At 38.6% G+C, this 66,201-nt stretch overlaps 1 protein-coding gene across 1 annotated transcript; it reads right to left on the bottom strand.

The window, feature by feature from the left end:
• Positions 1–22,921: 22,921 nt before the first annotated feature.
• LOC132039663 (peroxisomal fatty acid beta-oxidation multifunctional protein AIM1-like) lies at positions 22,922–35,486 on the bottom strand. Its single transcript, XM_059430162.1, has 18 exons — positions 35,139–35,486; positions 34,981–35,052; positions 34,108–34,170; positions 33,965–34,021; positions 33,776–33,843; positions 33,599–33,680; positions 33,449–33,504; positions 32,699–33,001; positions 32,526–32,612; positions 30,866–31,040; positions 30,580–30,701; positions 27,903–28,066; positions 27,202–27,456; positions 25,935–26,056; positions 25,730–25,851; positions 25,424–25,572; positions 23,669–23,807; positions 22,922–23,218 (listed from the first exon to the last, which is right to left on the bottom strand). The coding sequence occupies exons 1-18, from the start codon at positions 35,230–35,232 to the stop codon at positions 23,174–23,176; spliced, it is 2,175 nt and encodes a 724-aa protein (XP_059286145.1). The 5' UTR covers positions 35,233–35,486; the 3' UTR covers positions 22,922–23,173.
• Positions 35,487–66,201: the final 30,715 nt, after the last annotated feature.

Here is a 66,201-nt window from a genome sequence, read left to right as displayed (position 1 = left end):
GATAATTTATATCATACAAGACACACAAATTATTGGAACCCTTATGGTTAGAACCTTAAATTGTCCCCAGAAGAGTCGCCATCTGTAGCGGGTCGTATTTTTTCCGATTCATATTTGTACTTGCCTCATTTAAAAAGGAAAGTGTCCCGGGGAAATACGGTTGTCAATCGTACCGGAAAAAAGAAAAAAATATACTTCTACGTGGATGGTGCTCTAAATGGACTTTATTTTAGAGTCGCCACCTAATTTTTAGGAAATTTGGAAAACCAGTTCGAAAAGGGTTCATTCAAAATGGTAAAATTTTAAAAGAATCTTAATCTAACCAAAGTTCGAGTAAGGGTTCTGGTGATCTCCCGGGAAAGGTGTTAGGCACCGCGGTATTAAGGATCCGTAAAATACTGTTACACCCCGTACTTGCGGAGAAGCACTTATCAAATTTGAGCGTAAGTATGTTGGACTATGGCTAAGTAAAACAACTTTAGAGTATAAGAGATGAAGCATTATTAAGTATATTTTATAAGTAAAGGATGCTTGTGAGGAATTCCGGGAGGTCCTATAAGGAATTGAGTGGAAGGAAATGAGTTAGTATGACTTTGGAAAAAGATGAGCGTTACTTTGAACAACAAAGTATGAGCTAATTTGGGGAAAGAATATCTTTTAGTATATAAGGAGTTTTGAAGTAAAGCAAAAGCCTAAATTGAAGTTCATGAAGTCTAGTTTCCAACGCAACAAATCGCGTGTCAATTCGACAACGGAATCAAACGTTATGAACATTTTAAGACAAGCTGCCAGAGCAGAGATTAACTCTGCGCGAACGCGCCTGGAGGTGGCGCGAACGTGCAGAGGAGCCAGGGGCTAACTCAGCGCGAACGCGCCCCAAGATGGCGCGAACGCAGTGAGCAAATCCTAGGTCGGTGCAAACCGACTCTAGAATGATATAAAAGGGGGCTTACCCCCCTTATTTCCTCCAAACCACCCCTGAAAAACTTTCTAAATTCTCTGGAATGTTCTTCCAACTTCCATTTATAAAATTTTAGCGCGAATTAAGCGGAATTCTCCGGATTTAGGTTCAGACAGCGTATAGTTGCGATTGTAATATTATCTTGCAAGGGATCTCGGCTTGGATTCAAGGCGGATATTAAAGATATTTCGGTCCTAGCGGGAGTAAGGTATGAATCTTCCCTTATTGATATTAATTTAGGTTATTTACGGAGGTAAAGCTACTAAATGATTGTATAATGAATTTGTTGGTTGAGAAATTGGATAAACATCGTGTGGGATGTTTTATGGAATATTTTGGTGAGAATGATGATGTTGTCAGCGTTAGAGTTATTGTTGTTGTGTTGGCTGTTGGTATTGTGATTTCGGGCTAGGGATATAAACAGGGGAGATGCTGCCCGAATTTCGACAGATTTCTAAGGGGATTTAATTTGAAAGCTTAGGATAAGTATATGACAATAGGTATAACCATAGTATGAATGGTCTTATATGTAGATTGCGAGACCGGAAGTAGGTGGGAAAGTCGATAAGTGAACTTCCAGGTATGTTAAGGCTAGTCCCTTTCTTTCAAAAGGCATGATTCCTATGTTATGATTCCATACATGTTTTCCAGATTGTCCTTATTTCACAAAAGTTAGAGGTTCACGATTCTTAGAGTTTCTTATGATGTTAAAGATAAGATGTTTTCTATGATGATAGTGATGATGATGATGATGATTCCATTCTAGAAATTCTAAAAGCTTATGGTCTTGATGCTATCATGAGATTATTGAGTTTATTTCATGAATTTCTTGACTTTATTCATTGTTGTTCATCTCACCTTATGATAATTGTTCATTCAAGGTGAGATATAGTGATGATGATTGTTCCATAATATAAATCGGAGGTTACCGACCTTACGTCACTCCGATAGAGTTGTAGCTTTAATTGGGCTCTCATGTATGTTTGATGTATTTTAAGAACACCGTGCCTATATGGCCGGGCAAACACCACTACGGTGGGCGGCTATGGATAATGATAATAACACTGTGCCTACATGGCCAGGCAGACACCACTAGTGGGTGGCGTGAGATGATTACCTCAGCACTATATATGTTTTGTATCTCTTGTTATGTTGTTATTCATGCCTTACATACTCAGTACATTATTCGTACTGACGTCCTTTCTTGTGGACGTTGCGTTCATGCCCGCGTGTGTTCGGGTAGTCGACCGTACGATCCGGCCCGAGTAGGACCTCCACTCGGCTACGCGATGCGCTCCATTTGGTTTAGAGCTGCAGCCCCTTTTTGGTATGCTATTTTGACATGTAGATATATGGGTATGACGGGGCCTTGTCCTGTCTTTTCTACAGTTCATATTTTATAGAGGTCTGTAGACAGTCGTGTATAGTTAGGATGTTGTGTAGTCTTGTCAGCTCTTATTTTTGCTGTATAGCATATGTAGCGGCCTATCCGACATGCATTCTTATCCTTAGCACGTATGATTATATATATATTTACGCATGGGTTGTGAGTTTTCGATGCAGAGTTTATTGTATTAATTTTACAGAAGATGGTATGGCTCAGTTATAAGCTATATATGGGCCAGCAGGTTACTCAGTGAGATACAAGTACGAGTTTAGGGGTGCTTGGTCAGTAGTGGTCGGGCACTCGTCACGGCTCATCGAATTGGGTCGTGACAAATACAATTTACCTACGGGTTCTAATAGTATGTCTTTGTAGATATGAATTGTTTATAGTGAAAAAATTGTTTCGGCTTATATTTCCACAACAAAGAATTTAGTCATTCATGCGAAATATATCACGTTTCAAGAAACGAAAGTGGTAAAATTTTGCCAAAAATTGAGCGTTTGGGTGTCAGACTAGAACACTTAGGCTAATACCCGAAGGCTCTTAACCTTAAGTAGGACTCTACATAAGTCCACCCAAAATAGTTTTAAAAAATATTTTTTAAGTATAGAAAATAGTTTTTTAGAACAAAATAATTTTTAGGCATACTGTTATAGTCCGTATATTAATCGTATTCTATAAAGTCCATTTTATTCTATATTTGTCAAGTTTTATTTTTTAGTCTAAGTCTAAATAATCACGATTAGCCCCACAAGCTCTGAACATTAATCCAAATCAGTCCATATGCCACAAGTCCATAGGTTTCATAAATGTTCAATTTGGTCCTTAATTTCATAAAAATTGGCAGTTTTAGTCCTTCTATCCAAATCAGCCCCAAGTTTGCATTAACGCCTCAAAATTAGTCTTAAATTTGTAGTGAATTCATTTTTTGGCGACTTTAAAATACGACAATCTCATAAGGGCTCCAATTGACACAATAATTACGCAAATAAATATTTAAAGTACATAATTAATGGAGATAAAGAGTTTGGGCCGACCAAGGCCAAAAGGAAAGTATTTATGCAATCGGGTTCGCCTTAAATCCAACGTATGCTCCATTTTGCTCCAAGAGAAAGGTTGACTTGATCTAGATATATTAGTGGGCCTCGTTGGGACCCACCAACGGGTTTGGATGGACAAAGATACAAACGAGTAAAAAAGCCATTAGAATACACTCATAAATTAAACTAACTAAAAAAATTAAAGCCTAGAATAATTATTACACAACCAAAAATGAATTACAACATTATTGGGCCAAGCCCATCTATTATAACTGTCAGCAGTAGATAATCAGACGGCCTAAGTAAAAATAGACCCAAAATAGTAGTAATACTAAGTCAAGCATGGAAACGTGGATAATTGGCCCAAGCCCAAACCATTTTCCTCTTAAAAAATTTCCTAAGTGTCAAAAGGGTGGTATACATGACATACCATTGGTATACAACCCCCATTTTTCTCAAATTTTTTTTAAGTGTCAAAAGTCATGATATACACTCGATATACATCAAGTATACATTCAATGGAGAGCAAAACCTTATTGGCATACCCCCAAATATACTTGATATACATCCCACTTAATCATTTCAATTCCCAGAAATCAAAACTAGAACAAGACCCCCAGAAATTTCAATTTTTAACCCAAATTTTGGACTTCTAATGGGTTTTAAAGGCATAGAGGGGTCTCTGAAAGTTAACAAGACTAATCAGTGGCCCAGAACATTCAAAGAAGCTACTATAGTTCATTTGGATTCAATCTAAGGTCTCAAAGACTGATCCCAGGAGGCAAACAGAGGTTGAGGGAGGTGTCAAGTTATAAACCAAGTAGGGTAAAGTATCAAGAAGTTGCAAGTAACACAGAAGACACAATAGTAGGAACATAGAAACCATAGAGGATTTATGGTGATAAAAGGGGCAAACAACAACAATGCAGAGTAAGGATAGGGGAAGATCATGTCACACCAAGTCGAAGAAGCAAACAAGAAAAGGCATAGGTCCTACACTGGTTCCCATAAATGAAGCCAACAAATGCACACAAAATCTAGGCCACTTGAACTCTTTTAGGATCAAAATAGACTACAAATCTCGCAGTTTTCATGATTTAACTAAATTTTCCCCTAGATAGTCTCAAATTCATTAAACAGGTTTAGGACAGATCATTTTTTATCTTCCTATGCCTAGCAAAGTTCAAAAATGACAAGACAAGGCAAACAAGCAAACAAACAAGTGACTAGGCTAGTCTTAATCAAAGCATGTAATGTCAAATGGTTTCCAGGAATCCATCTTCTAGATCATTCTTAAGTTAACTAATGGCAAAAATCATTTTTGAGTTCCATTCATGCCAAAATAAAGGGTCACAGAATCAAGTAGCAGGTCTAAAGTGGCTTCTCCTAAACCAATGTTATCTTTAAGCAAGTATGGGCCATATCACAGAGTTGTGCTATTTTTCCAGGCTCCTAAGTTCTAGTTTAAATCCTTTCTTAAGTTGCAAAGGTCACAAATAATCACTTAAGATCACTTTAGCACATATCCAGTCTTATAGGAAACATTGAAGAGCTTTAACATGATAGTTTTAACTTAGTTTCAATCCCAAAATTAAACAGATAGGTCCAAACACCAATGCAGGATCAAGCAGGGTTTTTATTGAACACACAGAGTAATCAAGACAGGAATCAACAACAAAATTTGAGCCATTTTAAACTAGTTGTAACCTTAAGCAAGTTCAAACACTAGGTAAACGGTTCTGCAAGTTCACCAAAGATTCAGTTTTTAGTCAAGATTTATGATGATCAACTTCTAACCATTTCAAGTCTCTAAAATCACCCTAGCACATAACATGTATAACAAGCTATCAACAGTCTCCAAGACCCTATAAGCTGATTCTTTTTCCTGAATTTACACAAAAAAGAACCACATATACAAGTGAAAGTCTATAAAGATTCACCATAGGATATGAATGTTGTCCTAGGTCTTTGACAGTATCAGACATAGTTCAGGCAAATAGGGGGAGGGGTGTTAATAACACATATGAGGCAACCTCGGATTTCACAAGAAAATAACAAGAGGGAGGTATGTTTCAAAAGCAACTGTCACACTCAGTCCTTTATAACAGCTTTAGTCCTAGTTTAGAATTCCTATACTTAGTCTATCAGGTGATAATGTTAGACAAAGAGAACCAAGCAAACTGTAAGTAATACAACTATCAAATGCAAATCACAAGCAAGTCAAGAAAACAAACTTCTCACACCTCTTATTCCTTATTCCTCTTAACAAGTTAACAGGAAGAGCAGGATCAAAAATCATACAATGTTCAGATTTCTAGTGTAACACCCCGTATCTTAGAACTAAGGTTAGACTCATATCATTAGAGTTTTAGTGGAAAAATTGAAGGTTTGAACGTTTTGCGAAAATGGTTGACAGGCCTACTTCGGGTAGTCATAACTCCTTGATTAGTTGGGAATTCGATAAAGTACCCTCAATGAAAGTTGTAGTACGTAAAAATAGCTTTCTAAAGATATAAGGACCAGGCCAATCAGAGATCGGAGCAAGGAGATATGATCGTCTCAATATGGCTAATAGTAAGGCGTTTAAAAGTCTATAGAATCGGCTAAGTTTTGATACGTCTGCCTTCCAGTCGAATTTCGTGAAAATCCGTTGGGAATTTGAGGAAATTTAAAACATGAAAGTTGTATCCCTTTGAAATATATTTCCAACGGTATATTATGAGCCTTGAACAGAGCTATGTACAAGAAGTTATGCCTATTTTACCGAACACTGCGCAAAACCGACACACACCGCTTCTCGGAGCGCGTGAGGGGGCATGAGAGCGCGTGCGATGTCCCGCTTCGCGGGCCGATCGCGAAACTCGAGTAGTTACCTACGGTAATGTTGCGCGATTCACCGAATCGCGGACCCATCGCGAACAGGTCGATTTCGGGTCAAAAGTTGGATTTCGCGTTTTAAGTTATATTTAAGCTTGGGGTTTATTTCCCTAACATCCCTAGTCACGAAAAATCACCCTAAAGTCAGAGGGAACAAGTCCCAAGTCTCAAGAACCCTCCAAGGTAAGTTTTATCGTGATTCTAGATTGAATTCAAGTCCCTAATCTCTTTCTAACTTGAGTAAACCCTTCTAATCCATAGAGTTGTGATTGGAACATTATTGTTGGAGGTGGAAACCCTAGAACCCAAATTCAAGAGGATTAAACGTCAAAAGGTAATGCTTCTACACTCTAATCATTCATAATAGTGAATTGATGAGTTCTTGGGAGAATAGTAAATGGGTTTAGTAAAGAGAATTACACGAACTATAGTAGGGTTTGGGATTGTTGACTTGAGATTGTTATAATCATATGGGTGATGGAGAATGATGTTAATTACACCTAATTGAGATTGTAGAATCAGCTAGAAGTAATAGAATGGGGTTTGGTCAAGAAAACACCATTAATGAAGGTTGTGGAGCTTCATGCCCACCAAGTGTTTGATAAAATGCTTAGATGACCAAAGCATGAATATTATTGCTAATATAGAATCCCTTTGACTTGTATTGATATAGATCAAAGTTGAAAGGGGTGACGAACATTGTATTACGCTCAAAGGCTGGAATTAAGGTATGTGAGGCTAACTATCTACGTTAGGGAATGTTCATGATTCTCCCTACGCCTCATTCTTCATACTTGTCAGTAATTTGACTCGGAATACAGTTTAGCCCTAGTTTTATGATATGTTGTAGAATCGTTATCTTCTAGGGTTGCGATTCTGAGAATTCGTTCATGGTTGTCAATTTGAATAGCATGAACTCGGACGTAATCTTTATAAACTTATGTATTGTTACCACATGAGTCTCGGTCTAGAAATTCGGATGCTCGAAACGGTCGGTGTTTTCAATTCGGTCCGGATGTCTATTTCGGTTCGGCATTGTTCATTGTTGTTATGGTCTCGGTCCTTATTAATTAACCATAATTATACATATGTGATTTTGCCCCGAGGGCACGGCACGATCTTGTGTATACGTATACATGGCCGAGGCCATTGGTACGCACTACTAGGCCGAGGCCATAGCGTGCATTTATTGGGCCGAGGCCCCACATATACAAACACGGATGATTCGGATACGGAGCAGGAGTATTCATATCTCTACTTCCTTGCTATTACGATTCTGATTATCGTTTCGATTACAATTTCCGTATTTTATTGCTTCGGTTGCTTTACATACCAAGACAATTCAAATGTCTTGATGTCCCTTTTTATTGCTTGGGACTGCATCTCGCGATGCAGGAAACGATATACAGGTTGACGACTCAGCTCTTTAGAAATACACGTATCAGCTACTGGTGAGCCCCAAATTCCTTCGGGGCATTGTCAGCTATCCAGTTATTTCAGTTCATAGACAACTCTATTATTCAAAAGATTCTTAGAGGCTTCATAGACACGGTTCGAATAGTCGATATTTATTATGTTAGCCTTGTTGCGCTTATTCGATCGTTTTGGTTTAAGCCATGTTGGCTACGTTTAGATATTTCGATTGTCTAAGTATTTTCGCATTATGATTTCGGTCGGAACTTTAGTATATCGACATGTGTTTTGTTGTTTCCACATTAGATTATATTTTGATATCACATGTTGATTCGACGGCCATTGGTTCGCTCGGTCACATGCGGTCGAGCACGGGTGTCGTGTTACGTCCGGAGCCCGGGTTCGGGGCGTGACAAAGCTTGGTATCAGAGCATTAGGTTCAAGTGTCTTAGGGAGTCTATGAAGCCGTGTCCAGTGGGGTCACTTTTATATGTGTGAGGGCCCCACACATATAAACAGTTGACCACCAAGACATTCAGGATTTGTCTCATTTCTTTCTACTCTAGATCGTGCCATGAAGCTTAGAGCACTAAGTAACCTTCTCTTCCAATCAAATTACGTACGTTTCAAATGTGCAGGCGACGAACAGATAATTCAAGGTCCAAGTAAGGATGTTTACCCACAGGGGGTACAATTGTGCAGTACTTACTGGTAACCAAAGGGGGTCCAAGTTAGGCCACCGTTTTCACACACTGCTTCCTCGCCAAAGCGGTTACCAGACACTAGAAAATTCTGGTGTCTTCCAAACTTGAAATCTACCCCCAGAACCATCCCAGAACCTCCCGGATACAAACCAAATATGCAGATATACATAAAAACGTGCTACGAAAACACTCATGGCCTCATAATTCTTAACAGAGGTCTTGTTAACCAAGTCAACTCCCACAACCCCAAATTCAACTTCCCAACCCAAGTCCCAAAAGGCACCCGAGAGCATTGGGAATCGAACCGAATGTACAACTATGTTCTAAATAACCATCCGGACCTCTCGGAATTGATGGATTCACGAAAAAGGTCCATTTACCCAAAAGTCAACTTTGAGTCAACTATTTTCGATTTAAGCTAATTTTTTCCAAAATCTCACCCAAATCATGTCCAATAACCTCGGGAAGTGTGTCAACTATCCCCGCGGGTCAAATATGAGCTAATAAAGCTCGAGAAAATGTCAACATGTCAAAAAAGCCGTAACGGACAAACGGATCGTTACAATTTGAATGACCAATTTGACGGCCGCAGAACCACTTGACGGTCCGTCAAGGTGGTCGTCAATTTGAGGCGGTGGAAATGTTTTAAGTTGTTTAAATTGATCCAAGATCATTCCAATTTCATTTCTCACCACTCTCAGACCCTAGATACCCCTATAAACTCTCCCTAATCAATCCTAAGTAAACCCAAGGTAATTCAAAGGTTAAGAGTGCAAGTAAGGTGTTGGAAGCTTCGGATTCAAGTATTGCTTCTTGTGGTAGATTTTGAAGTTACTTCTGTGTTGAGGTGTTCTTGAGTGATTAAGGTAAGTTACCATCTCATCTCCATGTTTATAGTATTGTTTAGTCTTTAAACAACTTGATTGAAGGATTAAAGTATGAATGGAGGTTCAAATATGAGCTAGAGACTATATCGAGTTCATGGACTATTTTGACCATGTGGTTGCTGTGTTATTGAGATGATTTCCTTGTAGTTGGATAGTAGTTGATGTTGTTATCATGCTGTTATGGTTTTACTAGATGGTTAAGTAAGGAAGAAGTGTATAAAGTGTCGTATACGAAGCGTATATTGGATTGTTTGATGTATATCTTGGAATACTTGTGAAGTGAGTATAAGGGACTTATATGACCTTCTTGTTGTTATTGTTGTTGGTTGCTGAATATGTTATGGATGTTGAAAAATAAGGGGAATGTTGGCCGTTTCACTTTAGAGTCGAGTTATTGTTTGGTAGACATGATATACTAGTGTCATCTAAGTTGTATATGTATCCCTTTGTTATAGGACCGGTGCTCTAGTTGTGAAAAGCTCGTGGTTGGGTTGCTTGACGATTTGAGGTATGTTAAGGCTAACTCTTATTTCTCTTGGCATGTTCTAAATGTTATGAGATGTAGACGAACGTTATTTTAAAGGACTCTACTCTTAGTAGTCAAGGATATTCGTATTACTCATTCCTTTCCGATGTTGTTCAAGCATGATATAAGTCAGATTCCAAGTCTTATTGAGATTCATGATATTGATGTTGGTTTCTCATGATGAAATTAGAGGCGTAACGACCGAACACCTCTCACTTTTCGCTACTTATCTGCTATCATTCATACTATCTGCTCATAATCATATAAAACTGGCATTTTCTGAAATACATTTGCTTTTATAAACATAAGCCCTTCGGCTACCAAAATAATATATATATATATATATATATATGCATACACATAAAAGCCATGGGACCATACTACCCACACTGCGTATCTACGAGCCTCTACTAGAATACTAGACATCTGGACGGGACAGGACCCCGTCATGCCCAAAACATGAATATACAGATATATACCAAAAGAGAAATCTGTGGCACTTCCGGAATATGGAGTGCTCTCAAATCAACCGCTAGCTCCTACGAGTCTGGGTCACCTCCCTGTCTACCTGTGGGCATGAACACAGCGTCCGAAGAAAAGGACGTCAGTACGAATATTGTACTGAGTATATAAGGCATAAACAGTAATGAAGCATCAATAAATTGAGGAGGCATAAAACAAGGAGCAATCTGTAACTGACTGAATCATAGAGGAAATCATACATGCTTGCTTACTTTCATATTCATCATCATATCATATATGCATAATCGTATAAGCTGCCCGACCATATAGGTGCGGTGTGATAATCAATAGCATTAGCATCATCATTAGCCTGCGTCCAGGATACTATCTCATGCGGCCCACTAGTGGTGACTGCCCATGCCATCTGGCCATGGTGTATAGCTGCCCGCCTTGGCGGTGTCTGCCCGGCCATTTAGGCACGGTGTGATATCATCATATGCTCATTATATCATGCTCATCATAATATGCTTATCATAACATGCTTATCATAATATGCTTATCATAACATGCTGGTCGTAACTCATCATGGTATGCTTGACATCATATACTTATTATATTACATGCATAGAGACTCTTAGCTATTCATACTTTATCGGGGTGACGTAAGGTCGTGGACCCCCGATGTCGTTATGAGCATTCTTACGTATTCTGCCTCACCTTGAAGGAACAAGCATAAGGTGAGTGTGCATAATGATCAATATCATTAGATTACATATATTACATCATTAGCTTCTTAGGAGCATCATGTCATAGACTATAGCATCTCTAGACTTTAGCTTACTATCATCATTATCGTATTCATCTCATATCTCTTATCTCGTATGGCTATTCATAAGTGGGACTCTTAACTTTCTTGGAGAGGGAACATTTATAGTAAAAGAGGAATTTCATGCCATAGGACTCATGCCTTAGAAAGAAAAGGGCTAAGCCTCACATACCTTTGTCGTTTAGCTATTCTATCGCTTGCTCGTTCTCCTTTAATGCACTCGTTTACCTTCAATGGAATTCGTATCGACATTAGCTATATAATCGTGAAAACATACTTACTAAAGCTATAGAAATTTGGGCAGCATTTCCTTTGTTTATGCTACTTTCCGCCACATTCCATATCAACTCCCAACATTCACAAAGATCATCACAATATCATTAACAACAATCGTAGTTCATTCACATGATTCGCATTCCATCATTTCACCTCAATTTCCCATAATTATGACTAAAAATCCATCGTCGTATTCTTTCGTATCCAATACCTATTTCATGTTCTATAAGTCATTTATAACGTATTTATAACATCAACATATTCATTTCCATGATTCAATCCAACTACTATCCAATAATGACATTATTCATCCATTGATGACCCATTTGCTATACGCTTCTACAATCCATGAATCTCAACTTATAAATACTTCAAATAGCATGTAAAGGTCATGAAACTTACCTTAGATGATGGAGGAATAAGCTTGGAATGGTGATTCACCCTTAGCACAAAAACCCTATTTTATCTCTCTTTGGATTTCTTAACTTGATGACTTTTAATGGGTTTCCTTCACTTGATTCTCTTGATTTCTTGTTGTTGATCTTTGATTTCTATGGTTTTCTCATGGATGAAATGTTTGGAACACTCTAGAGGCTTCTTGGATGGTGGAGGTGAGAAATGAAATGAATGGAATGAAAAATGAAATGTCCCTTATATAAAATACACTTCAGCCCGATGGAAATATACGGACCAACATACGGTCCGTATAAAATCTACTGACCGTATGTTGGACCGTATATCTGGTCCAAGCATCATGTCTTGCTTCGGGCTAGATCTACGGCTGGACATACGGTCCGTAGATCTTATACGGCAGTATGTCTGGCCGTATGTCTACCCAGTTTTCCGAGAGTTGTTTCGTCGACTCGTTTGATCTCCGATCCTTATGGAACCTTCTTAACACTTGTTCAACACTTCAATATCATTCTAAGGGACGTTATAACTCTTCCTTGGGGCATCATTTATACGTCATTAACTCAATACTCGTACTTCTTATCCGATACTCTCAACTTATAACTCGCTTCTCTTAACAACTTTCTTTCTTCAAGTCTAATGTCTTTGGAAATCTTAATTAGGGTCATCACATGCTAGTTCTTACTTGTCCAAACCTCGTATACGTCGTACCCCTCGCTAGTCTATTCACTGTACGCTAAGGGGAAATTTTTGAGGTGTAACATCCTTCCCCCCTTTGGGAACATTCGTCCTCGAATGTTAAATCGCTAGGAATTCTAGAAAAATTTCGCCAGAGTTTCCCCTATAACATGGCGATACCATCCTGTCACAACAACCCATAATATCATTGCCTCACAGGGCTACAACATAACAACATTATAAATTGGCCACACACGACCCATATACATAAAAGTAAAGCGTACATACCTCATAACCTCGATGTCTCATCATATATCTCTTCTGGGGGCTGAAATAAGTGCGGATATGTGGATCTCATCTTTTCTTCCGTTTCCCATGTCATCTCTTCCCGATTGTTATTTCGCCATAAGACTTTGACTGAAGCTATTTCTTTATTTCGTAACCTTCGTACTTGCCTGTCTAATATGGCAATAGGCACTTCTTCATAAGCTAGTTTTTCTGTAATCTGAACATCATCTACTGGCACAATCTTTGTGGGATCTCCAACACATTTGCGGAGCATTGAGACATGAAATACTGGGTGAACTAATTCAAGCTCTGAAGGTAAGTCTAATTCATACGCTACTTGACCCACCTTGCGGAGGATTTTGTAAGGTCCAATATATCGAGGACTTAACTTCCCTTTCTTACCGAATCTCATCACTCCTTTCATCGGTGATACTTTCAAGAACACCCAATCATTAACTTGAAATTCTAAATCTCGCCGGCGATTATCCGCATAAGACTTTTGGCGACTTTGGGCTGTCAATAATCGATCTCGGATCACCTTGACTTTTTCTACTGCTTGCTGAATCAACTCGGGGCCTACTAACTGTACTTCTCCGACATCAAACCATCCAATTGGCGATCTACATTTCCTTCCATATAAAGCTTCATACGGAGCCATTTGGATACTGGAATGATAACTATTATTGTAGGCAAATTCGATTAGGGGTAAGTGGTCATCCCAACCACCACCAAAATCTAAAACACATGCCCTTAGCATATCTTCCAAGGTCTGAATAGTACGCTCGGCTTGTCCGTCAGTCTGTGGATGAAATGCTGTACTAAGCCTTACTTGAGTACCTAGACCTTCTTGGAAGGATTTCCGAACTTAGTGTGTGAAATTGTGCTCCTCGTCCGAAATAATCGATTGGAATACCATGAAGCCTTACAATCTCCTTAAGATATAACCTTGCATAATCTTCTGCTGCGTATGTAGTTCTGACTGGGAGAAAATGAGCTGCTTTTGTCAATCTATCCACGATCACCCATATAGAATCATACTTGCCTCGAGAACGGGGCAATCCTACAATAAAATCCATATTGATCACCTCCCATTTCCACGTAGGAATTTCCATTGCTTGTAATAACCCTCCTGGCTTCTGATGTTCTATCTTCACTTGCTGACAATTTGGACATTGGGCTACAAATTCTGCTATGTCTCTCTTCATGCCATCCCACCAATACATCGATTTAAGATCATGATACATTTTTGTCGCTCCTGGGTGGATAGAATATCGAGAGCAATGAGCTTCTTCTAAGATTCGACGGCGTAACTCTGCCACATCCGGAACACATAGCCTACCTTGGTACCTGAGAACCCCATCTGTCGAAACTTCAAATAGTGACTTTTCTTTTGGAAATTTCACACCTTTATAATACTTCAATTTGGGATCCTCGTCTTGGCGCTCTTTTATTTCTGCGTCCAAGGATGAAACTGTGGGATTATTAATTTTAACTCCTGCATCGCCTGAATCAATTATACGTACTCCAAGGTTAGCTAACTGATGGAGCTCATGAACCATTTCTTTCTTTTCTGGGGGAACTTCACATGAACTGCCCATTGATCGGCGACTAAGTGCATCAGCTACTACATTAGCTTTTCCGGGGTGGTATAAAATATTCACATCGTAATCTTTCAATAACTCTAACCACCGCCGCTGTCGCAGATTCAATTCTTTCTGGGTGAAGATGTATTGGAGACTTTTATGATCTGTATAGATATCGACATGTACGCCATACAAATAATGTCTCCACATTTTCAATGCATGGATAACTGCAGCCAGTTCGAGATCATGGGTCGGATAGTTCCTTTCATGTTTCCGCAGCTGTCTCGAAGCATAAGCAATGACTTTCCCATGCTGCATTAATACGCATCCTAACCCAACTCCGGAAGCATCGCAATATACTACATAGCCATCCGGCCCTTCTGGGAGTGTTAAGACTGGAGCTGAGGTTAGCTTGTCCTTCAACTCTTGGAAGCTACGCTCACAAGCGTCATTCCACTGAAATTTTGCTGACTTCTGGGTTAGCTTCGTCAATGGGACTGAGATGGATGAAAAGCCCTCTACGAATCTTCTGTAGTAACCTGCCAATCCCGTAAAGCTACGAACTTCCATAGGCGTCATAGGCCTTGGCCAAGTCTTCACGAATTCTATTTTCGAGTATCAACTCTAATGCCATCATCCGAAATCACATGGCCCGTAAATGTCACGAATTTAGCCAAAACTCGCACTTTGAAAATTTAGCATACAACTCCCGAGTTCGGAGAATTCCAAGAACAATTCGCAAATGATCCGCATGTTCGATTCTCGTGCGAGAATATACCGAATGTCATCAATGAATACTATCACAAACAGATCCAAGAGAGGCCTGAATACATTATTCATTAAATTCATAAACACTGCTGGAGCATTAGTCAGCCCGAATGACATCACTCGGAATTCATAATGGCCATATCTTGTTCTAAAAGCTGTCTTGGGAATATCTTCTTCTCTGACTCTTACTTGATGATAACCTGACCTCAAATCTATCTTGGAAAACCACTTGGCACCCTGTAGCTGATCAAATAAATCATCAATCCTCGGAAGAGGATACTTATTCTTTATCGTCACTTTATTCAAGCTTGTCTATAATCAATACACATTCGTAGGGAGCCATCTTTCTTTCTCACAAATAGGACTGGCGCTCCCCACGGTGATGAACTGGGTCTGATGAACCCCTTCTCAAGCAAATCTTTCAATTGGGCCTTTAGCTCTTTTAACTCTGCTGGAGCCATCCGATAGGGAGGAATAGAAATGGGCTTAGTGTCCGGCAACACATCAATGGCGAAGTCAATCTCTCTTTCTGGAGGAAGGCCTGGGAGTTCATCTGGGAATACATCCGGAAACTCATTTACTACCGGAACGGATTGAAAGTTGGAGACTCTGCTTCCGTATCATGAACTCGGACTAGATGGTAGATATAGCCCTTGGCTATCATTTTTCTTGCCTTAAGGTAGGAAATAAACCTACCCCTTGGAGTTGCCGTATTACCTTTCCATTCAAGCACGGGCTCTCCCGGAAATTGAAAACGAACCAATTTCATTCGGCAATCAACATTGGCATAACAGGAGGCCAACCAATCCATACCCATTATAACATCGAAATCTAGCATTTCTAGCTCAACTAAATCAGCTTTGGTCTGATGATCACATATCACAATTATACAATCTTTATATACCTGCTTAGCTATCACGGGATCACCAACCGGAGTAGATACCTCAAAAGGTTTGATCGGCTCGGGTTTCACCCCAATACGATTTGCAACATATGGAGTAATATATGATAACGTAGATCCCGGATCTATCAATGCATACACATCATAAGAGAACGCAGTCAATGTACCTGTGACCACATCTGGGGAGGACTCAAGATCTTGCCGTCCGGCTAATGCATATAGACGGTGCTGTGTGGCACCTGAAGTAGATACTCCCCCTCGGCCTCTACCTCGGCCTGCTGGGGTCTGAGGAGTCTGCCCTGTAGGACGTACTGAAGAAGATCCTGCTACTGATCCTGTGGCCTGGGTCCTAGCTCTGCCGCTCATCGATGGGCAATCTCTCATCATGTGCCCTACCTGGCCACAAGTATAACAAGCATCTGAACCCTGACGGCACTGTCCAGAATGCAATCTACCGCACTGACTGCATCGCGGTACTGGAGGTCTCCTCTGACTATAATCACCCCCGAACTGTGAACCTGGGGCCCTTGAACTCTGGCCCTGTCCTGATCGGAAAGAGCGATCAAATCTTCTGTCTGCAAACTGGGGAGGTGCACTAGTCGCTGACTGACTCGAGTGCCTAGAAAATGTCTGCCTCGATCCCCCTCTATAATCACGGCCTGTGCCCATAGATCTAGCTCTTTTGCTTGGCCCTCTATCAACATCACGTTCACCTCTTTGTGGAGGTTGTTGCCCTTCGAGATTTTGGGCATGGGCTTGAATTCGGGAAATGTCCATCCCGTCTTGTAATGAAGCCGTTAGGCAATCTTTGAATAGATGTGGCCCTAGGCCACTCACAAACCTGTACACTCTGTCGCCCATATCGGCCACCATCGTCGGGGCATATCTAGCCAAAGAATTAAATTGAAGGCTATACTCCCGGGCGCTCATATTTCCTTGCTTCAAATTCAAGAATCTATCCGCTCTAGCTCGGCGGACCTCGGGTGGCAAATAATGGCGAATGAAGGCATCAACAAACTCTTGCCACACGGGAGGAGGCGCATTTTCTTGCCTCGACGCTCTCCAATTATTGTACCATAAAACTGCCACATCTCGGAGTCTATAGGATGCTAACTCCACTGATTCAGTCTCAGAAGCATGAATAATTCGCAATGTTCTTAGCATCTCATCAATGAAGCCCTGTGGGTCTTCATCCGGCTTTGACCCAAAGAATTCCGGAGGATTTAGACTCATAAAATCACGGGCTCTAGTACTAGCCGAACGATCACTTGGCCCCACATTCTGTCGTTGTGCCTGAGCGGCAACCAACTGAGTCAATAAATTAATAGCCTCGGTCACTTGTTGACCCGAAGTAGCCGGTGGAGGAACGGAGGCACCGGAATAGAAGCCCCTTCTTGCTTCGTACTAGGAGGAGTAGTGGAGGCATTAGATAAAGCCTCATGATGTGACTCTCCTCCTCAACATTCATAGGCGGCTCTCTTTCGCCCGCCTCTTTGTCGTAGTCTTGCCCTTCGGGCGCGGCTTTAGCTTTTGGCGGCATTTCGAAATCACAACATACTCATTAGGGAGGATTAAATCTTATACTCGGCTCTATCGCACGATTTCATATGAAGAAAGATGGTCATTTTTCCTAAATGCCCTGTAGCCTCTTGTTTATTAGCGTGGCGCGCAACACACCATAAACAAGACTCTACTAGACACGGCTCGTAGACACTTCCTAGGACTGAACTGCTCTGATACCACTTCTGTCACGACCCGGACTACGGGCCGCGACGGGTATCCGGGCTAACCACCGAACACCTCTCACTTTACTGCTTATCTGCTATCATTCATACTATCTGCTCATAATCATATAAAACTGGCATTTTCTGAAATACATTTGCTTTTATAAACATAAGCCCTTCGGCTACCAAAATAATATATATATATATATATATATATATATATATATATATATATATATATATATATATATATATATATATATATGCACACTAAAAGCCATGGGACGTATCTACGAGCCTCTACTAGAATACTAGACATATGGACGGGACGGGACCCCCCGTCATGCCCAAAACATGAATATATACATATATACCAAAAGAAAAATCTGTGGCACTTCCGGAATATGGAGTGCTCTCAAATCAACCGCTAGCTCCTACGAGTCTGGGTCACCTCCCTGTCTACCTGTGGGCATGAACACAGCGTCCGAAGAAAGGACGTCAGTACGAATATTGTACTGAGTATATGAGGCATAAACAGTAATGAAGCATCAATAAATTGAGGAGGCATAAAACAAGGAGCAATCTGTAACTGACTGAATCATAGAGGAAATCATACATGCTTGCTTACTTTCATATTCATCATCATATCATATATGCATAATCGTATAAGTCGCCCGACCATATAGGTACGGTGTAAAATCAATAGCATTAGCATCATCATTAGCTCGCGTCCAGCATCCCGCGTCCGGGATATTATCTCATGCCGCCCACTAGTGGTGATCGCCCATGCCATTTGGCCATGGTGTATAGTTCCCCGCCTTGGCGGTGTCTGCCCGCCATATAGGCGCGGTGTGATATCATCATATACTCATTACATCATGCTTATCATAACATGCTTATCATAATATGCTTATCATAACATGCTTATCATAACTCATCATGGTATGCTTGACATCATATACTTATTATATTACATGCATAGAGACTCTTAGCTATTCATACTTTATCGGGGTGACGTAAGGTCGTGGACCCCGATGTCGTTATGAGCATTCTTACGTATTCCGCCTCACCTTGAAGGAACAAGCATAAGGTGAGTGTGCATAATGATCAATATCATTAGATTACATATATTACATCATTAGCTTCTTAGGAGCATCATGTCATAGACTATAGCATCTCTAGACTTTAGCTTACTATCATCATTATCGTATTCATCTCATATCTCTTATCTCGTATGGCTATTCATAAGTGGGGACTCTTAACTTTCTTGGAGAGGGAACATTTATAGTAAAAGAGGAATTTCATGCCATAGGACTCATGCCTTAGAAAGAAAAGGGCTAAGCCTCACATACCTTTGTCGTTTAGCTATTCTATCGCTTGCTCGTTCTCCTTTAATGCACTCGTTTACCTTCAATGGAATTCGTATCGACATTAGCTATATAATCGTGAAAACATACTTACTAAAGCTATAGAAATTTGGGCAGCATTTCCTTTGTTTATGCTACTTTCCGCCACATTCCATATCAACTCCCAACATTCACAAAGATCATCACAATATCATTAACAACAATCGTAGTTCATTCACATGATTCGCATTCCATCATTTCACCTCAATTTCCCATAATTATGACTAAAAATCCATCGTCGTATTCTTTCGTATCCAATACCTATTTCATGTTCTATAAGTCATTTATAACGTATTTATAACATCAACATATTCATTTCCATGATTCAATCCAACTACTATCCAATAATGACATTATTCATCCATTGATGACCCATTTGCTATACGCTTCTACAATCCATGAATCTCAACTTATAAATACTTCAAATAGCATGTAAAGGTCATGAAACTTACCTTAGATGATGGAGGAATAAGCTTGGAATGGTGATTCACCCTTAGCACAAAAACCCTATTTTATCTCTCTTTGGATTTCTTAACTTGGATGACTTTTAATGGGTTTCCTTCACTTGATTCTCTTGATTTCTTGTTGTTGATCTTTGATTTCTATGGTTTTCTCATGGATGAAATGTTTGGAACACTCTAGAGGCTTCTTGGATGGTGGAGGTGAGAAATGAAAATGAATGGAATGAAAAATGAAATGTCCCTTATATAAAATACACTTCGACTTTTATGGAAATATACGGACCAACATACGGTCCGTATAAAATCTACGACCGTATGTTGGACCGTATATCTGGTCCAAGCATCATGTCTTCTTGGGCTAGATCTACGGCCGGACATACGGTCCGTAGATCTTATACGGCCAGTATGTCTGGCCGTATGTCTACCCAGTTTTCCGAGAGTTGTTTCGTCGACTCGTTTGATCTCCGATCCTTATGGAACCTTCTTAACACTTATTCAACACTTCAATATCATTCTAAGGGACGTTATAACTCTTCCTTGGGGCATCATTTATACGTCATTAACTCAATACTCGTACTTCTTATCCGATACTCTCAACTTATAACTCGCTTCTCTTAACAACTTTCTTTCTTCAAGTCTAATGTCTTTGGAAATCTTAATTAGGGTCATCACATGCTAGTTCTTACTTGTCCAAACCTCGTATACGTCGTACCGGCCTTGTCGGCCCTTGTATATATATATATATCTTTTATGGATTTTCTGCCTACAAAGATGATGTTATGTTTATAGGTTGGCCTCCTTGGCCTAATTTGTCTTTCGAGAGATAGAGGATATGAGTTACATCTTAGTTCGCTTGGGCCTAGCAAGGCACCGGGTGCTAGTCACGCCTCTCCAGATTTGGGGCGTGACACTTGTATACTCTAAGCCTTTGAATGTGGTGAACTGCACACCCAAGGGTAAGAGTTTGCACAGACATGCTTCCCAAAAGACTTTGAATGTCTCGTCGTCCGATTTTATAAATTATTTCGGTATGAACCTGACCAGCTGCGGGATTTCAAAACAAGTTTACTTCTTTAAAAGAAAGCAAAAAAAAAAATTTTAAAAAAAAACAAATGTGGCTGAGTGTGGTGTGACGTGATCCCAACTCTTGTCCAGAGAGCTTAACTCTCGTTAGGGCTTTATCTCGATTAGCTGCCTAAGAAAAAGTTTCACGATTGCTCTGCATTGACCTGGATTTGATCTTGATTGGCATATGTTTCACCTTCTTGATGGCTCCAAGACCTGTCCTTTGTCTATTTGGTAGTAAAAATGGTCACCATCTTGGTCGATGTTGTCATCCCTCTGGGATGTTCAATATTTACTCTGCATAGTTGTTTGATTGTATATCCCTTTCGCTTTAAATTGTCGTGGATGACCCTCTTGGCATCATTTGACTTGGATGACCCTCCCGGCATCGCTTCATATGGTCCTCTTGGCATTTGTTCGATTGTGAATATGTATTTGGTATGCACGCTAGTTTGATGTGGTTGAATGTTTGTATCATTTAAATGCACATTTGTTTGATATGAACACTTTTGATATGAATGACCCTCTTGGTATGCTTGTATGAATGGCCCTCTCGGCACGTTTGTATGAATGGCCCTCTCGGCAATGTTTGTAGGAGTGGCCCTCTCGGCAATGTTTGTATGAATGGCCATCTCGGCAATGTTTGTATGAATAAATGGCCATCTTGGCATGTTTGTATGAATGAACGACCCTCTTAGCATATTTGTATGAATGGCCCTCTTGGAAATGTTTGAATGAATGGCGCTCTCCGCAATGTTTGTATGAATGAATGGCCCTCTCGACAATGTTTGTATGAATGAATGGCCCTCTCGGTGTGTTTGTATGAATGACCCTCTCGGCAATGTTTGTAACAATGGCCTTCTCGGCAGTGTTTGTATGAATGAATGGCCCTCTTGACAATGTTTATATGAATGAATGGCCCTCTCGGCAATGTTTGTATGAATGGCCCTCTTAGCAATATTTGTATGAATGCATGGCCCTCTGGGCATGTTTGTATGAATGAAGGCCCTCTTGGCATATTTGTGCATGTTTGTATGAATGACTCTCTCGGCATGTTTGTATGAATGGCCCACTCGGCATGCAGATGAATGAATGATATGAGAGTCTTGATGTCTTTAACAGATATGGCCCTTTTGGCTAGATCATCTTTCTTTCATACTTTGTGTCGGCTATGGCCCTCTTGGCTAGATGTGCCGCTTCATTCATTATGTAGCCCTCTTGGCTAGATCATACCGTCATTATGATGCTTTGTCCATTATATAGCCCTCTTGGCTAGTTTTTCCGTGCTTATGACGATTTGTCCATTATATAGCCCCCTTGGCTAAAAAAAATTAAGGATGATAGATATAAATAAATGTACGGTGGAGATTACAAGATTGCTAAATAAAGGAGCCGTCCAGATCAATTCCTATGCAACTAAATAACAGTTCAACTGAAACGAAATTGCAGCTATTCCTCTCTCTCCCGTACTCAAGTCTCTTCCTTATTCATTCTTTCACCATTGAAGTTACCCATTCGAGCTGAGCTTAGGAATTGTAATTACAATTGGATCTGTATTGAAATCTCTTCCGTGAATATTAATAAAATCCCCAGTTTCACCCAATTTCTACTTTTACGGTCCATTACATTATAGTACTGATTTTCTGAAATTCTTTTTTATTTGTAATCGCCCTAACCCAATTCAGTAGTCCTTCATTGTTGCATTCATTTCTTTTTGCCAATTGTATATGCATAACAAAGGGATGAACGCATAATGCGACTGAAAATAAGTTTAACATTGCAGGACCAATAAATAAAAGTGGTCAGTAGCGGGAGTAATGACAATAAAAAATAGGGATCATGGTCGATTCAAAAATTGGGGAGTGTGGAATGGAGATATAGAAGTAGAAACAAGAAAAGAGAGAACTACATAAGAAAAGAATGACCAAACAAAAGTGATAAATTGACCTTAATGATTTAGACTGTCAAAGTGCAATCAAAACCATTACGATTACGAGTCTTAAAAGTACATCAATGTGTATGACCTGAGTATTTCATTAACCAAATGGTGCAAAGCCTACGACGAAGAGAAAGGATAACACACAACGAACAGGGCTTAACAAAAGTTAACAATTACATCCAGATAAGTTATCTGATTTTAAATGTTGCATAATAGCACTATTCTCTCTTTCGACTCCATCCGCTTCCTCACACATTTTTCACAAGATACCCCAAAAGAGTGTTAAATTCAGGATTTATGGGGTAATACATTAAATCCAGCATATGAAGCAGTGCCTACGAAGCTATTGGACATCTTTTGAAAAACTGTTCTGTTTGCATCAGGTTTATCCAATAAACATACCCCTTCTTTGCAAAGTGGGGGAGTGGTGGAAGGAATAAATAAAGTTGGTGAATTTCACTTAATTAACTTGAAATAAGCTTTATTAGGAGCCACGGAAATGTTAAAATACATTATACATGCACTGCTACAGGCATGACACCTTTCTATATTTCAATTACATCCTGTTTCCAACACTAGGTGCACACTGCTTACATGCGTGACCTTGAAGCTGAAGACGTAGAAGCAGATGCACTCTGCAGCACAAGAAATGATACCAATCAGTAATGATTCTAACATATACACACAACAAAACAGCAGGCAATCCGAGTTAAAATGCACGTAATTGCAAGCGGACAGCGACAACTTTTTGTCCCATATTGACCACATCGATAATGTTGACAGATAGTGGCAGTGCAATAGCTACATCATCATGTCCTTTTTCTATAGTTCATTCTCCCTCCATAACATGATTACTACCCTTTTTATTTTGTTTGGTTTGCCAACACAGAGAGCTCAGAACTGTGATTTCTAACTAGTTATTGACACTAAAGGTAATCTGATAATACCAAAATCATCAATTATTGAAATTCAACTGCATATGCATATTGATTTTTAAAATTAATAGACAGAATGATCAAATACGAATACAGTGGACAGCTAGAAAGATCTTAAAATGCACAATGGTGATGAGATCTAGCTCTTACCAAGGGGATGCCCTTTGTTGCTCTCTCTTCCAAAAACCTTGAGGGCTTGAAGAAATTACCATATAGTTCTGACCACTTCTTAAGACTTCTATAGATATAGCCAGCACCAACAGTGTCAGCCCAGAAAACGATACCACCTCTGCCAAAAACAGAATCATTGTCCAAATCATTTTGTAGAAAAATGTTTAAAATTTTAATAGAGATAATATTACCAGATACGAAATGTTAGCACGACGATTAGAAAATCAGGTCATGATTTCTCATATTTTAAGTGTAGAGGAGTTAGGATAAATAGTAGCTATTTAAGTTTTCAAGTAGACTCTTCTTTCATCCTTCCCACTCTACCTCCTCCTTTTCCTCCTTTTTTTTTTTGGGTAATTATCTTCATGTCCTTTGGTTAGCAGTTCTATCTTAAGGATGCACAACTACTCTCATCATATTGAAAGCTTTAGTAATTAGCCCATGAAAACATTGCCTGCCCAACCCGTCCAAATTTGGCCCGCCCATTTATTAATTTAGTCCATTTTGAGCCGCTCAATTCAGGCGATCTAAAAGTTGGGCTGATATGTAGCCCATTGGGCTGATATGTAGCCCAAATTGACCCATGAGAAATCTTGTCAAAATAATTTTTAAAAGACTTTTTTGTTTGATACATTATATCTCGCCCCAATAAAGAATAAAAATTTATTAGGTACTTAAACAAATTATAACAAAACAAAGACAGAAATTAAAACTTAATAAAACTGGGGCAGGTTGGGTTATAACCCGTTTCTTAGCCCATTTCAGCCAAGTACCTTTTCGGCGGGTCATTCACACATTTATTAACTCAGCCTATTTTGACCCGCCCAAATTTAGCCCAACCTACCCATTTGACACCCCTAATAGCAGGACGGACCCACGTAGTCCCGTTTGGGTGCTTAAGCACCCATTACTTCCGACGCGGAATCCATCAATATACATAGACATTTGAAGAAAAAAAAAAAAGAGTACAAATGAAGAAGCGAGCACCCACAGGCACAAAGACGCGCTGGGTGCTCTGGTTTGAGCTACAGTAGATGAATCTCTTTAGCGTCATTGACGCTAGATCGAATCCTATAGTTAGTATTTTAGTAGCCTTTTCATCGATTTTCCTTTCCCTTTTCTTCTGTTTTTCTCCTCTTTATTTGGCTTCTTTTTCTTTTTCTTTTATTTTTATTCCTAATACTAGAATCCACCGTGTTAGGCTCTTAAAACATTTGAGGTAATTTTCCTTTCCTTTATGTTTTCTCTTATGAATTTCAATTTAAGACTGCTTTTTGTTAAAAAATTATTTCTTATTTTTTGTAGATAAATCAAATTATACAATTTATGTTCAATTTAATACCAATTTTGTAAATAGTTGATTTGCAAATAAAATTGGTGTAAGCAATGATGTTTAAAAAATAGTTATGAACTTATACTTGATAGTCGTAGTGATTGTGCCTTATCAATCGGATATAAGCTTTAAATTTGATATAAAAAAAAAAATGTAGGATTCAGTTGAACCCATTGATTATATGCTACAATACGCCATGTGTTTTAAATATAGCGAGCACCCATTACTTTAAAATCCTGGATCCACCACTGCCTGGTAGTAATCAATTGGCACAAATTTCAAGAAGTAATTTGACTTTAATATGGAGGGTGACTACAATATGTGGGGGTTGTTGTGGGGGGAGGGGGGGGGGGGGGGTAACAAATGGGTGCTGATTTCCAAAAGAGCTTAGACAAACTAACCGGTAAGATGGGAAACTCATTCCAAGGACAGATGCGACATCAAGATCAGAGGCTCGGACTACTATCCCTTCATCCAAAACACGACATGCCTCATTCACAACTGGAAAGAGTATCATCTCAACAATTTCTTGGTCAGTGACAGATATTGGCTGCAAAAAAATTTCCAAATGAGACAAAACTGGTTATTCTCATAAAGTTAGAACTCAACAGGCCCCTCTGAACAAATAGTCAATTCCTGCATCTTTAAACCCATTTTTACTTTCATAGAGATTTTTCTTTGCAAGTATTTATCTTAGATAGAGATACCTTTCCTCCAGGCATTATGTTGGTGAGCCTTCTTGATTCCTCAATAATTGGAAGCACTGAAAAATCGGGTCTTGGTTTCCTTCCCTTCTCGTAAATATAGTAGCCTTTTCCATTGTTTTTACCTGCAAAAGCAGTGTCAATGGTGGAACCATGGAAAGCAAGACAATGAAGCAACAACACAAAGGATTCAAACTTGCAACATTACCATTTCTACCACTTTTTATAAGAAGGTCGATCAATGGAGACTTAAATATGCGATCAGAAAAAGCTGAACCAAATTCTTTCCCCACAGCAACAGCCACTCCATATCCTGTTAAATCCTGAAGCCTGCAAGATCCTCAAGCAAGTCAGTTTCATTCCTAACGAACTTAACTTTGGATAGGAGTACCAGGCATGCCATGTGAGCCAACAAACACCTTAATACAGTGACTAACGAAGAAGTTGATTGTTTCCCTCTGTGTACCTTCCAAATTTCTAAGCAAGCAAATGCAGTATATTATAGCAATCATCAAATGCCAACTAAACTAAAGGGACAGGAGACATTGCACGTATTCAATTTCTCAACCTATAATATATAATAGAATGCAACTATCGCGCTCTCTAAATTTTTTTTGTGTTTTGTGGTAGCATGGGAAGAACTATTCTCCGAGATACTCTGAATCTTTTTTTTTTTTTGTTAATAACTGTGGTGCCCATTGTGTGCATCTCGACTAATTCGACGGGGTACCTATTGCCTCCCACCAACACAGGTACTGGGTAGCTCTATCCATCAAGGCTTAGACAGATGAAAGAAATCACCCGGTATTTTTGCCTCCGCTTAGATTTGAACCTGAGACCTCATGATTCTCAACCCACTTCATTGACCACTAGGCCATACCCTTGGGTGATCTTACATCAATCAGTAAAATCCTCTTAGCAATCCAAAATACCTGCACAACCTTTTTACTCCGTTGATGTATAGAAAACTGGATTTGAACAATATTGTCACTTATATTTTACTTATATTTTCAGCAATGGATGCATTTGGGAATTTGTACCATTGAAATATAATATTCCCTTCATTCCATTTTATATGACGGTGTTTCACTGAGTACGAAGTTTAAAGAAAGAAGATTTTTGACACATAAGCTAAATGAATATAACCTACCAAAAATACCTTAAAATCTTGTGATATTTGTCATACCGTATCATTCCTTATAAGAGCATGACATTAAAGGTTAGATGGAAATGTGCAAATTAAAGCATATCCAAATAGAGAGATGTCAATCTTTTTTAACCAAAGCAAAAGGATGGAGTAGCGTCATATAAAATGGAGCAGAAGTACTAGTCATCTTAAAGCTGTTATAAGATAAAGAAATGATAAAGAATTGCATCTGCAGAGATTAGGTGCCCAATTTGTTTTTGATATGTTTCCTCTTGTATTAAATAAATATTGCAGCGACATCTGATAATTTAATAAGAAAGAGAATTACTGGAAGGGACCCATAGGGAGACCAAAGCTGGTGATTTGCGCATCAATTCTGTAGACATCCACTCCTAGATTGACCAGAACATGTGCACCCTGGGAGTAGGGAAAGAAGGTTCTATTGACAGCAAAACCAGTACAATTTCCCACCACAACAGGTACTTTCTTTATTGCTTTGCCAACAACCATAAGGTCAAGAATTGCTTGGGCGGATGTCTTCTCTGTTCGTACTATCTCCAGTAAAGGCATAATGTGAGCAGGACTGACCACAGTAAAAACCAAGTTAGCAGTTGGAATAGAAAAAGATGTTATCATTGTAAATTAGAAACTGCCTGCACTTATATCTCAAGGATATGTTACACAACTTAAAGATAAGAATTACCCTCTTCTAGAAGGATCAATTACGTTGCTATTCATTTTATCGATATTCAGACCCAGTAATATGCTTCCTAGGTGTCAGTGTAAATTAGCTTTTACTTTAAAAATCCCCATTTCCCACATCCGGTAAGTGCAAATGATAAAGAGTAAGGGAAGTATAAGATACATGAAAAACACTCTTGTTCCTCCAAGCTAGTTTCACGAGTAAGTATACAATATCACATTGTTATATTTTATTTTTGAAATTGTATGTACGTCTTCCTCTTTTAGTGGTCATATTTGTCAGATTAGTCACTACTATACAAAAAATTTCCATGCATGACTTCGTACCTGAAAAAGTGGGCCCCGATAATCCGATCCTTGGATATGGTATTTTCTCCAATAATGTTGAGGTCGATAGTAGATGTGTTAGTTGCCAAAATACAATGTGGAGGGCACACCTTCTCAATCTCGCTAAATATTTTCTGTTTTAGTGAAACATTTTCAATAACAGCCTGCAAAAACAAGACGAGACCACCACAAGTAAAACAAATTAAGAATAAATGCTGTTACAGTAGTAGTAGATATTAGATAGTCATACTGAGTGTCCCACATCGGTATCTTAGATAGGCATTATGTATTGTGTAAAATTTGTATATAAATAGGATTCAGTGTAAGACAATTGTTTTACGCATCTAATAATATTTTTCCTGAGTATTTATTTCTCACATGGAATCAGAGCATTGGTAAGAAAATACCGTTGTGCAATATACCAGCGACATCCGCGACGAACTAGTTACCGCGCAATTTTCCAGTGAAATAAGTACATGTTTGCGTCAAAAACCAATACCACCACAAGATTCCTTGGCCTTCAGCAAGAAAACCCCAACAAACCGCTCCGGCAGATCCACGCTCTCGTGCGCCACCTGAAGCTGCAGCCCCGGTGAGGTTTCAGATCCACGCGCCAACGCGTGAAGTCTTCTCTGACCTCCCTTCAAAAGCAGACTGGTTCCTTGGAGGTTGCCTAGCTGTTCGGAGCCAAAATATCTCGTTTTCATCGAATTCTGATCACCCGAACCTAATACGTCCACTCCAGTCAGCTTTTCTGGTGAGTTTTTCATTTTTCCCGCCACGTTCGTGTTTTCCGGCAGTCTTTCAGAGAATCTATTGCACTTTGGAATTCGGTTGAGGTTTTTAGAGCTCTCTTCACTATTTTTAGAATATTTTCAGGTGACTTTCCGGCCAACCTCTGTCAACCAGCAACTTCTCAATCACTTTCTTCTAAGCTATGTTTTGTGATTATTTACTTAGAACTCTCTTCAATCCAACCATGTCTTTCGGAATTGATGCGTTTAATTCAAAAGATATAGGAGTTGAAATTTCAAGCCTTATGATTACTTCAGAACCCTTAATGGGAAGTTCAAATTATTTAGCTTGGGCTTCCTCAATCGAGTTGTGGTGCAAGGGTCAAGGTATTCAAGATTACTTAATCAAAAAGGCTAGTGAGGGAGAAGAAAAGGCCCAAGCATAGTGAGAGAAGGTTGATGTCCAACTATGTAGTCTATTGTAGCGATCTATCGATTCCAAATTGATGGCTTTGTCTCGTCCATTCCAGATATGTTATTCAGTTTGAGAATACACTCGCACTTTATAAACCTCATTATACCAGCCATTCGTTATAACAGCAGTTCATTATAACAGCCTGATTTCCAGAACCAATTTTTCATGTTATATTTTTACATATCTATATAACAGCAGTGGCATTCATTATAGCGATACACTCTTTGTAAAACTACCGAGTTTATCTGCATGAATCATGGTGAAGTTGGTGACTTTGTGTTTATCGACATATTGCTCCAAATCTGTGTATTTATTAGGTAGCTTAAGTTGACAATATCGTTATTATTAGCAATGATAAGGATGGTATCACCAATTTGAAGAAACATCTCTTTCAGCACTTCTAGACTAAGGATTTGGGCAGATTGATGTATTTTCTAGCTATTGAGGTCACTCAGTCTAGATCAGGTATTGTTATTTCACAACGAAAGTATGTTTTAGACATTCTTGAAAAGACAGGAATGACAGATTGTAGACCATTGAAACTCCATGGATCTGAATGCTAAGCTTCTGCAAGGACAGCGGGAGCCTCTTAGCAATCCTGCAAGATATAGGCGCTTAGCCAGTAAATTGAGTTACCTCATATTGATTAGACCTTGACATTTCCTTTCCTATGAGTATTTTAAGTAAGTTTATGGACTCTCCCTATGTTAGTCATTGGGATGCGATTGTCCGCATTCTTCGGTATATAAAATCAGCCCCACGCTAAAGACTATTATTCGAGGATTGAGGCCATGAGTAGATCGTTGGATACACAAATGCCGATTGGGCAAGATCACCCTCTGATAGACGTTCTACGACTAGATATTGTTTAAGTAGGACATAATTGGGTGGTTACTCGATCTAGTGCAGGAGAACAATATTGAGCAATGGCTAAGGCAACATGTGAGCTAGTTTGGATCAAACAGTTGCTCAAGGAATTGAAATTTGGAAAAAATCACTTAGATGGAACCTATGTGTGATAATCAAGATGCCCTTCATATTGCATCAAATCTGGTGTTCCAAGAGAGAACTTAACACATTGAGATTGATTGTCTCTCAGGAGATATTGTTACAAAGTTTGTGAAGTTAAATGATTAGCTTGCAGATATTTCCATCAAGTCCCTTACAGGTGCTCGTATAAATTACATTTGTAACAAGCTCGGTACATGTGACTTATATGAACCGACTTGAGGGGGAGCATTAGATAGTTAGACTGACTATCCCACATTGGTAGATAGGTATTATGTATTGTGTAACGTCTCTATATAATACGGCTTAGTGTAAGACAATTATTTTAGGCATCTGAATAATATCTTTCCCGAGTCTTTATTTCTCACAGTAGGGTGGTAAAGAAGCCTAGTGAAGAGAAATGAGAAAAGAAGAAAAAATTATGAACATTTAACAGCAAAACATAAGTTCAGCAGCTCACCTCTATGACCATATCCACATCCTTAAAATCTGAATAATCCAGAGCACCTTTAACCATTGAAAGGGCTTTATCTGCTTTGTCCTGTGGCAATTTCTTTCTAGCTACCAGCCCGCTGACATTTGCTGTAATATAAGATACATCCCCATAAGTTTCTACATTTCAAGACAACTAAAGGACTGTCAATAATAAACTGGGCAAGACCATTACGATCTCGTGATCCTCACAGTCATTGACTAAATGACTAGAGGTATGTAATTTAACTGTAGTCAAAGCGTGTATCAACAACCTTCAATAGCTTTCATCCCCTTCTGAAGATACTCAGAAGTAATTTCCTTAAGTACGACAAATGTGTTGCTAAGAGCAAGGGCTGTTGCTATGCCAGAACCCATTAAACCTCCACCTATTACAGCAACTTTCTTGACTGTCCTAGGTTTGAGGCCAATATCAGTGACGTTAGGTACCTGGCCAATTATGAAACCAAAGGTCATCCAGAAGGAAGAAAGAATTGATCAACTCACAGGGACTGCAGACATCAAAGTACATATTTCAAAAAGTCAAAAGTTGGGAGAGGATCAAAAACAAAAATAACACAAAATTAATGAAGATGGTATAAAATATATATATATATATATATATATATATATATATATATATATATATATATATATATATATATATATATATATATATAAAAGTAACTGTCCAGTTCAAAACGTAAAAAAATCCTACAATTAAGGCACATCATGAAGATTCATTCCAACGTCAAACCTCAAGAACTAACCCAACTAAATCAGCAAAAGAAAAGGATCAATGAACTATAGCTTAATCACATATATAATCATTCTTTATAGAGACTTTTTACATAAGCAGATAGTTATGCATGTCACAGCTAATGCATTAACCTCTTGAGCATGCAATTACTGATAGATAAGAAATTTTTTGACAATCTGCAATCAAGAATACAGTTTAATAATAAATAGTAATTTCATGACAATGAGTCAACTCTAAGGGTGTGTTTGGTATGAAGGAAAATGTTTTCTCGGAAAATAAGTGGTTTTGCTACTCATTTTCTTGTGTTTGGTATGCAGTTGGAAAATGTCTTTTTAAGAGCATTTGCATATACTCAAAGCAAAACCACTATGAAGTTTTTGAATAAGGAGTGCGACTTTTGGGGGTGGGGAGTACGGGTTGGGAGGTGGGGTAGGCGGGTGGGGGGTGCGGGGTGGGGGTGGTGCAAAAAACCAAAAAATAAAAAGGAAAAATTTTAAAAACTTTTTAAAAATGAAAACTAAATTTTTTATTGGGTGGGCGGGGGGGGGGGGGGGGAGGGGTGGTAGTGGGGGGTAAGAAATTTTTTTCCATTTCTTATAAATTTTATATAAAAGTAAAATAAAATATATAAAAAGAAAATTCGAAGGGGGTGGGGTGGAAGGTAGGGGTGGATGGGGTTTGGGATGGGTGGGTGCTTGGGGTGGAGTGTTGGGGTTGGTGGGTTTTGGGGTGTGGTTTGGGGTGGTGGGGAGGGAGGGGTGGGGTTGGGGTTTTTGGTGCGGGGGTGGAGTTGGGGATTGTGGGGGTGGGGCGTGCAGGGTGGTTGGGGAATGCATTGGTGTGTTTTTGTTAATCCGGAAAATGTTTTCCCTCAAATTTTTATGGAAAACATTTTCATCTATTTAGAGGAAAACATTTTCCAAGATTTTAATTGCAACTAAATAAGAGAAAATAGGAAAACATTCTCTGTCATACCAAACACACCCTAAAGCAGTTAACTAGAGGATAGGCAAGACTGAGAGGGTGCATAAGTTGTTCTCATCTCAGCAATTTTCCTGTTCATCATCCCTACCCAAATAAAGATGCTTACAAAGAACTCCAAGCTTCAAGCTAGCATAACAAAATCACATAGTATAGATTCATACTGTTCACAGTTCAGGATTTGCCAACCATACCTTCGATGTTGCCCGTTGGGCAAAAAAAACATGAACAAGGCCCTTTGATGTATCTGACAATACAAGGTCCTTGAATACCTTAGCTTCCTGAAAAACATCCAAAAAGAGTTGTTATGCCATCTGGAGAGAAACGTGTTTACGACACAAAGCTATTGTTGACTGAGAAATAATACTTTGAGAACCCCACTATATCCTCCATGGATGATGCCTTCTTCAATTACATCAATGCATGCCAAGTGCTGAGGCATATTCTTAGCTGTCTGTTTCACTTGTTCCCTAGCCACCTTCAGTACTTCACGCGCATCTGGCAGGGAACCAATCTTGTCTGTCTTGTGAAGGGAACGCATCCAAGGCTTGCGCCTTTCGGCAATATCAAGTGCCCACTGTCTAGATACTTTTAACAACTCTGATGAAGGGACAATGGCATCAATAAGGCCAAGCTTCTTCCCTTCCTCCGACATTAATGGTTTAGATGTCTGCAAAAATTGTTTGTAATATTAAGGCATTACAATGATTCATTTGATTGATAACAAAATTTAAGTAAGAACAGAAGCAAACTAATAAATTGAGCACATAGTGGAAACTAAAAAGATGTCATTGCCAGGTTAAGCCGATAAACTTTAGAACCCAGAGATCAGCAAGCAACCAGAAGTTGAACAATGCTCACTTCTAAGGAGGACATTACGTCATAATCTCTCTCTTATGTTTAGGAGTTTCTATAACAAGGAGAACTCCAATAACTATATAATGACAAGAATAACTGTAAACATTTCTATGTAACATGGTCCACGCAGGACATGCATTGATTCCCCAACAGTTACTTTGGAAATGAATTGATAGATCAAATAGACTAGCCTGGGGATCTAACAGAGTCTAGAACACAAGTTTCAGCTTGTTTACTGATAAGAAGATAAATGACTTACCATCATCATTTCAACAGCTTTAGACAACCCTATAAGCCTTGGAAGACGCTGTGTACCTTAAGAAGAAGTATTATCTCTATGCTTAGTTGGTAACAGAAGAGAATTCAAAACCTACACTCAAACGCAACAAGAATTATATGGCAGAGTTACCTCCGAAGCCAGGCATGACTCCAAGACTGAGCTCTGGCAACCCCAGTTGTGCTCGTGGTGCAGCAATTCGTGCATGGCATCCCTGCAAAAAGCATACAACAACAACAACATACATTACTTAATTGACTCACCAATAAAAGAGATATAAAGACAGCACAAGTTATAGAGATGACAAACCAATGCCAATTCCAAACCACCTCCGAGTGCAAGTCCTTCTATGGCAGCAACTGCAGGCTTTTTACCATCTGAAATTACAAAAACAACAGGACTGATAGATTTGTAAATAACAATTGACTACAGAATGATACAGAGGGGAAAAGAGCTGTATAACGGATCAGAAATTGTGATTTAAATAGTGTCAACCACCTTCCATCGTGTTCACCACAAGATCAACAGAAACATCAGGCATTTGAGAAATATCCCCTGCAAAAATAAAATTCCATTTTCAACAAGGAGCTTCATTGAGACACAACCTAGAAATGTACAAGATGAAACCAAAGTAATCCTACCAGTCCCATGAACCTTCTGAAAAACATTGATATCAAAACCACCAGAAAATCTCCCTCCATTTCCTGAATAAAAATATAGAGAACATAAACATGAGATGCAAGGGAAGACTCACATAACAATTACGCAAAACACACATACGCAACTAGAACTCCTATATGATTCATCAAATTATAATATTTTAATCTAACAGCCAACCTCCTTTATCCAGCCTGGCCTTGGACAGGCTATGCAAAGCTCACCACAGGCGGAATTCAGGGAAACAACAAACGTGTCAAATAATTGAACATTTACAAAAAAAAATCCATAAAGCAACAGATCACTAACACTTGACGACACATCCTGTAGAAAGTTAAATTTCATTTACAGAATCAACTCTACTCGCGAAGCCTTTGGACCATATTCCCACTACTCCCTAAAATTCTGGCAATAACTACCCATGTTGTCAACTGCCTATTTCAGCAACTTCCAATTATAAGTATGACATTTTTGTTCAAGGGTCCCCAAGCACATTACTGAACTTGATACCATCTAAGAATGAGGTTTTAGTGCTTAGAAGATCCTTGGGGTAGAAAAGCAACACCAAAACTATGGCCGGAGGTATGTATGTGTATGCTTTAGTTTAGAGATGCTTAAATTTGTATAAAATGTCTAGCAGTCTTGCACCCAAGGGTGTGGCCTAGTGGTCAATCAAGTCAGTTGAGCACCGTGACTTCCCAGCACAGACAAAAAACACTAGTTGATTTATCGCCATCTGTTCTAACCACAGGTACCTGTTGCTGGCCCGGACACCACGGTTATAAAAGAAAATGTCCAACAGCCTGTTCATAAAACTGAAAAGATCTAACTAAATTACGAAACAGCTAATTACTGACCAGTCAAAACAATAGCTTTAACATCGTTTCTCGTCGTGGCTTCAGTCCACCTGTCCTTCAATCCAGCAATAACTGAAACCAAACCACAAGTTCAAATCAAAATTCAAAATAAATCTAAACACATGAATTGAAATGGGTAAAGAAACGAATAAGCTTACTTGGAATAGCTAAAGCGTTCACCGGAGGATTAAAGATGGTGATGACAGCCACGCCGTCGGTTCCCACCTCCATCGTCACCTTAACTCCCCCCATTTTCTACAAATGTAGTGTTTTCGCGATCTCTAAGAGAAAAGAGCAAGGCAATTTAAATAAGCAAGTTGTGTTTTCGCGATCTCTAAAGAGAAAGGAGCAAGGCAATTTAAATAAGCAAAGTTTGATAGTAGGGGTAATTTATATACACCCTCCTTTTGACATAGAATTAAGACACATAATTTAAATCGGAGAGAGTTATGTTGATTGATGTAGAGGTGTGTGTGAGGAAAGAAAATGTGTGAAAATGTGTACACGGAGTTGGTAAGTAATTTGTAATTTACACGGCAATTTCGTAGTGGGAACTGAGCAAGTTGTTAAGGCACTAACCGAATAAAAGGACAAAAGTCATGTATAGTTGATTAGAAGACTAATTTTGCATGAGTCGTCGCTTGAAATTTATTTTAATGTTATGTCACGTTTTATACGTAGAAATTTCATTGGATGCTCCCATTTAATTTATATTTTCACTATTTCAATTATTTGATACGCTTCCTTTCTAGTCTATGTCAAAAAGAATTATACATTTTTATATTTAGAAATATTTTATCTTAAATTTCTCATTTTATCCTTTAATAAAATGATTTACAGCCACACAAATATAGGTTATATGTTTTAAGATTACAAGTTTTAAAAGTTTTCATTTTTTTCTTAAATTATGTGTCTGGTCAAATAATATCACATAAATTGAGACGGAAGGAGTAGCTAACGTTCTAAAACTATTTAACTCATCTATATTATATCAAAAGTACGAATGGTCTTAGAAATGTTGGTTGAACTTTTTTTCCTTCGTTAAAAGACTGTACAATAGACAAAATAGTCATTTACTATTTTTCTTAAATTATCATTTAATTATCTCTATAATATTTCACTAGGTTTAGAATTTCCAGACCAATAAATGTCAACGTTATGTCTTCCTTTGTTTTGGTTAGGTTTAGGATTAAGGTTAGGCTTGGAATTCTTGTAGACCAATAAATGTTAATAACATTCCTTTCATTGTTTAGGTTTATATCACTTTAGGCTTCCGACCTTCTACAAAGGAAAAAAAAAAAAGTGGTTTAGAATTCAGCAATTAATATCAGTTTAGGTTTAGAATTCTTTTATCAATTAATGTTATTTATATTTATTTTCTTCAGTTTGAAAACCAAAAATATTTTTTTTATGACATGGGAACCCGCAGCCGCTACCCTTCGGGTGCGCACATGGTAAAGCTCCTATGCAATAGCTCGCAAACCACACAGGAGAGGTAACCGAACCAAAACTGTCGAGGTTAACTTTCAAAACCTTTAATTTGTTCTTGAATTTATGTAAATCAATGATCATGTATTTTTTATAGACAATTGCAAATTGAAAGGTTGTCAATTGTGAATTTTATTCGCAATATCTCATATACGATTATCAATTTAAAATTGACTTATTTTTAAATTTATACCTATTATTTGAATTATCAAATTCGATCACGAAAACTTAATTTTATCTGCAGCCCCTTTCTCTCCGGCGAGGGTGCTCCTCCACTACCTTCGGTCTTATCCGATCAGGTAATACCTTGCCTTCTTTCCTTTCGTAGTACAGATTAATTTGAGTGATTTCTGTGTGATAAGAGTTTTGAGTTGTATCAAAGAGTCGGTGTTAATTCTTTTGTTCTATTAAATAATGCATGTTTTCCTCTTTATTAACTTTCACCACTAAAGATCTCGGATTCACAGCTGAATTACAAACCTCGAAATTACAAATCATCACGATAAACTCGAAATATTAATCAGCAAAGTTTACAAAGGATGATTGAGCTGCTCTAGCATCACTGTCTGCAAAAGAATTTGTGGGTTAACTCTTAAAAAAATTATGCAAGATACATATGAATTTTCTTCGTTAGCTTTATACTTTCTATCCAATATCTTTAGTTTAATGTATCATTTGTAATGTTCATCTGTACTTAACGTGTTCGTTTTCTCTTTGTTTCTCGATGTTCTCAAATTATTGTTTGTTATTTAGTATTTGTTTTAATTCTTCTATTGTTATTTATAATATCTAAGTCACAGAATGTAAGATATAGTGTTGAGGGAAAAGTTCTTCAAACACTTAGGGCCTGTTTGGAAAGCCACCTGGTAATTGGAATTGGTGTAATTACTAGGGTAATAATTACACAGTAGTATAATTACAACGATCTGTTTGTTTGTCATAACGTAATTATAGCGTAATTACAAGCGTGTTGTTTGGTTGCACAAGTGTAATTACACAGTTAGTTTAATTTAAAAATAAAATTAAATTATAAAAATTTTAAAATTAATATTTAAAAAATATTTGCCTTTATAAATGATATTAAATTAGTTATTTAATAACACATTGTTTCTTGAAAATATATTAATTAATTAATAATCACATAATTGTAACTAATATTGTAAAAAATAATTGCTATATATTTTTTAAATTAATAAAATTTAATTTTAATTAATTATAAAACTTAAAAGAAGACTTTTTTTGTGAGAGCGTCATGGATTGGATGTTTGCCAAAAAATAATATTTATAAATATAATTTCATAATATTATTCAAATGTTTGACACAAAAAATCCATCAAATGAAAATGAAAAAAAAAAAAACATGCAATGTGAAAGCAAATAACTTAAAATTGAAAATATAGCCTAAACTCTAAATCCAAAAGAAAAAGTTTAACATAATACTCTTATGTCAAATTACAACATTACATAAGTAAGTTTTTTTTTTTTTTTGGAGACTGATAACATCATTACATAAGTAAGTTCCAACATAACTTAAGTAAATAATTCAAAATAAAGGAAAAATATAAGTCCAGAACCTCATCCACAACGAAATTCTACTTTAATAACGTCACTCGTTAAATGTCAAGTTTGTTAAGGGCTCATTCTTTCCAATATTAAGAGGTGTAGTGTCAAAAATTAGAATAATAACATGGTTATGCTAAATGAATAAAATAAAAAAAATACGAGCAATTACATGGAACCACAAGAAGTAAAGGTTGGGAATAAGAAAAAAGGAAATGAAAAATAAATAATATAAAATAAAAATACATTTTAAAAAATAAAAATAATTAAAAAGTAAAAATAAAAAAGAAATTAAAATAATAGAAATAAAAAATAAATTAAAATAAATAAACTAAAAACTAACCCTGTAATTACAGGGTGTAATTACGTCCAATTCTCAACGCCGCCCCCCCCCCCCCCCCCCCCCACCCACCCCACCCCGAGAATTGGAGAGTGTAATTATACCCTCTCAATTACACCCAATTCTCACCTAACTATGTGATTACTTGGTCAAACAAACAGGCCAAGCTGTATAATTACACCCAAATTCCAATTACTTGGGTGGCTTTCCAAACAGGCCCTTAGGGGTCGTTTAGTACGCGGATTAAGTTATCCTGGGATTATAGTCCTAGAATTATTATCCCTCGACTAATTTATCTTACTTAGGAGGTGGGATAAAATAATTTCAAGCTTGATGGGATATCCAGAATTAAGTTTGGGATTAATTTTATAAACAGTTTGGTAGAAGGTATACCTCCTTCTACTAAACAGGATATAAAATTAATCCCAAACTTAATCATGGGATATCCAACTTATCCAAAGGTACCAAACGACCCCTTATTCTTCAGGCCACTAGCTTCAAGCAATTCTTAAAATACTAATTAACTTGAAGGTACTAATTTTCTTTTCATTCTGTTTGGACGAATACTTTTAATACATGATTTAATTTTAAGGCATAATACAATTTAGTTTGGGATGACTAACAGATTACTGGAGCTTTATGTTTAGACATATCCGCTCCTCAAAAAGAAAGTGTACACGGTCATATGTGTACACGGTCATATGCAATATAATTACCCAACTATGAGTCGGGATCGAATCCCACAGAGAACAGTATAAAGGCGATCAAGCAAGTAAGAAATTTTCACTTTCTACACTAAGCCAAACACTTGATATATTTTGATTTTGAGAAAATTACAACTAATACAAAAATGTAAACTAACCTGGAAAGCAAGTAAAATGATCAATGGCCACAAGCATGGAAACAAGGGAATTTACACTCAAGTAACGATCCAATGTATTTCACGATTTTACAACTAAGAGCGAGTTTATATTAATAGATAATGATTTCTAAAATCTCATTGAAAGTCTTCCAACCAAATCAATGAATTTGACTCTAAGCTTTTCCAAACCTTAGAGTATGATATTAGGCACTATCAATTTAACCTCAAGTTAACTATCCGATTCCTAGCTCAATCCTTTTTGCAGGATCTAGTGTCACATTTGTGGTGTTGGAATCTGGTTTCTTAGAGGAATTAAAGACTACCAGATGTTCATGCATAGATGAAGAAATTTGCACAACTGAGTCCTTTGTTGAGGAAGTGGAGCAAATTATCACTAAGACTAGTTTTTGCTGTTGTCCTATTGATCCTAAGAGCACAGGATATGAGATGGGATGGCATTTTTCTGTGCTTAACAAAGTTGTAAGAGGAGCAGTTCAAAGATGTTGAACTGGGGTAGTAGAGGCTGAGTGTGGAGGATGGAAGATCTATTCATTGACATTCTATCAGGGTGTGGTATTGGCACTAGTTGCACAAGGTTCTTGATGGATTGACAATGAATAGGAGGGGGGCAGGTTGGTCTGAGCTATCTGATGGGAGTTGGTGCTGTCTGAGAGGAGTTGCATTGCTTGTGAAGGAAGATGTTGGTGCTGGTTTGAAGGAACTCTTTCATCATGTTCAAATCTTTTGGGAGGAGAAATTAGTGAGTCACTTTTACACTAACATTATTTTCTTTTTTGCAGGCACTTCTTATGCATGGATTGACATCAAAAATCCTGGATTTTCTACCATGGTCTGTAACATTAATCTTATGCAATTAGGAGATGATATGTTACAATCATGGTTTAGTTACATTCTATGCAAGGTTATTCAAATACCTTGCACCATAGATCTTATTTACATAGGAAATGATATGGTCCCACATTGCTTAAACACTAATAGTTCATATTGTCTGAATATAAGGAGGAACTTAGGAGGAACTTTGACCTGTCTAAAAGGTTGAGAGTCTTCAGGAGGTCAGTAGATCTGGTATCATGGAACTCAGATGTACATAAAGGCTCAAACAGGATCTGTGTATTGGCAAATCCTTATGCAAAGGGTATTAGCACTTTATGCTCAAATTACAAAGGAAATGACAATATATGGGTAGTGGTTTGATCTCAAGGAGGGTACAACAAGCATCAGAGTGGTAATTATTTGGAAAGGAAGGCTGATCCAAAGGTGCATCAAGGGTACAAACTTGGGACACCTACTGATTTCAAACGAGGATCACAGTGGATAGCTGGTTTTTCTCATGCAACATGCAGCTATCTGTATATTGTAGTATATCCTTTGTATACTGTGGTATAACAGCTGTAAATTGCATCAGGATTCAAGCTAGTTTGGAAATACATGACTACAACAACATGGATGAGGGATTCTACATGCATATAGGAGCTGATATACATAAATATACATCAGATTTGCATGAGTATACTTATGGTATAGTTGGTACAGTTCCCATGTGCAAACCTACAGGATTTAATCAAGATTTGTGCAAGGCTCATACAAGGATACATGGAGTGGATTCAAGCAATATCAACTTTAGTTATTATGTTACAATTTTCATTTTGGTTTTAGGATTACATTTAACATCTAGTAGTATAAGCTTGGGATCTTTATGTCTCAAGTTGTTCACTAGTTTATTTCTACAAGTTTTATTAGCCATTTTGGCTACATATGTAAAGACAATTTATTTGCTTTGCTTTGAGAAAAATATATAAAATCAGCCCTAGGTCAAAAGCCTAGTGGACTTTCTTAAAAAAATAAAATAAAAAATTCCTAGCTCAAATTATTAGATGAGGTTTAAAGCCCCAAATCCTTGTTAATTAATCTTTTCCAACCTCAATTTTCCTCTTCTGAGCTCAAGTCGAAGTAAATGGGTGAGTCCTAGGGTTAGCTTATCTCTTAAGAAGCATTAAAGATCAAGATTAATTAAAGAAACAAAGACCCACTTCATTAGCAATAAAAATTGTTCAGTACATAAGCAAAACAAGAGATTTAATTCAACACTTGATAATGAATCTTCTCATAAGAATCAAATGACAGAATGAAATACAACACACTTAAATAGGCAATACATAACAAGGAATTAAAGAAAGGGTTAAGAGTTTACTCATTAAAGTGCTCCAATCTTCTCTTCCAAAGTGTTAGTCGAAGAACCCTAGCTTCCAAGGCTTGGAAATATGGCCAAAGATGAGAATAATGTCTCTCGTGTCTTTCTTTTGTAGTTCCCTAACTTTTCCAATTAAAAAATGACAAGAATAACCTTCAGCTTTTCAACTTTCATATTTACAATACCTGGCCAGTTTTTGCGCATATAGCCAATTTTCTCATTTCTTCATTTAAGCTTCTTTTTGACTTGTTTTCATTTGGTTTCTTTCAATGCTCTTCTCAACCATATAAAACCTGTAAAACACCAAGAAAACATTATAAGTGCGCTAATTTTCTCACTATTATTCACAAAAGTCTAAGTAAAAAGAAGAGATAAGTTGGTAAAATATCAACTTATCAAACCCCCGAAACTTAAACTATTGCTTGTCCTCAAGAAAATCAAAACTCACAATCCCTTCAAATGAATCCACACTTAAGCTCAATAGTGCACCAACATACCAAGTCAAAAAGGTCCACTTTAAGCACAAATGCATGACTTTGATTGGTACCAACAATTAATCCAAGACATATGAATCACCAACAAAAAAAAATTCATTTAATTTCAAGTGCTTAAACACCAAGTTAATCAAAGTAGCAATCAAGTCATGGCACTAAAGCTTCAAAATTTGCCTCATTATCACAAAACAACTTTCTTTTGTTCATCCCTCTCAATTGAAAAATGGAACAAATTCACAACTTAAATTTTCATGTGCCCTCACAATCAAGAGAGAATCCCAAACTCATAAAATGTAATTCAAAATACAAATGAGATATCAAATGGAAAGAATTAATTCTCTCTCTCACACAAAGATGTTCAAATGCACACAAGTAGTACCATAGGCTTGCCTTTTATGTATTCTCCAGCACCGCTCATACCATTACCCATCGTACTCATCAAGCGTTCATTCATTAATCTTATACTCAAATCATAGGAAAAACCATTTTTCACTTCGAAACATAATTACCTTTATATACATAAGCCCTTCGGCTATCAAAATAATGTACATACAATAAGGACATCGTGAGACCATACTACCCACACATACGTATCTACGAGCCTCTACTAGAGTACTAGACATATGGACGGGACAGGACCCCGTCATGCCCAAAACATATATATACACAAAAGAATAAATCAATGGCACCTCCGGAACAATGGAGTGCTCTCAAAGTCCGCTAGTAGCTCCTACGAGTCTGGATCACCTCCCTGCCTACCTGTGGGCATGAACACAGCGTCCAAAGAAAACGGACGTCGCACGAACATTGTACCGAGTATGTAAGGCATGAATGAAATGAACATAATAGAGAAATCATAAGACATAAGATGAAGATATAACCTCGCGTAACTTTTAAGGGTGGATACATTTCACACATATATCATATATAATCGTAGTACATGTATCATCATAGCGCATACATCATCGTATCATATATATATATATCATCGTTAACCCGCGTCCGGTAACCATATATATATATATAGTGGTGTCATGCTCGGCCCTCTAGGCTCGATGTAAACATAGCAGCCCGCCTTAGCGGTGACGTGCCCGGCCATCTAGGCACGGTGGAATCGTATGCAGCCCGCCCTTGTGGTGACATGCCCGGCCATTTAGGCTCGGTGGAATCGCATCGTCATATACTCATCATAAGCTCAACATTATTATACATCTCATAGGCATATCATGACCTCATCATAATTTAGCATCATTATACATTTATCATCAAAACATACATTAGAACTTGAAGGCAACTATGGCTATGTCGGGGTGACATAAGGTCGTGAACCCCCGATTACATTATGGAGTGATCATAATCATTATATCTCACCTTGAGGGGACTAACATTTTAAGGTGAGTGTACACAAGGAAAAGCATCAATGGAACCATACTTAGGATCATTAACCTCATGGACATCGTATGTTACTCTAGGATTCTTTATACTTAAACTCATCATCATCATTATCATGCTCGTATCGTATCTCTTTTCTTTATCATATGCGTATGTAGCTCTTTATAGTCATGGACTCATAATTTCCGTTATTTAGGAAGATCATGGAAAAATAGGAAGATTCATGCCATAGGAGTCATGCCTTAGAAGGAAAGGATTAGCCTTACATACCTCTTTCGTTTAACAATTCTATCGCTTGATTGTTCTCCTTCAATGCTCACGTTTCTACCTTCAAGAGAATTCGCATCAACATTAGCTAATCGATTATATGAACGTGCTTACTAATGCTAGAGAAAATTGGGCAGCATTTCCTTTGTTTATACAACTTTCCTCATATTACATATCAACTCCCAAACATCCATAACAACATTCACAATATTATAAGCAACAATCATCATTCATCTACATTATCCACATTTCACAATTTCACTTCAATTCCTCCATAATCATGGTCATAGTTCACTATTGCGTTTTCTCACATATAATACTTATCCCATATTCTAAATGTCACTTATAGCATACTTAAAATCACAACATATCAATATTCATGACTCATTCCAAACTACTACTCAAAATCTCATTATTCCTATCTTTGTGACCCATTTTCTATCTCCTTCCATAATCTAAGTCTTTCAACCTCTCATTACCTTAAACAACATGAAAAGATCATAAAACTTACCTTAGATAGTGTAGGAATAAGCCTTGAGTGGAAATACTTCTCTTGCACCAAAACCCTAGTTCACTTCCATTGGAATTCCTTGGCTTGGATGAACTTTAATGTGTTTCATACACTTGATTTTGTTGGTTTGATGAAGTTGATCATCAATTTCTCTTGGGTTCTTGTGGATGAAGAGTGGAGAGTTCTCTAGAGTGTTCTTGAAGTGTGGAGAGAAAGAATGAAATAAATTAAATGAGAGAGGGTCCTTATATTAATTCTTGAAGCTGTCCCGACCAGATTCTACGGACCAACATACTGGCCGTATGTTTGGCCGTAGATCTGGTCCAGTGAAGGACCCATTCTGGTCACAACATATGGCCTAACATATGGCCAGTATGTTTACGGCCAGTATATTGGGCCGTATAATGCCCAAATTTCCGAAGTTCGTTCTCGTCGACTCGTTTGACCTCCAATCCTTATGGAACCTTCTTGACACTTGTTTAACACCTCATTACCAATCTAAGGGACATTATAACTCTTCTCCAAAACATCATTAAGCCATCATTAATTCGATACTCGTAAATCTTGCCCGACACACAACATATACCTTGCTTTCCTTAACAACTTTCGTCTCCTACCTTGAATGTCTTTGAAATCTCATTTAGAATCATCAAATGTTATTTCTTACTTATCAAAACATCGTATACTCGTGCCCTTCGTTAGTCTATTCACTGTACGTTAACGGAAAATTTTCGAGGTGTAACATTCTTCCCCCTTTTGGAACATTCGTCCTCGAATGTTAAGCACTCGAGAATTCTATGAAAATTTCGCCAGAGTTTCCCCTGTAATATGGCACTACCATCCTGTCACAACAACCCACAATAACATTGCCTCACAGGGCCACAACACAATAGCAATATAAGTTGGCCACACACGACCCATATGCATAAAAAGAAAACATACATACCTCATAATCCCGATGTTTCATCGTGGATCTCTTCCGGGCTGAAATAAGTGCGGGTATTTGGATTTCATACTCTCTTCTTCTTCCCAAGTCATTTCTTCTCGGTTGTTATTTCGCCATAAGACTTTAACTGAGGCTACTTCCTTATTTCGAAGTCTCCGTACTTGCCTGTCTAATATGGCAATGGGCACTTCTTCATAGACTAGCTTTTCTGTCACTTGAACATCATCTATTGGAACAATCCTCGTAGGATCTCCAACACACTTGCGGAGCATTGAGACATGGAAAACTGGATGGACTGATTCAAGTTCTGGAGGCAAGTCCAATTTATAAGCTACTCGACCCACCTTGCGGATAATCTTATAGGTCCAATATATCGAGGACTTAACTTTCCTTTCTTACCAAATCTCATCACCCCTTTCATTGGCGACACCTTTAAAAATACCCAATCATCAACTTGAAATTCTAAGTCTCGCCGGCGGTTGTCCGCATAAGATTTTTGGCGACTTTGGGCTGTCAATAATCGATCTCGGATCACCTTGACTTTTTCTACTGCTTGTTGAATCAACTCATGGCCTATTAGCTGTACTTCTCCTATTTCAAACCATCCAATTGGGGATCTACACTTCCTTCCATATAAAGCTTCATACGGAGCCATTTGAATACTGGAATGGTAGCTATTGTTGTATGCAAACTCAATTAGAGGTAAGTGGTCATCCCAACTACCACCAAAATCTAGAACACATGCTCTTAGCATATCCTCCAAGGTCTGAATGGTACGTTCGGCTTGCCCATCAGTTTGCGGATGAAATGCCGTGCTGAGCTTTACTTGAGTACCTAAGCCTTCTTGGAAAGATTTCCAGAACTTAGCTGTAAATTGTGCCCCTCTATCTGTGATAATGGATATCGGAATACCATGGAGTCGCACAATCTCCTTGAGATACAACCTTGCATAATCTTCTGCTGAGTATGTGGTTCTGACAGGAAGAAAATGAGCTACTTTCGTGAGTCTGTCCACGATCACCCATATGGAATCATACTTGCCTCGGAACGGGTAATCCCACAATAAAATTCATGTTGATCACTTCCCATTTCCAAGTAGGGATTTCCATTTCTTAAAATAATCCTCCCGGCTTTTGATGTTCGATTTTCACTTGTTTTTAAAGCAATTTGGACATTGAGCTACAAATTCTGCTATGTCTTTCTTCATTCCATCCCACCAATACATTAACTTGAGATCATGATACATCTTTGTCGCTCCTGGATGAATAGAATACCGAGAATAATGAGCTTCTTCTAGAATTCGACGACGTAATTCTGCAACATTCGGAACACATAGCCTGCCTCGGTATCTAAGAATTCCATCCATAGAAGTTTCAAATGGAGACTTCTCTTTTTCATGAAATGTGTCTCTATAATGGCTCAATTGAGGATCTTCATATTGACGCTCTTTCACTTCCATATTCAAGGACGAAACTGTGGGATTATTAATACCAATTCCTGCACTACCTGAATCAATTAAACGTACTCCAAGATTAGCTAGTTGGTGGAGCTCATGAATTAATTCTTTCTTCTCCGAAGGAACTTCACATAGGCTGCCCATCGATCGGCGGCTAAGCGCATCAGCTACTGCATTTGCCTTTCTAGGGTGGTATAAAATACTCACATCATAATCTTTCAATAATTCTAACCACCGCCTCTGCCGCAGATTCAGCTCCCTCTGTTTGAAAATGTATTGAAGACTCTTGTGGTCTGTATAAATATCAACATGCACGCCATACAAGTAATGTCTCCACATCTTTAATGCATGAACAACTACAGCCAATTCAAGGTCATGAGTTGGGTAGTTCTTTTCATGTTTCCGCAGCTGTCTCGAAGCATAAGCGATGACTTTACCGTGCTGCATTAACACACATCCTAACCCAACACCGAAAGCATCACAATATACAACATAACCATCTGGCCCTTCTGGGAGTGTTAAGACCGGGCCGAGGTTAATCTATCCTTCAACTCTTGGAAAGCTACGTTCACAAGCATCATTCCACCGAAATTTAGCCGACTTTTTGGGTTAGCTTCGTCAATGGGGCCGAAATAGATGAAAATCCTTCTACGAACCTTCTATAGTAACCCGCCAATCCCGTAAAAACTACGGACTTCGTAGGCGTCGTAGGCCTTGGCCAAGTCTTCACAAACTTCAATTTTCCGAGTATCAACTCGAATGCCATCATCCGAAATAACATGACCCAAAAATGTCACAAATTCAGCAAAACTCGCACTTTGAAAATTTTGCATACAATTCTCGAGTTCGAAGAATTCCAAGAACAATACGTAAATGGTCCGTACATGTTCGATTCGTGCGAGAGTATACCGAATATCGTCAATGAATACTATTACGAATAAATCCAAGAGAGGCCCGAATACATTATTCATCAAATTCATGAACACTGCCGGAGCATTAGTTAACCCAAATGACATCACCCGAAATTCATAATGGCCATATCTCGTTCTGAAAGCTATTTTGGGAATATCTTCTTCTTTAACTCTCACTTGATGATAACCTGACCTCAAGTCTATTTTGGAAAACCACTTGGCACCTTGTAATTGATCAAACAAATCATCAATCCTTGGGAGAGGATATTTGTTCTTTATCGTCACCTTATTCAACTGCCTATAATCGATACACATCCGTAAGGAACCATCTTTCTTTCTCACGAATAGGACCGGTGCTCCCCACGGCGATGAACTGGGGTCTAATAAACCCCTTCTCAAGGAAATCTTTCAACTGTGCCTTTAGCTCTTTCAATTCTGCCGGAGTCATTCGGTAAGGAGGAATAGAAATAGGCTTGGTATCCGGCAACACATCAATAACGAAATCAATCTCTCTCTCCGGAGGAAGGCCTGGAAGTTCATCCGAAAATACATCCGGAAATTCATTCACTACCGAACGGATTGGAAAGTTGGCGACTTTGCTTCGGTGTCATGAACTCGGACTAAGTGATAAATATAGCCCTTAGCTATCATCTTTCTTGCCTTAAGGTAGGAAATAAACCTACCTCTTGGAGATGCTATATTACCCTTCCATTCAAGCACGGCTCTCCCGAAAATTGAAATCGAACTACTTTCATTCGGCAATCAACATTAGCATAACATGAGGCCAACCAATCCATACCCATAATCACATCGAAATCTAACATTTCCAGCTCAACTAAATCAGCTTTAGTCCGGCGGTCGCATATCACAATTACACAATTTTTGTACACTTGTCTAGCTATCACGGGATCACCAACCGGAGTAGATACCTCAAAAGGTTTAATTGGCTCGGGTTTCACCCCAATACGACCAACAACATACGGAGTAATATAAGATAGGGTAGAACCCGGATCTATCAATGCATACACATCATGGGAAAATACGGATAATATACCTGTAACCACATCCTGGGAGGACTCAAGATCCTGTCGTCCGGCTAAAGCATACATACGGGCCGAGTGGCACCCGAAGTAGATGCTCTCTGCCTCTACCTCGACCTGCTGGGATCTGGGGAGTCTGCCCTACCGGGCGCACTGAAGAGGAACCAGCTGCTGATCCTGTGGGCTGAACCCCACCTCTACCATACCTCGAGGGACAATCACGCATCAAGTGCCCAGTCTGTCCACAAACATAGCAAGCATCTGTGCCCTGGCGACATGGCCCCGAATGTAATTTACCGCACTGACTACATCGCGGTACTGGTGGTCTCCTCTGACTATAATCACCCCCAAACTGAGAACCTGAAGCTCTCGAACTCTGACCCTGTCCTGAAGGAATGGAGCGATCAAATCTCCTACCCGCAAATCGTGGAGGTGCACTAGTCGCCGACTGGCCTGAGTGTCTAGGATATGACTACCTCGATCCCCCTCTATAATCACTACCTGCCCCCATAGATCTGGCCCTCTTGCTTTGCCCTCTATCAATATCACGATCACCCCTTTGCGGATGTTGTTGTCCTTCTAAATTCTGGGCATGGGCTTGAATGCGAGAAATATCCATCCCATCTTGCAACGAAGCCGTCAAACAATCCTTAAATAAATGTGGCCCTAAGCCACTCACAAACCTGTGCACCCTATCTCCCATGTCGGCCACCATAGTCGGGGCATATCTAGCCAATGAATTAAACTGAAGGCTATACTCCCGAGCACTCATATTTTCTTGTTTCAAATTTAAAAATCTATCCGCTCTAGCTCGGCGGACCTCGGGTGGCAAATAGTGGCGGATGAAGGCATCTACAAATTCTTGCCAAACGGGAGGAGGCGCATTCTCTTTTCTTGATGATATCCAATTATTGTACCATAAGACCGCCACATCCCGGAGTCTATAAGATGCCAACTCCACGATTCGCTTCGGAGGCATGAATAATCTTTAATGTTCTCAACATTTCATCGATAAAACTTTGCGGGTCTTCATCCGGCTTTGACCCGAAAAACTCCGGAGGATTCAAACTCATGAAATCACGGGCTCTAGTACTAACGGCCCTGTCACTTGAACCCGAACCCTGCCGCTGCACCTGGGCGGCAACTAACTGCGTCAATAGATGAATAGCCTCGGTCACTTGTTGACCCGAAGTAGCCGGTGGAGGAACTGGAGGCATAGGAGCTGGAGCTGAAGCTCCCTCTTGTTCTTCTAAATTAGGCGGAGTGGAAGAAGCATTAGATGGAGCCTCATTATGTGATTCACCCTCTTCTACATTCATTGGTGGCTCTCTTTCTACCCGCCTTTTCATCGTAATCTTGCCCTTCTGGGCGGCTGTAGCTTTTCCCTTTGGCGGCATTTCTGAAATCATAACACACTATTAGGGAGGAGAAAATCTTATACACGGCTCTATCGCACGATCTCATAAGAAGAAGAATGGTCATTTTTCCTAAATGCCCTGTAGCCTCCTGTTTATTAGTGTGGCGCGCAACACACCATAAACAAGACTCTACTAGACACGGCTCGTAGACACTTCCTAGGACTGAACTGCTTTGATACCACTTTTGTCACGACCCGACTAGGGGCCATGACTGGTACCCAGGGCTAACCACCGAGCACCGCTCATACCATTACCCATCGTACTCATCAAGCGTTCATTCATTAATCTTATACTCAAATCATAGGAAAACCATTTTTCACTTTGAAACATAATTACCTTTATATACATAAGCCCTTCGGCTATCAAAATAATATATATATACAATAAGGACATTGTGAGACCATACTACCCACACGTACGTATCTACGAGCCTCTACTAGAGTACTAGACATAGGGACGGGACAGGACCCCGTCATGCCCAAAACATATATATACACAAAAGAATAAATCAATGGCACCTCCGGAATAATGGGGTGCTCTCAAAGTCCCTAGTAGCTCCTACGAGTCCGGATCACCTCCCCGTCTACCCGTGTGGGCATGAACACAACGTCCAAAGAAAACGGACGTCGCACGAACATTGTACCGAGTATGTAAGGCATGAATGAAATGAACATAATAGAGAAATCATAAGACATAAGATGAAGATATAACCTGCGTAACTTTTAAGGGTGGATACATTTCATACATATATAATATATAATCGTAGTGCATGTATCATCATAGCGCATACATCATCGTATCATATATATATATATATCATCATCGTTAACCCGCGTCCGGGTAACCATCATATGCCGCCCACTAGTGGTGTCATGCCCGGCCCTCTAGGCTCGGTGTAACCATAGCAGCCCGCCTTAGCGGTGACATGCCCGGCCATCTAGGCACGGTGGAATCATATGCAGCCCGCCCTTGCGGTGACATGCCCGGCCGTTTAGGAACGGTGAAATCACATCGTCATATACTCATCATAAACTTAACATTATTATACATCTCATAGGCATATCATGACCTTATCATAACTTAGCATCATTATACATTTATCATCAAAATATACATTAGAACTTGAAGGCAACTATGGCTATGTCGGGGTGACATAAGGTCGTGAACCCCCGATTACATTATGGAGTGATCATAATCATTATGTCTCACCTTGAGGGGACTAACATTTTAAGGTGAGTGTACACAGGGAAAAGCATCAATGGAACTATACTTAGGATCACTAACCTCATGGATATCGTATATTACTCTAGAATTCTCTATACTTAAACTCATCATCATCATTATCATGCTCGTATCGTATCTCTTTTCTTTATCATGTGTGTATGTAGCTCTTTATAGTCATGGACTCATAATTTCCGTTATTTAGGAAGATCATGGAAAAATAGGAAGATTCATGCCATAGGAGTCATGCCTTAGAAGGAAAGGATTAGCCTTACATACCTCTTTTTCGTTTAACAATTCTATCGCTTTGATCGTTCTCCTTCAATGCTCACGTTTCTACCTTCAAGAGAATTCGCATCAACATTAGCTAATCGATTATATGAACGTGCTTACTAATGCTAGAGAAAATTGGGCAGCATTTCCTTTGTTTATACAACTTTCCTCATATTACATATCAACTCCCAAACATCCATAACAACATTCACAATATTATAAGCAACAATCATCATTCATCTACATTATCCACATTTCACAATTTCACTTCAATTCCTCCATAATCATGGTCATAGTTCACTATTGCGTTTTCTCACATATAATACTTATCCCATGTTCTAAATGTCACTTATAGCATACTTACAATCACAACATATCAATATTCATGACTCATTCCAAACTACTACTCAAAATCTCATTATTCCTATCTTTGTGACCCATTTTCTATCTCCTTCCATAATCTAAGTCTTTCAACCTCTCATTACCTTAAACAACATGAAAAGATCATAAAACTTACCTTAGATAGTGTAGGAATAAGCCTTGAGTGGAAATACTTCTCTTGCACCAAAACCCTAGTTCACTTCCATTGGAATTCCTTGGCTTGGATGAACTTCAATGTGTTTCATACACTTGATTTTGTTGGTTTGATGAAGTTGATCATCAATTTCTCTTGGGTTCTTGTGGATGAAGAGTGGAGAGTTCTCTAGAGTGTTCTTGAAGTGTGGAGAGAAAGAATGAAATAAATTAAATGAGAGAGGGTCCTTATATTAATTTTGAAGGCTGTCCCGACCAGATTCTACGGACCAACATACTGGCCGTATAAATTATACCGGCCATATGTTTGGCCGTAGATCCGGTCCAATGAAGGACCCATTCTCGTCACAACATATGGCCTAACATACGGCCAGCCGATGTTGGGCCGTATAATGCCCAGCTTTCCGAAGTTCGTTCTCGTCGACTCGTTTGACCTCCAATCCTTATGGAACCTTCTTGACACTTGTTTAACACCTCATTACCAATCTAAGGGACATTATAACTCTTCTCCAAAACATCATTAAGCCATCATTAATTCGATACTCGTAAATCTTGCCCGACACACAACATATACCTTGCTTTCCTTAACAACTTCCGTCTCCTACCTCGAATGTCTTTGAAATCTCATTTAGAATCATCAAATGTTATTTCTTAGATATGAGTAGTACATGGTGAAGTTAAGTTAAGCCCACATGTCGGGATTTTATTAAGGATATACTAATAGTGATATGAGTAGTACATGGGAAGTTGAGCAAATCTTAAGAGGACCCTTAAGCCAAATATGGGTATAAGCCCTCCAAAAGGACGATTTAAGGATACGTTTTCAGATGATCTGACTTGAAGGGGACAAAACGCTATTATAAGTTTGGAATTTGGAAACACACAAAAATCGAAAGTTGTAGATAATTAAAATAGCTTTCCAACCATATGTCGTGGGACCTCATTTAATATCGGGATCAAGAATTATGGCCATTTTATGATAAAGACTCTAAGCTGCCCAATGGCTTCCGCGGGTCCCACTTGAGAAGGTCGGTGGAACCGACCTATGAGGGCTATGAATACCCCATTAACTCCATTTTTTAGCATTTTACATTCTCAATAGTCCTAGAAACTTTCCAACACAACCCCCAAACATTTATAGCCCGTTAAATCAAGAATTTAACAAGATTACACCAAACTAGTCCATGAAAGGTGATTGTTCTTGCTTCTACTTGATGTTGTGGTAAGTTTGGTCTTGAAGAAAGTTGTTATGACTGAATTTATTCAAGTATAAGGTATGTTATTCATCCTATCTCTTATGTTGAGTTGATTTGAAGGTTTAGCAAGTCTTAAAAGTGAAAATAGTTATGGAGGAAAGGTTATTGTCACAACCCAACCTCGTGGGCCGCGACTAGTGCCCGAGCTGGACACTCGTATACACCCCTGTTAGCTATAATCAATCTGAAACTAAATATAATAAGGAAACTTATAAAAACAAATGTCGTCTCAGAATTGTCACATGTATAAATCAAGGCAACCTGTCTCCTGAGGAGTTACAACCATCGACAGATAACATGGTACACAAGCCGACAAGGCTGTCATAACGTATGGGAACGCCCCAACTATATATACGCAAGCCGACAAGGCTGCCACTACATACAACATCCCAGAATATACATATACGCTAGCCAACAAGGCTGCCACTACGAAAGGGGAACGTCCCAAAACATAAGCCATACTAATACAGCTGAACAACATCTATTTACAACCCACACATATGTCTACAGACCTCTAAGAGTATCAACAGTAACATATGATAGGACAGGGCCCCGCCGTACCCCTGGATAAACATATATATACATCAAAAGGATCTATACCAAAAGTCTAGGCTTCGGGACAATGGAGCACTCCAAGATAGCTGAATAGAAATCCTAAGCTAGCGGATCACCGAAGTGGGTATCTGTACCTGCGGGCATGAAACGCAGCCCCCCGAAGAAAGGGGGTCAGTACGAAATATGTACTGAGTATATAAAGCATGAAATACATTAAGGAAAATCATAAATCGAAGTAGAGGTTCCGGAGACAAGTATAATAATCAAGAAATCACCGCATTCGTGCCTTATAAAACAAGTCATGCATATCATTATCATATACCGTACCCGGCCCATTGTGGGACTCTTGAATAAAGTCGTGTACACGTATACCGCACCCGCCCATCATGGGACTCGGTGCCATAATCATATCATCGTATCATCATATCATCATATTATCATCTCATCATATAACGTACCCACTTCTAGCGAGGGACTCGGTGAATAATGTAGTAAACCGTGCGTGATAACATACCCGGCCCGGACTCGTGAAAGATGTAACAACAAAGATGCACGAGCAGAGTAGTGAGTAACAATATGCAACTAAATCATCATCTGAGACTCAATAGATAAGTAGACTAACTAACACTCGAGTATCAAGATGATAGTCATGTTAAGTTCTCTCTAAATGTCATTATGAACTATATTAAGTAAAGTCTCAGGGATCATAGACATGTATCAATTTAATACGAGACAGCTTATGAAAGTTAAGGACATTAGTCATTATAGAGCCTTTTAAGAATAGGAACTTTTATATATCATTTACCATCCAATCATATAGAAGACTCGAGGGCAGTAGCTCGACTACTCTAAGAGTTCTAACATCAAGAAGTGAATAAAAATCATAAATCCTGCTCAGAACTTGTGAATAGAATTACCCCAAAGCTCATATCGTATATGTGGAGTTTTAAAGTGTTTCAAAATCCTAAAATGAAGTTCGTCGAGTCTAGCTTGTAATGCAACAAACCGTTCATTGATAGGACATCGGAGTAAAGAATTATAGACGTTACAAATCGAATCGTCGACGCAGAAAAAGATTCCCGCGGTACCGCTGTCCGCTACGATCGTAGCCACGAAAAACCGACTTCGCATTTCTTTTTAAGGACAAAAATCTCATTTTTTTCAAAGACAAAAGTTCCCAATATTTCAAAGAAATTCAAGAACAAAGGATCATTTTCATCTTGTGGATAAAGAATTGAGAGAGAGAAAAGAGTCACGGCCATGGCGTATTTAAGGGGCTCTCGCTCTTCCTTTCTACATAATTAAATTGAGGGATTTCATGGCTAATTGAAGGAAAAAGATGGAGATCACAACTGCCATGGCAACTCACGGCCATGGCTATTCTTGAAGAGGCCACATGTTGATTTTAAGAGCTTGGCTTCTAAGGTAAGATTCCATCCCCTTTTCCATGTTTTAGAAATGATTAATCTTGGTATGACTTGGTGGATGTGGAATTGAATGCAAAAATTGTGTGGGTTGATGTTGAAGCTTTGTTTGGGCCGTGGAGGTTATTTTAAGCTAGAAGTTGTGAGAAAATTTTAATTAGTATTGTTGTTGTTGTTGTTATGAATCAAATGACGAAAGTAAAGGGAATTTGATGATTAGAGATGAAGTTATATTTGTTTAGTGGGCTGCTCTTGTTGAATTGAGGGATTAAGGATTGAGATAATGTGTTATGTTGTTAATCTCGTGTAATTGGTGGACTAAGTGTCATTATGTTATAGCCCGTATATTATGCGTTTGGAAATTCCAAAGTCGACGTGGAAAGTTAAGGCCGAGACCATTTTCAAAAATCATTCTAATGGACGAGTTGCATAAATATTATTTATGACTACTATTAGTATGGAAATATTGCGAAAGGTTAAGGGCAAAAAGAGAAATTCGCAAAATGGGTCGTGGAAATAATGTGGAAGGTTAGGGGTAAAATGGTAATATTAAGAAAAGCCGAAGGGCAAAATGAGAATTTTACAGAAGAATTCATGAAAGTTCCAAAGGGACCATATTGGCCATGTGAAGAAATAAGGGGCAAGGATGACAAAATAAGTCATCTTTTGTTTTGGGAAAAATTCAAGAAAAGAAAAATCAAGAAAAAGGAGGAATTTTCTAGAGAAGAGATTTGAAAGGGCCATGTGGCCATATTTTTTTTGTTGAGGGACTTAGTTATAAATATGAAAAATTGGTGGAAGGCTTGTATAAAATCATCTCAATATTCATTATTTCTCTAGAGATTTCAAGACTTAAGAACAACAAAGAGGAGAGAAAAACCTCCAAGGACCATTCGGCCCCCTTGGAAAAAAAAAAAAGAAGAAGGAGAAGAGAGAAGAGGAGTTTCAACTTGTCCCTCCTAGCCAAACAATTCATTAAAAGGTTCTTAGCAAGTGGAAGGGGTTGTTGGATTAAGAAAAATTCATAATCATACAAGTGACCAATTTTAGTCAAGTGAAGAAGTGGTGGAAAGAGGTAAGAACTTGTACTCCTTTACATGTTATGGATATTTTGCTTGTGGTAGTATACAAAAAATGAGTGAAATTCATGAGAATATGGAAGTGGGGGTGGTGGCCGTGCATGGATATATATATGTGTGTAGAACTTATGTGCTAATTATTTTATTTGGTGTTTGGTTGTTGTTGTAAATGTTATGTTGATAATGCAAGTTGAGTGATTTTTGGAGAGGTTCTAGTTGTGCATGCATGATGTTGGCCGTGTAGTTGTAGTGTGGTATAGAGGAAAATGAGTCAATTTTATCTAAGTGAATGGATTGTTGTTGTGGATTCTATGTTGCCAATGAAAAGCTAAATTATCTTAGAGAAATTATGGTAGTCAGAGACTTGTGGTTTATGTAAATTGAATGTTATGTTCTTACATGTATGGAAGATAATGATATTAGTATAGTGTTGTTGGAACGTATATTATAAGGTTGTCATTGCTTTTATTGAGTTGGAAGGTTTTGAAGGAAGTAGTATATTGATTGAGTTGTCATAATGTAACTTGGATTGAATATGGAAATTGTTAGTATGGTTGTTGATATTGTGTTGTTAGGTTGGCCGGGTTGAATTCCGGATTGTTGTTGATTGAAATTGGCCAAGTTGAACTTGGTGGAATGGAGTATTTACGGGGGAGGTCTTTGCCAAATTTTGGTAGCCAAGTATTATTTTAAGAATTCAATTCTAAAGGCACTAACCATGTTTGGTAAACATGACCAACTTGAGATTCGGCGGATTTGCGACTTGAATTTGGAGTGGCATAAGGAGCGAAAAGAGGTATGTAAGGCTTCCCCTTCCTTCTTTGGCATGTCTTAGATGTAATAGGCTTGAAAACGTGTCTCGGGGACTACTCTAACCCTAGAAATCCGAGATTGAAGTTGGCTACTATTCATTCAGTAGAATTGAATTAGATGCTTATGAAATGTCAAAGAATTGTCTAGACACAGAACTTGCACGAATAGGATCCGTTTACCCTAAAACTCTCTTAAGTCATGTCGTGAAACGTATTATACGCAAATTGTGTACGCCGCCTCATTTGACTCGAGGTGGGCCCACTATTCCCTAATTTCCTCATATGGCTCCACTTGGTTTATTTCCGTACTATAATTTGAGGAAACCTTGGACATCACCCCCAAGCTACTAATAATAGATGTTTTAACCAATACCGTGAATCCAAGGCATGATCTTCCTTCTCAAAAGTTTACAAATGTTTTTCCAAAGTATTCATTTTTCTCTAAAAACCATGTTTTACAATATTGAAAGCCTTAATGACCTAAGCGATGATTACGGTTCTATGATGATAATGATGATGCTAGAGATGAGAAAAAGTATATGACGAATATGTCAAGGATATGTTCTCACTACGAATAAGATGATACGAAATGTTAAGCTATTGTTGAATAAATGTTTTATAAGGCTCATGATCTTATTCCATGCTTCCTCTTAATGTCATCTTTCCTTGATAGTCGCGCCTTATGATATTAGTTCCTTCAAGGCGAGACATGACAAAGGTGATTACTCCATAATGCGATCGGAGGTTCCCGACCTTATGTCACTCCGATAACGTTATAGCTTTTGATTGGGCTCCAATGCATGCTTATGATGGATGCTATACCGCGCCTAGATGGCCGGGCATGTCACCGCTACGGCGGCAGCTATTGGATGATTAAACCGCGCCTAGATGGTCGGCATGTCACCGCTTATGCGGGCTGCGATGTATATGCTGTCCTAGAGGGCGGCACGACCACCACTAGTGGGCGGCACGAAATAATTACCCCGGACGCGGGAGGCCCGACGCAGCAATGATGTTATGTGACCCCGACGTGCCATGATGCCTTACGTAATGTATGCACTATGTATGTATGTATGTAAAGGTAAAGGTAAGCATGCATGATTCCGCCCTCAGGGGCAGACAGTTACAGCCATGTTTCTATTTACATCTCTGGTATTGTTTCTTTATATTACTGTTCTTGTTCCGCTTTTGCTATCATGCGATGATTTATGCCTTACGTACTGGTACATTATCGCACGACGTCCCTTCGCGGACGCCGCGTTTCATGCGCGCGTGTACGCAGACCGAAGGACTTGACTCTTAGGAGCTCTCAAATGTTCATTGAAGTGCTCTAGTTGCTTCCGAGCCCAACTTGTTGGTGCGTTCATGTACATATTCGGGCACGAAAGATAACACCCTCTCTCGTTATCATATGTATGTTGTTTTAGAGGCTCGTAGACAATCATGTATGGTCGGGTATTTTGTATTTACGGACGATCCTCTCTGATGTACATCAAGTTAGCAAAGCTTATGTAAATTTACTATGATGCCGCTATGATAGTAGTAATTAATGAAATAGCAATAATAAGAATTGAAATGGCCCACTTAGCAACAAGAGTACGATATGAGGTATGGGGTGCTCGGTACAAGTATTGTGTACCCGTCGCGGCCCTAGTTGGGTCGTGACACATTAAAACTTGTGTTGTGTTGATTGTAATTGACGGGCTATTTTGGAACTTGTTGTTAATATGGTTGTTGGTATTGTTGTTGATGATTTGGCCGAGTTGACTTCTCGGGGTTGTTGAATTTATAGGGAAAATGCTGCCCAAATTTCTGTAGAATTAAGTGCTAATTTGGGATTGGATTCCTAGGTGCCTATAACTAATGTTTAGTATCAAATGACGTTATTGTAGATCTTGGGGATCCCGAGACTTGAGTTTGGATTAGCTTAGGAAGCGGACGAGGTATGTAAAGCCTAATCTTTCTTTCTTTTGGCATGTCTTAGTGGTAAGTAGGCTGTGATACGAGCCTCGGGGTAACTTCATTCTTAAGATCCGAGCTTGTATACGATTCTTATTCGCTTCTTGATGTTGGCTCTCTTAATGTAGTCGAGCTAAGGTTCTTATGTTTTTATATGATTGGATTTCAAATGTTACATAAAGAATTTTGTTCCTAAAAGATTCCGTAACTACGAACGACCGTAACTTTCATAGACGAGCTCGGATCGGTTCGAAACGTTCGTAGGAGATTCTATAATGGATAATATCTCTAACTTTCGTAGGCGAGCTCGGATTGATTTGATACTTGTCCGTGGGCCCCGAGACCTTTCTATGTTTGGTTCTAACGACCTTCTGAAAGAACTTAATATGACTATCGTTTTAATGCTCGAGCGTGATTACTTACTTACCTATTGAGTCTATAATGATGATTTATATGCATATAGTTACTCACGATTCTGTTCGTGCATACTGTTGATTACATCTTTCGCCGAGTCCCGGGCCGGTTATGTCTTCGTGCGCACTATGTTACATTCTGGAGTATGATGTGTTCCGGTTCACCGAGCTCCTCGCTAGAGCTCCCTTTCTCTCTCTATAGCTCACAAAATTGTTGAAGATGAAATGAATACATAGTTGATTCATTAGTCATCAAACTTATATATATATGCTGCCTATAATGGTGACACATGTCCAACCACAATGACATGTGTCCCATTATGCCAAACACCAATCAGATTCAGCCACTTGTCTTGGTGGGGCCCACTTAGTGGTCTAATTAGGCTAATTAATCATAATTAATCACTAATCCCCACTTAATAATCTAATCATGGTAAATTAATCCCAAATCTCCACTAATATTTTCACTAATTGTAATTAATTAGCAAACCGTGCAATTATTAAAAATCGGGATTAAAAGTCCTTGTCTCATATTCAAAAATAATCTTGTCCTTGGATTTATGTCAATTAGCTTACGAATAATCCGTCGTATAAAAATACGGGATATAACAGTTATAAAGTGTCGTGTTATAGTTGTTGTGTTTATAGACTGTTTTGAGCATGTTGTGGCCGTGTGGCTGGGCTGATTTACATGTATAGAGATGGTATCTAATGTTGTTGGGGTGTTGATGAGATTATGCTGCTTGATTGGAAAGAAAGAAAGTGTATATTGTTGTTGTATGTTGAAAAACATCGTGTGGGATATTTTATGGAATATATTGGTATTGATAATATTGTTGTTGATGTTGGCATTGTTGTTGTTGTTGTTGGTTGCTAGATTGTGATTTCGGGCTAGGCATATAAACGGAGAGATCTTTGAATTTGCGTATTCTAAAGGAGTTTGGTTTAAGGACTTGAGATGGGCATATGACGATAAGTCTAACTGTAGTATAATTTCTCTTGAGTGTAGATTTGCAAGTTCGGGAGAATAAGCGTTAATTCGTAGGAGATCAATCAGATATGTACGGCTAAACCCTTTCTTTCTAAAGGCATGATTCCTATGTTATGAAACCATACATGTTTTCCATAACATCCTTATTCCCCCAAAAAAAGCTAGAAGTTCATGATTCTCAAAGTTCTTATGATGCCAAAGATAGATGTTTTCTATGATGATAAAAATGATGATGATGATCCCATTTTAGAAATTCCAAAACTTATGATTTTAATGCTATTATGAGATTATTGAGCTTATTTCATGACTTTCTTGATTTTATTCATTGTTGTTGATCTCACCTTATAATAATTGTTCCTTCAAGGTTAGATATAGCGATGATGAGTCGTTCCATAATATAAATCGGAGGTTACCGACCTTACGTTACTCCGCTAAAGTAGTAGCTTTTATTTGAACTCTCATGCATGCTATGAGTATAATATATGTATATAGCTATTTTGTGACATTACCGAGTTCTATTGTTTTATTTTGCTTATGCACTGCACTCATTCTCATTTTTCATGTACATATAAAAGGCACAGTTGACAGGGGGTGACGTTGTGGCCTTTGTTGTGATGTATATATATATATATATATATAAAAGGCACAGTTGACAGGGGGTGACGCTGTGACCTTTGTTGTGATGTATATATATAAGGCACAGTTGACAGAGGGTGACACTGTGGCCTTTGTTGTGATGTATATATATAAGGCACAGTTGACAGGGGGTGACGCTGTGACCTTTGTTGTGATATATATATATATATATATATATATATATATATATATAACACGGTTGGACGAGGGGTGACGCTGTGACCTTTGTTGTGATGTATATATATAAGGCACAGTTGACAGGGGTGACGCTGTGACCTTTGTTGTGATGTATATATATAAGGCACAGTTGACAGGGTGTGACATTGTGGCCTATGATGTGATGTTTATCTATAAGAGGCCCAGTTAACAAGGGGTGACGCTGTGGCCTATGTGGTGATGTTTTAGAGGTGACGATGTGGATTATGTTGTGGCATTTCTATAGATATATGTGTTTCCTTGATATAGCTGTACTGATTCATTTATCTTGCCCATTCATTGACATGTCTCAAATGTCTTCCAGGATTTTATGTACATGTTGATTTCATGCCTTACATACTCAGTACACTATTCGTATTGACCCCTTTTCTTCGGGGGCTGCGTTTCATGCCACGCAGGTGTATACAGATGAGTAGAAGACATTGGATATAGGATATTTCCAGGCTATCAGCTGGATTGGTGAGCTCCATTTCAGTTCGGAGTGTTGCCGAGTCAGAGTACTTATGTTATGGCATCTCGTGTATGTTAGAGACTTTTGCAGACAGTGTCCTGTGGATAGTGCATCGAGATGTCGACAGTTGTGTAAAGAGACCATATAGGTCGATTTGTTTTTATGCTTTATTTTTAAAGATTTTATTGTGACTAAAATTTTTCTTTGAATTAACGATAAGGAGAAGTCCCTGATTTGACGAAAGAGTTTTATTGAAAAGTTTCTTTTTCCTGACGGAAGCGTCATTTCTTAGATTAAAGGTTCACAAAAAGTTGTGACTCCTGAATGGAATAGTACCATGGCACTCAGCCGAGTAGGGTCTTGGGTGTCAGTCGCGACCCTCCGGTTTGGGTCGTGACACAAAACCTCCCTAAGCACTACAATTTACAACAATCAAAACACACTTCCTTTAAAAAAAAGATCCACCCTTTGCTTTCATTTTTCATTCCACCACCTAGTTAACCCTTTATTGACAACTATTATTCTTCCTTCTCCTTTTTTTTTGTTCGTTTTCAAGCTAACAAGGAATGTTCCACTATTTTTTTTTCTCTATTTTTGTTTTTGACCCTTTCACCTATTAAGAAACTTCCACATCACAACTTTTCCAACCGTCACCCCCAAACTTAGGCTTTTAGCCTATGTTTACACTTTCAAAGCACTTAGGGAGGTGGGATGCCAAAAGATAGATCAATAAAGAACAAAAGGTTAAAACTCGTAACATGGTTGCCAAAGAAAAGGTTAAAGGCTCAAAAGGGGTTGACTAGGGAAAATATGCAAGGGTACCAAATTTAAGGCAAAAACGATCCAAAGAAGGCCTAACATCATTTTTCAAACCAAGTGTAACCTAGAATTTCGCCTTGAAATACATTCTGGCCAAGTTCTAGACCACAAGTAATGCAAAAGAACTCACAAAAACCTTACCACACATGGCACATGAAAATTCAAGTGAAATATATATCCAAAACCCAATTGAAACAAATGAGCTCAAAAAAGTCAGTCATACCCTAAAGAGACTACTTAGTGAACTTAAGAGCCAAACATTGAATCTAAAAGTCACAACAAGAATCATTACTTCAATCTTTTTTTTTTATTTTTCAAAAATCAAGAATTCATATGCCAAGGTTTAAATAAGTTGGTACCAAGAAAGCAGAAAATTAGCCAAGGGACAAAAAATCACATCCCAACACCATTTTTATTCCTAAACTACGTAAAACTCACTTCTACACCTAACCTACAAGGCTTATTTCCCTTAAGAAAGTGCCCAACTATCTATCATAGGGACAAGCCTGTAACACCTCGTACCTTAAACTAGGCTACATTCATGATTCGGGACTTAGAAACCAAAATGGAAGCGTTAGAATTTGAAAATTCCTTCATCACGGTGAAGGAACTTTTTTCGACCAAGATACGGGCCGTACAATGATGTACGGACCCTACATTGGTGGGCGTACCTCATTGGGAATTTATAAAAGCCTCTCGAAGTTGCCACCCCAAGTACGTGCAAAAAGGTACGAGTCATACTTGATGTACGGGCCGTACTTCTAGCCCGTACATTGAGGTACGGGACGTACCTCTCCATTACATACTTCCCCCGTCGAAATCATTGTCACTGGAAATTTAGGCTCATGTACGGCCAGAATGTACAGGCCGTACATTGAGGCCGTATATTGCCCGCGTCGGCCAGAATCTATAAATACCTGGGGATAGTTTTATTTCCCCACTTTTCAATCTTCAAGCCCTAAGGACGAAGTTCTTCTCTCCCAACCTTCAAGATACTCTAAGGTAAGCGTATTCCGATCATTCCAAGTGAATTCTAACATGTATCCATGATCTCTAAATAGAATTCAGTGCTTCTAAACTAGGGTTTTCAAGAAAACCCATTTAAAGGATTCAAGACTAAGGCCATGATCTCTAAATTGAATTCAATACTTCTAAACTAAGGCTTTCGAGAAAAACCATTTAAAGGATTCAAGACTAAGGCTTTAGGGATTCTTCTTCAAGTACAGATTACTGATACAAGTTTTGGAGCATCACCAGGTATGTAGGGTTTCTATCTAGTATGGGAACATCATTGTTCTTCCCCACACCACGTTCTTCTATGATTATACGAAATTTCACCAAAACTAGGGTTTCCAGCCATGGTCATGATAACCCTAAGTACATGTACCATGATATACCATGTTGTATTAACAATTCGTTATTGTGTTCTTAATATTCCATTTCGGTTATTGAGAATCTGTCTGTAATCCATAAAAATCATACTTTGCATTCCATAGGTTCTTACATGCAAGTTATTAAATATTATGCTTATTTTCATGAATATCCTACATGTCTACACGTTGTCATGATATTATATTATGTAATAATATCCATGTTATAATACAAGTCATGTTTTATAAAATCCATGAGCTTCTAAGCCAATTATATCCATGTTCATATTTTGGGAGTTGCACGAATTACCGAGAAGGCTCAAGTAGCCTGAAACTACGTTAGTCACCGTAGGATAAGGATCGCTCCACCCAGTTAGGACGATTCCTTCATGTTATATTGACTGGATCCTTTCAGGCCATGTTCTTATCTCATACCCCTGGTAAGGTATGAGAACTCTGCTAGTCGGGTCAGGTACCAGACTCCATGTACCCACGTGGTGATTTATGTTGTTGGTTACATTTATGCTCTCCCAACTTAAAATGTTTTCATGCTCATGACCAGGTTTCAGTTTCAGCTCTTATCATGTTATTTCATATGCCATATTTATTTCATTCAGTTGCTTTACATACCAGTACATTCAATGTGCTGACATCCCCTTTTTATTGCCCAGGGGCCTGCATTTCACGATGCAGGTACGGACTTACAGGACGACGGATCTGCTCAGTAGGATCATCCACGTATCAGCTTTGGTGAGCCCCATCTTCTTCGGGGTTTAGTCATTATTTACCTTCATGTTAGTTATGCGGTTAAGGTATGCTGGGGGCCTTGTCCCAGCAAGTATTCTTTTACAGCCCAGACTCTTGTTAGAGGTTTCATAGACTAGCCAGTCATGTTATATCAGATTCAGAGTCGTATAGCCATCTTTGGCTCAGTATTTATGACAATCCACATTTACGTTTTAAACAAGTACTTTATCTTATATTATGATATTTCATGCTATCGAGGCTCATCATGTTTTAAGTTATATTCCGTTCGTGTTTATGCTTCATGATGATTCAGCAAGCCATGTGGTTCACTCGGTCACATGCTATAAGGTACCGAGTGCCGTGTTACGTCCAAGCCATGGTTCGGGGCGAGACAAAACTTGGTATCAGAGCCTAGGTGTTACACCTCAAAAATTTTTACGTCGTTCGCAAACCAACGTAAGCTTGGAGAGGTCATGGGGCCCTTATAAGGTTAAGGAGTACTCTTAACAAGTGTTAAGCAAGTGTCTAAAGGTTCTGTGATCGAGCAAATCGAAGAAAATAAGTTTGTCAAAAATTTGGGAAAAATTTGGCAGAATTTTGGACAGAAATTTTGGGTCAACTTCAAAGAGTTATATCTCCTGGGATATCAGGAGTTTTGAGGTGTTTTAAGAGCCTAAAATGAAGCTCGTCGAGTGTAGTTTCCAATGCAAAAAACCGTTCGTCAATAAGACATCGGAGTAGGGAGTTATGGGTGTTTTAAGACGGACTGCCAGAAGCCTGCGAATCTACGCGAATTCTCTCGAAACTCACTTAAGGCCCACTAATTGGGCCCAATGGAGCCTAACCCGACCCACACACGTATAAATACCCTTCTAACTCATCATTTTTTCACCATTTCTCATCTCCACACCTCTCTAGAACTTTCCACAACATTCATCCAATATCCAAACCTCCCTAAACATATCCCAAATCCTCTAGAATCTTCCTTCAACTTCCACAACATGCACATATATTCCTACAAGTCTATATGACAATTTTGGTCATTTTTATTTCATTTTTAGCATAGCCTCAGGTCCTAGGAAGTCCTAGAAACTTCTCCAAACATATTCCAACATATTTTCAAGCCCAAACCAAGGATCAAAGTGAAGATTAAAGTGGTTAAGGGTTTCCAAGTGAGGTCTACACTTGTCTCCTCCTCTTGAAGATGTTTGGGTGAGTATTTTTAAGGAGAAGTAACCATAGAATTGAAGTGTTCTTGAATTTTGAGGTAATATTTCATATTAGTTTCATGTTTATGAGTTTGTTTGGTAATTATGTTAAGATTTGAGGAGAAGAAAATTGGAGGAAAAGTTCAAATATGCATTTGATGATATTTTGAGTTGTGAATTAACTTGAGTTATAATTATTAGTATGTTTTGAGCATAATCTTATTATAAGGGATAATAATGATGTTAAGGAATTGTCGTATACGAGTGTATCACGACCCGAACTACGGGCCATGACGGGTATCCGGGGCTAACCACCGAATACCGCTCATTCTGTTACTTATCTATGCTCATTCATACTAC

This window comes from Lycium ferocissimum, chromosome 12 (genome assembly GCF_029784015.1).
Source record: "Lycium ferocissimum isolate CSIRO_LF1 chromosome 12, AGI_CSIRO_Lferr_CH_V1, whole genome shotgun sequence".
Classification (NCBI taxonomy): domain Eukaryota; kingdom Viridiplantae; phylum Streptophyta; class Magnoliopsida; order Solanales; family Solanaceae; genus Lycium; species Lycium ferocissimum.
Note: the sequence above shows the minus strand (reverse complement) of the source record. Positions and strands in the feature narration are given on the sequence as shown.

What these genes read in the sequence shown, in the direction of transcription:
- LOC132039663 (XM_059430162.1), bottom strand. Translation starts at nt 35,232, where the DNA reads ATGGGGGGAGTTAAGGTGACGATGGAGGTGGGAACCGACGGCGTGGCT. An exon ending in TAAAGCTATTGTTTTGACTG is followed by an intron (nt 34,171 to 34,980) that starts GTCAGTAATTAG and finishes ATTTTTATTCAG; the next exon opens with GAAATGGAGGGAGATTTTCT. An exon ending in GATATAGTGGGGTTCTCAAA is followed by an intron (nt 32,613 to 32,698) that starts GTATTATTTCTC and finishes GATGTTTTTCAG; the next exon opens with GAAGCTAAGGTATTCAAGGA.